This window comes from Aythya ferina, assembly GCF_964211825.1.
Source record: "Aythya ferina genome assembly, chromosome: 1".
Taxonomy (NCBI): Eukaryota; Metazoa; Chordata; class Aves; order Anseriformes; family Anatidae; genus Aythya; species Aythya ferina.
Window position 1 is genome coordinate 83,323,257 of NC_140296.1, and position 71,941 is coordinate 83,395,197.

General features: G+C 44.8%; 1 protein-coding gene across 2 annotated transcripts; it reads left to right on the top strand.

The window, feature by feature from the left end:
- The first annotated feature begins 3,824 nt into the window (after positions 1 to 3,824).
- PTCHD1 (patched domain containing 1) lies at positions 3,825 to 35,745 on the top strand. 2 transcript variants are annotated; one of them, XM_084506310.1, is made up of 4 exons: positions 4,308 to 4,435; positions 13,920 to 14,102; positions 15,475 to 16,135; positions 32,782 to 35,745. In XM_084506310.1, exons 2-4 carry the CDS (start codon positions 14,028 to 14,030, stop codon positions 34,434 to 34,436), a joined length of 2,391 nt encoding a protein of 796 aa, XP_084362436.1. In that variant the 5' UTR covers positions 4,308 to 4,435; positions 13,920 to 14,027; the 3' UTR covers positions 34,437 to 35,745. The 2 variants fall into 2 exon arrangements, with proteins under 2 accessions (XP_084362435.1, XP_084362436.1); XM_084506309.1 differs by lacking the exon at positions 13,920 to 14,102 and having other exon boundaries at positions 3,825 to 4,435.
- Positions 35,746 to 71,941: the final 36,196 nt, after the last annotated feature.

Below are 71,941 nucleotides of genomic sequence, written 5' to 3' on the forward strand. Positions count from 1 at the left end.
GTCATGCAGCACCAGGAGGGTGGATCTCTTTCCTTTTAGCTGATGCAAAAAGATCCCCCAGTTCCTGTGACTTCTCCCCCAGGATCTGCATTAGCAAGCCCAGTTAGCACAGGTACGCCCTGTCACGGGTGGCAGAACATCAGGGCACTGGGGAGTGCAATGCAAAGGGCATGTACAGCCATAGCTGTACTTCATCTTCACCTTTTTCCCTTCCGTTTGGCAAACACTAGGGGCTCACGAACGCGAAAGGAAGAAATTCAGCACGGCTGATTTTGGCAGTAGCCTGTTTCAGAAGGCAAGAGATCAGCCATCTTGAATCCTGGCAATGAAATCCACGGGTGCAGGGGGCAAAATGCGTGGCCACCCCTTGGTTTTGTTGTTTGTACATTGGGTTAACAAGGCAGCCATTGTCTGGATAGCCCCCTTGAACTTGTTCTGAGGGGGAACACACATGCCAAAAATTCTGATGTGATCATTTTGTCTTTCTCTGGTTGCAGGGTTTAAAAATCACCTTGGTGTTGAGGTTCTCAGACTGTGAAGTTCAGTAGCAGTTCAGGAATAGAGCACAGGTCTCTTGTCTCCCAGTCCAAGGCTCTCCCTTGCTGCCTGCTTGCAGCTGTAGGCAAGTCATGGTACAGGTTGATGTGATTAAATGTAAACTATTAATTGCACTAACACCAATTTATGCTTTCCCATGGCTGCTTCTGTAATGCCCTGTTTGGTATAAGCAAATCACTATCTTTGCGGTAGAAGTGCAGCATTTATCAGTGCAAAGATCGATTCTTTTGGATAATCCTCCTAATTGCAATGGGACCCAGCTTGGAAACGAGGAGAGCTTCTGCTCCGCTCTTCTGTTCACTGCAAACTCAAGCTACCAGTTCTGAGGTTCTCTCACCAATCAGCACCGGGAGATTAACTTTATCATTAACCTTGTCTGTGCCCTCACCAACTCAATTGGCATTGGCCCAGGTCCCAGGCCTAAGGCCAGGCAATACAGAGCCAAGCACGGTTGGGTGATGCAATGACAACTACTGCTTTCCCCAGCCACATGTTACGTTGATCCCTCGGCACAAAGCAGACCGGCTTTGCACATCACGAGCCAGGCTTTCAGCAGGTACAAATGAACTTAACACAAAGAACTTCAGTAAAAATGTTTTCATTCCTTCAGAATCTGGCCATAATTATTAAATTCTCCTTGGAAGTCTTTTTATAGTTCCTTTCCAAAAACAAAAAAAGTCTTTGCTACCCATCTCCTCACTGTGGGTAACCTCATTCTCTCCAAACTCCAGCTGGAACCTGCATCACACGTTGCTCAGTGCTCTCTTGCAAAAATCATTCCCCGTTCACAGCACTAAATCCCATGCAGACGTTCCTAAAATATCTTCTCCGGTTCCTCATGCCTAACTAAACAACGCAAAATCCTGATTTTCTGCATACCTCCCACAGCCATCCCAGATGCTCCTGCCACCTTTCCTTTCCCCTAGGCCCTCTTCACTCGTCTGAAGTCACTCACCAGAAACCCTCCCCCTCCCTCGCTTCTCAGCTTTTGCTTTTACAGGACCCCTTTTGGGGAGGTAGGAGGAAGGGGTTATTTTAAAGAAAGCCTTGCCAACTTCTTCCTCTTGTGTTCATTTTAAAAATTTGCTATTGTGACAAGATTGGAGCAGATGCTCGTTCCTGGCTGTTCAAAGCATCCTCCTGGTGCTTGCAAAGACCTAAAGCCCTGTGGCCTAGGCTGTGGGGAGCCTACCCAAGCCTTTCAGCCCCAGCAGTGAGATCTTGGCCTCATGCTAAGCCAACGGGACCCGTCTGGCCTTCTCCTTCCCTGACAGCTCCCAGGCATGGGTCGAGGCTGTCTCTGCACAGGTCTGAGTGATAACAGTGCTTCACAGGGGACAGGTCTGCTCTTGAGAGCAGACTTGAACCCTGCACAGATGCTGTTTCTCTGAGTCATGTCTTCCCCATCTCCCTTTTACACTTTGTCCCCCAAAGTAGCTGCCCTGAGGCGTTCACTTTGAAAGGACATAATCATATTGTCCTCCCCCTCATTATCCCTCTTCCCAGTATCTGCACCTCATCGTACGGCCATCTCTTCCCATCATTCTCGCCTTAATTCACTTTGGAAACACTCTGGAGCAATGAGACATCATTATCTATTTTGCCAAGCACCATTCAAGGCTGTAGCAGAGTAGCACACAAACATGATAGAAATCCTGCCCTCCCTTCCATTTCCTCCACGAGACACGCAGAGCTGGGTGTCGCTCAGCAGGCGAATGCGTGCTGCCCTGCAGGCTGCTGCCGGGAGCTCCAGTTGCTGGGGATTTCCCCTACAAGTGAAGGTGGCACTTTGCTCGGCCAGGCTTTGCTCGTCATGGAGTAGCACCTGAGGCCCAGCTGCTCCTCTCCTTGCAGCTCCCCCACCATAACGTGCTGAGAACTGGGCCTAACGTCAGGTCCTCATACCCGTTTCACTGAGGTACTCTGCAAGACTCGTGAATCAGCCACTGGCTGGTTGCTGAAATAATTAATAGCCCCCTTCATTTTTAATAATGATAAAATAAAAATCGCTTAATGGAAAAAAAAAATACCAGCACAAATGACACTGCCAGTAGCAGTGACAAAAGCTCTTTGCTCGTGGCTGATGACAAAAGGCACCAGGCACATCCCGACGCTTCACCCTAACAGTAACACAAGCCAGCCTCTGCTCGATCTGCCTACAGCTCTGCAGGGAGACGAGAGACCTGGGCTCCGTGTCCTGATCTGCTGCTGAACTTTGCGGAGACTTGAGACAAATCGTCTCCGCTGTCAGTGTTTCGGCTGCCGTTTCCATCTCTGATGCTTCCTTCTGATTTTATTCAAATTAAATGTGTTCCTTAGGTTGATCTGGGCATGACAAACACCCGCATCCCCGGACTCGGCGGGGAAGAGGAAGCCAGGCTGGCACTGCGGGCAGCCTCCCGAGTGCGTGCCGGCCTTGGGCACGGCGAGCCAGCAGCATCGGGGGAAGCGGGGACACGGCTGGCCATAACTCGGCACTGCTCCACCGAGCGATCCGCGTTAGCGGCAGTGAAACACCGGCAGAGTTTAGCATTCAGCCCGCGTGCCCCAGCTGCGAGCGAGGAGCCGGGAACGATGTCAAGGAGGCGAAGCAGCGCCCGTGCCCAAACATCAGCTGGGGCCAGACGCCCCCGAAGCGCAAGGGGCTGCCGGTCTGCGCAGCCCAGGCGGGGAGCCGCTGCCGCTCCGGGCAGCAACAGGTGAACGGGCTGCCGGGCTGAAAAACTTCCCGGCGCTTGTGAAACCCCCGCCTGGGCTCCGCACAAACCCGAGCACCGGCGGCAGCAGCCGTGCCCGACGCCGCCGGGGGTCCGCGGGATGGTGCAGCGGCACCCCCCGGCCTCTCTTATGGGCGTGTGCGGCGCCCCCCGCGGAGCCCTCCCGCACACCCCGAGCCCGGTTCCCCCCCGGGGCGATGTGCCGCTGCCGCTGCCGGTGGCGGTGCCGGTGGCGGTGCGGGCGGGGCGGGGCGGGGCGTCCGGAGCGCGGCCCCTCGGGCGGAGGGCTGCGGGCGCCCGGCCCGCCTGCAGCGGCGGCGGCGGCGGCGGTGGCGGCGGCGGGGGGATTAGTCAGCAGTCTGCGGGCGGCCCCGCGCAACCTCCGCGGCGGGGGTGGGGAGCGGCGGAGCGGCGCCGGCCCCTTCGTCGCCGTCGCCTTCCCCCCGGAGGGCGGCGGCGGCGGCGGGGCGGGTGCCCCCGGCGGTCCGCGGGGCCGCGGGGCTCCGGCAGCGCCGTGCGGGGCGGGGCGGGGCGGGGCGGGGCGGGGCAGGGCGGGGCGGGGCGGGGCGGGGGCCCGCGCGCGCGCGCGCGCAGGAGGCAGGCGGGCGCGCCCCCGCGCCCCGCGCACGCCCCCGCGCCCCGCTCGCACGCACCCGCGGCGGCGGCGGCGGCGGCCCCCGGCCCCCCGCAGCCGCGGCCGGCGGGGAGGCGGCGCCCGGCGGGGCTGCCCCATGGTCTTGCGGGGGCCGTGGGGGAGCCGCGGGGGCCCCGGCGCGGCGCTCGCCCTCCTGCGCGCCCTCCGCACTAGGATGTTGCGGCAGGTCTTGCACAGGGGGCTGGGGACGTCCTTCTCCCGGCTCGGCCACTTCGTCGCCAGCCACCCGGTGTTCTTCGCCTCGGCGCCCGTGCTCATCTCCATCCTGCTGGGCGCCAGCTTCAGCCGCTACCAGGTGGAGGAGAGCGTGGAGCACCTCCTGGCCCCCACGCACAGCCTGGCCAAGATCGAGAGGAACCTGGTGGACAGCCTCTTCCCGGTGAACCGCTCCAAGCACCGGCTCTACTCCGACCTGCAGACGCCGGGGAGGTACGGCAGGGTGATCATCACCTCCTTCCGCAAGGCCAACATGCTGGACCAGCACCACACCGATCTCATCCTCAAGGTAACCGCGCCCCGGCCCCCGCCGTGCCCGCACCTCCCCGCCGCCCCCCGCAACAGTTGGGACGCCCGGCCCGGCTCCGAGCCCAGCGGAGCCCGGCGGAGCGGGGGCCGCCGCCTCTTGCCTGCTCCTGCCTCTCCTCGCCTCGCCCCGGCTGATGCTGCCCACCAGCACCGCTGCCCCGCTCCAACTTGCCGAGCACTTGGGCGCCGGGGATGCTCTGGGGGTGCTGCATGCGGGCAGCCCCTTCCCTTCCCTTCCTATCCCTCCCCGTTCCCTTCTCATCCCTTCCCAGCCCTTCCCATCCCTCCTCATCCCCTTCCCATCCCTCCCCATCGCACCGTGCCCCGGAGCAAAGCGCCCACAGCAGACACCCCACTACCTCGCTCCCGGCCCCCCGTGGCTCTGCGGGTGGCTCGGGGAGGTGAGGAGCACCGCAGCCCCCCCAGTTCCCCCAGCAGTGTCCCCCCGTGTCACTTGGAGGGCTCTGGGCGTGCGAGTACCTGGCAGGACGGCTCTGCGCACCGTGTGCCATAACATGTCGGCAACCTGCGTGTGCCCGAGCTGGCACGCCAGCTTGCGCCGGAGTAGTTTTGGAAGGGGTTGGGAAGGAGAAGCGAGGAGGACGGATGCTAAAACCGGGTGGTAAGAGGGTCGGGTGCACGGAGGGAAAGGGCACCGAACACGCACAGGGAGCCAGAGGTGTGGCTGGCTCAGCCCGGCACGTTTTCCCTGTTGCTTTACGGAAACCCCAGAGGCTCGGCATGGCTTTTTTTTTTTTTTTGCCCCCCCTTTTTCCTTGAATGTCAGGCTGTCAGACCCTGCAAAAGCCAACGCTAATTCTTCTTAATAGCTTCAGGGAGTGCAGGGAGTGTCTCCTCTCAAATGACCAAAAAAAAAAAAAAAAAAAAAAAGGTGTATATACCGGTTGTGAGAGACTTTGGGGAGATGTCGCTCTTTACTAAACAAGGAAATAACTGTTAGAGTGGATTTATTTCTCTTCTATTTCCACCGTAGCCACATGCAGGACTGTAGCACAGAGCCACTCGCTGTTTTCCGCTTCTCTTTCCTTGCTGTTAACGTGTTACCCAGCAGTAATCAGCAGACAGATCTAACGAGCACAGGCTGGCTGAGCACAGGCACAGAAACGGTACCGGCGAACGAGAAAACTCCAGAGAGACAGACGGTTTTCATTCCTTCATTTTCCTGTACCGTGGACTGCATTCGCATCCAGTGTATGCACGTTTACTCAGTCACAGGACAATAATGATAATGGATTTTTTTCTCTGTACTGCGTTCTCCAGAGATCTGTAGTTTTATCGATAGCGCAGCCACACACAAATAAACATTGCCCTGAATCCCTCCACAAGCAAACTTCTGCATAAGATTTATCATATCGGCGGAAGAGCTATAACTTAGAAAGTTCTGTCAGTGTTTAACGCTGCCTCATTTTTAACAGACAGAATTTGCCAACAAGATGATTATTTTTCATTTAGTGAGATAATGAACAGCATTGCCATTTGACTGTTTACTCATACCGTTAATCTGACATTGTCAGGCGTATTTGATGCATTATTTCCAACTCTTTACTTATCTAATTAATTCCAGCTTGCCTTGTGCAGAACAGATTATGGCCTTTGTCCTGAATGTTTTTCTGTGTGCGAGCAGAGCCAGGCTGAGGCAGCTGCCCATCCAACCTCGTGGATGGCCCAGCGGGGTCGAAACCCGGCAAAACAGGAGGGAGAGCCCCCAGCTCCCAGTATTGTTATGCTGGTGGTGATGCAGGGCTACATCATTCTTTGTCAGCAGGACTCACCGAGAGAAGGAGGAAGGGAAAAGGTGTCCATCAAGGTTTTCCTATGCGTATCCGGCTGCACGGAGGGCAGAGAGGAGCAAAGGCATCTGCAGCGTGCCCCCTACCCCCAGCCCAAAGCCAGCCAGTGCTGCTCCTCGGATGGACCAGGGGTAATCCCACCTGCACGCCTCTGAATGCTGCCGTGGGGGTGCAGTCAGGGCAGAGAACCCCCCTGGCAGCATTTACCTACCTTTCCCCTTCAGGGGAAGGATGACCTCCCCAGGGAAGAGCTTTTGCTGTAGAAGAGGCCTCAGCTCCTCCCGTAGGACTCTTGCTGCATCTCCACCTGCTCGCAGGTGGATGGGAGACCTAAGGTAGCCCCACGCGGGCACCGGCTGCTCTTGCAGCACCGTCTCTAGGTTCCCTTGCTGGCCATATCCTACATCACCAGCCACGGAGAGGGGAGAACGAGCCTTCACTGTTACTGCTACCCTGGTCGCATGGTAGGGAAAGAGAAGGAGATTTTCTCTGGCTACGGCAGAGGAAGAAGTGAGCTTCCATTATTGTCCCCCTGGAAAAGGGTTACGCAGTTTTGGGGTCTGAGCAGTTGGAGCTTAGTGGCACTGTCAGAAGTTAATCACTCTAGTATCCTAATTAATGAATTGGTTATTACAATAACTTCTGTGGTGGCTTCTCCAAAATACTCTGGTTGGCTCAGTGCAGTTCCTAATGGGCAGGCCATCAGCCTGAGAAGCTGTCAGCTGCCACAGCTGTGCAGCACCCTGCTGGCTGGCCAGGTAGAGATTTAGGGAAGGGCCCAGATCCCGGGCAGGACTCCCCAAGCAAGAGCAGCCATGGGGCACAGCATGCCTGTGCCAGCATGGCGTTGGCTGCCCACACAGCAGCAGCGCTTCTTGCTGGACACGCAAGCTGCTCCACGGAAGGTCTCTCCTGCTAATTAGCAGGGAGGCATGTGGCTGCCTGCTAGCACAGTTCTGGCTTGGAGGCGATGCCGCGTACCCGTTTTTGTTTGTATAAAAGTAAATCTCCATCCATAGTTCTCATAAGTCCCTGTAAATAGAAACTATAAGCATAGAAACACTATGCTTATAGTGTTTCTGTGCCTGCCATCCATTGCGTTTCCAACTGTCCTAGCCATCTGCAGAAGAGAGGAAGGGGAGAAACCTAAACATGTCCTGGAATGGATGGTCCAACAGAAGCCTCTAGAGAGTCTCGGATATGCAAGAGATGCATCCTGGGGCTGGGATGTGCTGGAGGGCAGTGGTGACTTTGTGCTTGCTGAGCCCAGGGCTGTCCAAGTGCAGGACCTCTTTCTTGCCCAAGATTTCGCTCTGCCAAGAGAAAGAGAGAGAGGAAGTATGAACACTCAGCTGAAGAAAGTGTGCTCTTAGCCTTGTATTTCCAAGAAGTGCTTGGAGAAACAAAAATAATTTTGGATATTTGTTGTGGACCATTGCGCAAAAGTTCAAATGCTAGTGTAAATTCTGTACAGCTCATCTAAGCCTCGAATCCAGCCTAAAAATAGCGTAAGAGCAGCCCCCTGCCAGTTCATTGCGATATTTCCACTTGCAGCTAGAAACTTGGGAGGTTGAAGGCACACAGACTTGCTGGAAACATGGACCTAGCCAGATGTTTTGAAGCCCTGAAAACATATCCTGAGTTAGCCAGGATTTGAGACATTTTGAGCCTGTTAGTTCCTCTGTAATTAGAGCGATTTAACTGAATTGTACTACAATAGACTTTTTTTTTTTCTTAATGAAAGCTTTTTTTTTTTTTTGCAGGGTAGACTCTCTTATATCATTGTGTTTATAACATTAACACAGTGCTAATATTTTTTAGCAATAACTCTACTTATGATGCAGAGATGAAAAGGGAATGAAATGTGACATGCCTTACTAAAAGGGGTTTTATTCACAGTTTGCCTAGACAAAAATCTGTAGATGAAGGCTTATTTCTTTAAAAGAAACTGTCCTAACTACATGTTTTCAGACAGTGCTTATACATTGCCTCTCTCATATGAACTGGCTATCAATGTATCTAGTTCACTGATTAAATGCCTATTTGCACATGCAAGCAAATACTAAAATATTCATGTATAAACGTGCATTTGTTTAAGCAGTGCATAACTTCTGATTATTGCAAAGCAAGACAGTCAAACTTCAAATTTTTGCAGACCTCATACTTGTTTGGGTTTCTTTTCCTCTCTCTGCTCCCTAATTACTATGTCTGCCCATGTGTGTGCCTGCATGCTCTGTCCGCAGCCCTTCCAGATTTCCTCATTTATTTTCTACGTGTGAGGAAACTCGTGGAGGAACCAGCTATGTTTATGTTCCTGTGTTTGTGGTCTTTCTAATTGCTTTGCTGTGGCAACATGGCACGCCGAAGCCATTGTTTTCGAAGCTGGTAGAAGTCAGTGCTGGCTGTAGCAGAGCTGAAGGCTGGGGCTGGTGCAGCTCTGACTGGCGTAAGGCACCCAGCCATGCATTTTAAAACTTCGGGTAGTTCAGAAGGCCTGGAGGCAGCCAGCCAGCTGTGGATCTAGCAATGTATGTAGTAGTCTTCACTTTCTCTGCATAGCTTCAGCACTAGCAGTGCTTCTAGAGAAATTGTCAGCAAAACAAATAGTGCATTTTGCTAAAAAAAAATAAAATAAAATAAAATAATAAAAAAAGGATGAAGTCATGTCTTCAGAGCAAGGCTGTAAGACAAGGGGAAGAGTCCTAATACAAGGAAAACAAGGGTGTGAAAGCAGCAGAAGTGCAAGCCTGTTGTCATAGCAGCACAATGCTGCAGGGCTAAAACGTATCTTATGCGAAAACAGATGAGAATTAAGATACGCAGGTGAGAGCCGGGCACAGCCAGGGAAGAGGGATGGCCAGCGGCGTGCCGCGGGGAGGCGCGTGCGGCAGCCCCCAGATGCCTGGCTGTCACTTCAGGCCCTGCCTCCCACAGCACAGCATGGGAGGGACAGGATCCCTTGAGGGGTTGTCACCCCTCCAGAGGAGGAACCAGAGCTCAGGGGACACCATGCATCACAGCCACCAGGGTCCAGGCAGTGCTGCAGGGGTGCGGTCGGCTAGCGCAACCACGCTGAGGCTTCCCAAAAGCTGTGAGTTGAAAAAAGCCCTGAAGTTGGGGTGTATCGGAGAACCCCCTCATTCCTGCTGGGAGAGAAGACAAGGAGCTAAGTCACTGATGAACTTGATAGGCTGTGAACTTGTAGCTCTTGAGGTTTTCTGCAGTGAGGTAGGCGCCACCCATCGCACAGCTGCTGGAGGTGCCCTTCATATGAGCTCACACCACGTCCCCGGTCCCCCCTGAGAGGCGCTGTGAGGACCGAAGGGTCTTCATGGAGAAGAGTAGCTCTGTGGAGAAGGACACCGGTGGATCTAATGTGACATCAGCAGCAAGAGTGAAGTCTTCATCTCCATACCTATCATCAGAAATGGATCTCAGAGTCCTTGGCCGTGCTTCACGTACTGGACTTGTGCAGCCCACGCATCAAGTCTCCTCTAGGAGCAGTCAGCCTGAAAAGTCACACTCTGAACCAGTGTTCTCTCGGTGAAACAAATCCAGATAGATTTGCCAGGGTGCTGGTCAAAATTAAAACCACATTGGTTAGGAAAGGTTCTCCACGTCAGATTAGAGAAGAAAAATCTTAGCTAGCAATTATCTGTAGCTACCAGTAAGGTAGATGGAAAAGTAAATGCACACATAGCTGCCAGCATATATGTTTGAGCAGTAGTTGTTGTCCCTCAGTTGATGACTTGTGTTTTAAACAATTTTTAGATTTTAATTACATGAAAATTGTTTAGAGAAAGTACTATTCATCATGTTTTGGACAGCTGAAAAAATAGTTGTAAAAATACAGAGCTTCCATAACTAGTATTTTAGCATCTTTTCGGGAAGTCTGGTTGTAGGACTGCTAGTAAAAGAGTCCAGCTATAATATTTTCCGAGCTGTTAGGATCTGCTGGCTTCCTGACTTGTTAGTGCACGCAGTTGCCATCCCTCAGCCAGAACTGCTTGGGCAGGAGGCAGCTTCCCACCAGCACTGTCCTGAACCCAGGTACCTAGGCTGGCCTCAGGGCCTGGTCCTGCTCAGAGGCTCCCTTCTTGTCCTTCTCCACACCTTTTGGTTAAAATAAATTTCTACTGGTTTAATTCTGCCCATGTCTGTTGAGCCCACAGTGTTTTCTTTTGTGAATTAGGCTGGGAGCTCTGTAAGTCTTTTTCTCTCCTATAACCCTTTTACTTTTTTCACTGAAGCAGCCTCTCAAAGTGAATAAAAAAGCACTCCGCAAAGATAGAACATGACAAACATTACTGAGATCACAGAAAAAGTGGAGAAATTTACAGCAATCCAATAAAGGATTTTTCTTCTCTTCATTTTCTTTGGCACAAATTACCTGTAAAAATTACCCAAAGAATAAACCAGCTTCACGTGAAAGTGAAGCCCGCATTCAAAATCATTGTCTTATAACTGAAAAACTAGAAAGCAATACAGAGCCTAAAGCAGTGTTGAGACTTGAAGCAGTGATACATAATGAGTTCACTCCTTGCTTTATTTTTGAGCCTTTTCGGGTTCTCCTCCATAACCGTGAGATCAGACTTTTCTTCATGTAATGAAAGCTGAGATTCTCCAAAAAAAATCACACTGCTTCAGGGCTCAGAGAAACACCAGACTTCGTGAAAATTACAATAAAAAAAAAATAATAAGAGTGGCAACACTGACTAAAGGGAATCTCATCTTTAATTTGAACCATCAGACATCAACTGAATTGAGTCAAATATTAGCAAAGGCAATGTAGTATGGCGTGGTAAAGATCTTATTGCCATGAGTGAAACACGTCTCTATGTGCCAGCTCATTTGCGATAGGGGAAGACATACGTATGCCTAGCTAGTTTTATCTAGTTGGCCATTCATCGACTATATGTCAAGCAACAAAGTGTAGTTGGGTCCTTATGATGAGTAATGTCACCTATAAAACACCGCACATCACTGCTCCGCAGCAAAACCGAACACGTTTCCGCAGCCTGTATGATAAGCACAAGCTAGCTGTGCACACCCTAAACATCAAAACCCATGGCTGACCCAGCTCCTGGGAGGTCAAGCTGTCTGTCTTTTCACAAATGACGACGTGTCCACCTTCCCTGGCCAGGGGCTGTGTGGGACACCGCTGGCCACTGCCATTCCCTCAGTTGTTGTCCTGCCAGGAGAGGAGTGGGACTCTGGCAGGCTCTGATCAGGGCAGCAGGTTGCATAACGTGGCCTTAGAGGATTTCTGGGATTTGAGTGTTTTGCAAATGAATCAGCAGTTTCTGCCCTCTCCCTGCTGGGATGGGATCTGTTTGCCTCGCAGGAAGGCTACAGGCTTCCTCGTCACCTGATGGAGCTGACCAAACTCTGACAGCGGGTGCTCACATTGGTGTTAAAGGACGGACTTCTGAGCAAGGCGACGGAGCTAGAGGCATTCCTCTCCCCCTCCTGTGGCTCCCTGTATCCTCCTACACGGACTTAGGAGTAAAAGCAAGCTGTCTTTGTCAGACTGAGTGTCCATCTCCCTGTACAGCTCCTCGCCTCCAGGCTCAGCTCTGCTGTCCCTGCTGCGGGACGTGCCAGGCCCCATGCTGGGCCAAGCCATCCCAGGAGAGCAAAGCCGAGCCCAGCGGGCAGCTCTGTGCCTCGGCGCCTGCCTTCCTGCCCGTACAGCAGAGCCAGCAGGACCAGCAGCCAAAAACAGCTTGAGGAAACCTTTGTGGCCACAGCACGCTGAGGCCGCGAAGCAAATGGTTTCTCCCAGTGCAAATGGAAGGCCTTCACGCCGGGCTTCCCACACCCACAGGCAGCAGGAGGGGATTCGTCCCCCTGTTGAAGCCACCGTCACTGTCTGAAGTAAACAGATAAGCAAGCATGGGACTTAACGAGCAGGGCTAAGGTGTTAAAGAGTGCAAACAGCTGAAGAGAAAACACTGTTCCAGAAATCTCTGCCGTGCTGTGCGGCACACTGAAACACCATTTTTGGAAGGGAAATGGGAATCACAAGGGATGGGTGCTGTTGAAACAAAAGTGGAGAGGCAGAGGTATACGTTGTTGTTTCGTGACTGAGCCCTTTCAGCCAAAAACAGTGCCTGCCACTGTGAGCTTAGGCATGCCGTGCAGCTCTCATGCTGCAGTGCTCTGGCACTTGAGCCGTGAGCTGCCTCGTGGTTACTTGCACTGCTGGCTAACCCAAAAGGCTGCAAGCAAGGAGCAGGCAGTACATGTCTCCCTTCGAGAAAAACTATTCAGGCAGCTTTTGGTGTTCTTTTAGTTCCCCTTCTCTACTAATAGCATCAGTAAGGAGAAGAAAACCGTTGGGTGAATGAGAATCTGCTGGATTCATTTAGAATAGAGTCACCTGCTACTCAAAACCTACCATGCTGACATTTTCACCCTCAGACAGCAGGCTGTGCCACATCCTGCTAGCAAACCCAGGTTCCTGGGGCTTCCCAGGTTCCAGGCCAGGACACAGGAGAGCCAGGGGCCGTGGGGATGCAGTTTTGGCAGGGGGAAGGCAGCAGTGAGGCAATGGGGTGCAGGGACTGAGTGGGGAGAGAGAGGCACAGGCGTGCAGCAGGCTGTAGGGCCACCACGGCACCTCGGGACTCTGAGCTCGAAATTATCATTTCCAAGAAGTGATTAGTACTTTAGGGATGGCATTTAGCTTCTAGCCTTCTGCTGAAGATGAAGCAGCAGCTGTGACAGACAAGGTTATTTTGTAACCTAAATATTAACAGAAAGTGCTTCAGATGTAGAACGAAGCGAATGCAGTGGCGAGGCAGAGCAGGTAAATAGCAACACGCGCTGTTTGATGAAACTCATGCAACAGTTTCCCTTCTTCTGCTTTGTGTCACCGGGTGGATCCTTTCAGACGTTGTTGTATTGTTAATACAACACAGGCAGTAAATTCCTTCTATTGCTCCTAGTTGTCCTCAGCTGTACTTTATATGACATCTGGTTTTACAACCATTGTCACTGAAATACATACAGCAGCTGCCATTGTAAAATAAAATAAAATAAAAAAGCTTAAAATCAGATATCTGTCTTTGATTCAGTAAGCCAGGGCATTTTCCCCAACCTGTAGCAACATACCTTTGTATTCATACCACAAAACAGCTCTTGCAGAGCTTGGCAGGAACAAACTGGAAAGATGGGAAGAATTCCCCATACAGGCTCAGTTCTCTGGCATGTTCTTGCAAACCTTTTAATGTTCTGTTTAAGAAGAAAGTTGTGCAAGAGCCTCTAATCTGTTGCACAGGAAGTTATTTGTTCTCCCAGCAAGATGGAGAATTTCCTTCTCACCATGGCAAGGTATTGTGTTCTCCCAGTGCTGGGAAAAGGTTTATTAGTTCATTTAATTTCTCAAACCTTTCTACTGTTAATACTGAACTGTTCTTCTGTAGAAAATGAAAACTGCTCAAATGTGGAAAAACACACCTCCAAGCTGCTAGAAAAACATGTTGAGAATATAGGAGGAAGTTTGCATTTTTTTGCATATATGACATCATATCATCCTGAGGAGTGGAGGCGGCTTAATTAAATTTATACCCATCACAGATTAGGCAATGTAATCACAAAATAACCAGATTCATAGTATCATCTAAATGGTGGTTCTTTTTTTTTCTGCAGATAGGTCTGAAATAGCACACAAGCGTCACCACGACTGTTTAACTTCAACAGATGCAGGATCTGAGCCATGAGTATTAGACATGTCATCCGTTGTCACCAGACGAGTATATGAGCTGTGCTGCTGTGGTGTGCACCATCTCCTGCTTTATAACCAGTGTTTCTCTTCAGAAGGAGCTAATTCCAGTAAATGTCACCTAATCCCAGCCTCTCTACTTGGTACAACAACCTCCTGTCCTCCCTGGGAAACAGCACATGCAAATACAAAAAAGGGAATCATGTCCCTGTAGCCCATCTGCTTTGTCTTGCTCGAAATATGAAGGCAGAAAACTACTATTCCCCCTCTAAGGAAGAGCAGTCAGAGCTGTTCCTCCTGTGGTTCCTGCAGTCCAGGTGTGAGGATGGACTGGTCCTGTACCTCTGCTCCCAGTCCCCTCAGCCAGCCCAGGGGACACGTGGTGCTGAGTGTGGGCTGCCAGCCTCGCGCACCAGGCAGCAGAAGCAGTGGCATGCAGGGGCACACACGCTGGGGTTTTTGGGTGTTCCCATGCCTGCTAGAGGGGCATAGAGGAGGACATACAGCTGCTGAGGGTCAGACTTGTGGTGGGTGATGTGGTCTTGGCCTGCAGAGCACCTGTACAGGAGGTCGTGGTGCTCTTTGCACAGCGAGCGTGGCACAGCAGGAGTTAAACAGTGGCAGTGGTGGATGAGGACTGTATGTTTCACAAGGAGATACCCCAAAATTAGTTGGTACTTTGCTAAGACATTAGCAAATTCAGTACTCTACTTCTGAAAAATACTGTAACCCTGCCTGTTAGGGTTATTGCTTTACTGTCTTTTAGATGTCTTGTTTCTTCTGCATTAACTAAAATGGATTGAGAAGGGGTTGCAAGATTTTTCTGTACTTTTTTTGAAAAGAGAGTGTAATTTTTCTGCCCTTCTGATGCTCAGAAATAACTGAGTGTGCTGTGGGTCAGAGCTCATAGAAAATTTCATCAGGATACAAAGCAACTTAAAAAGGAGTCTGCACTAAAAGCTGCTACAGCAAACAATAAGCGGGGATACCCTGCAGGCCCTGAAAGGAGGGCCTCTGATCAACAGAGAGAGGAGAAAATTGGTGTCTCCTCCATGACTCCTCGCTCTCCAGTGGGTGGGGGTTTGATGGGGGAAGGAGGGAGGCAAAAAGCAAGCAAATTAAGCAACACTGGCACCTATGCTCCAGCTGTGCCAATGGTCCTGGTCATCAGAGCAAGAGAGGCAGCCTGGGGGGCACCAGCGCGACGGCGTCCCCTAACCTGGCCGGGCTGCCGCCACCCCTGTCATCTCACCTACCTGCAAGGGACGTGGAAGAATGGCTGGGCTGCTGTCTTAATGCATGCTTCCTTTTTTTTTTTTATTCGCGCTGAGCGTGCCATTAATACCGCAGGCACCAGAACTTTCACTGCCATTGCCTAGATGGAATAGGAGAGGGACGGAGGCCGCGAGCCGCTGTTGTTCTGGCTGCTGCTGGGCGGGATGGACTGATGAATAACGTCTGTGATTTCTCTTTCCCTTGTAGTTGCACTCTGCTGTGACCAGGATCCAAGTGCAAAGACCTGGTTTCAATTACACGTTTGCCCATATATGTATCCTGAACAATGACAAGACATGCATAGTGGACGACATAGTGCATGTGCTGGAGGAATTAAAGGCTGCTCGTTCTTCTAATCGAACTAATTTTGCAATCACTTATCCGATTACTCACTTAAAGGATGGCAGGGAAGTGTATAACGGGCATCAGCTTGGTGGGGTTACTGTGCACAGCAAAGACCGGGTGAAGTCTGCAGAAGCCATTCAGCTCACCTACTACTTGCAGGCAATCAACTCCTTGAATGACATGGTGGCAGAAAAGTGGGAATCCATTTTTTGTGACACTGTTGAACTTTTCCAGAAATCCAACAGGAAAGTCAAAATGTACCCTTTCACTTCTTCTTCGCTGAAGGAGGATTTCCAGAAGACGAGCAGGGTGTCAGAACGCTACCTGATCACAAGCTTGGTCCTTGTGGTCACCTTGGCCATTCTCTGCTGCTCCATGCAGGATTGTGTCCGCAGCAAACCCTGGCTTGGCCTGCTGGGATTGCTGACCGTGACCCTTGCCACCCTGACTGCAGCTGGGATCATCAATCTCACTGGTGGGAAATACAATTCCACCTTCCTGGGGATCCCCTTCGTCATGTTAGGTAACTATCTCCTACTCTCTCTTTTGTGTGTTTGTGCCTCCCTGACGCCTTTCCCAGCTGGCGGAGAAGCATCACTGCATGACTCCCAGTGTCTGCTCCCTGTAACACTGCACTGTGCCAGCTCATTTCCTAAGCAGCTTGTACCGTGCCTGGACGTTACGATTATTTCTGGGTTCCTGGTGGTGCGCGGTGCCCTGCTGTGTGATACAATGCCCACGTGGTGCTGAGCACCAAGTACCCGCGGGTGCCACACGTAGTGCAAGGGAGGAGCCCTGCTGCTGCTGTTCCTTGATCCTTGGTTTGGTGGCCAGCATTAGAAGGAGATCTCTGCACAGGTCTCTTGCTGGACGGGTTGTATCAGCTGCCCTGGCAAGCAAAAGGGCCTTTGGAGAGCTGGCTCCTCTGCAGAGCAGGACGGTGCTTTGCTCCCTGCTTGGCCGGCGCCTGCCCACAGGATGCATGCGGCACTGGGTTCTGGGTTGTGTTGCTCATGAAAGTAGCTGAGTTGGGGCAGGGAGCACTTCCAGCCCCAGTGTGAGAGTCTCATGCTGTGGCCCGACTGTGCTGTGGGATGTTTGTCTTGAGGGCGGTGAGGAGGAGGAGAGGAGGGCAGGCACCGGTGGAGGTGGTTTGGGGCCTCTGCGGGGAACCCCGGTGTCATAGCCAGATAGGCAGGAGGGCGTCGCGGGAGGCAGAGGGAGCTCTGGGGAGCTCCCAGCCTCTCTGTTTGTGTTTGGTTCATAAACAGCTTGAAAAGCTCTGCGCACTGTAGGTGTTTAATGTGCCCTCGTTCTCAGCGTTATTCATTTGCGGAGAATAATGCATGCATTGATTCGATCACAGCTTTCCCGGCTGAAAATCAGTGCTCAGTAATACTTCAGATTTCAAGTGTAAGAGTGTCTCCACTGACTTAGTCACATTGTGTAGTGGTACGACACGTTTTGGCACAGCTATTTTTATATCGAGTGCCAGGTTCCCATTCCGTGCCCGTACTATGTCTGTGGTATTGTTGCACTTTAATTAAAGACTATGCTTCAGTGCATCACACTACCAGCTAACGTGCAGAATATATTCAGTGACAAAGAGAGTTCAGCTACACTGCATCGGCTGCACCGTGTCACTCTTGTTTTCCAGTGACATCCATGAAAATTAAGCTGCCTCGTAATCCAGAGAAGAAACAGCACAAGAAGTCCGAGTCAGAGGAAGGCTAGCATTCTGACCCAACTCTTTGTTTTCTTTTGTGGGTTTTTATGCTTATGCCTGTGTTAAAAAAAATCTCTTCCTCAAACTAAGTAGTTTATATAAGCACGCGGGGGAGATTTCCAGATGTGTTACAGAAGAGTAGTCACAGTAGAAAAACAGTCTGAAGTCCAGCTGCAGACAGGATAGTACCTGGGGAAAGTGACTCAGAAATATGAAAGATTATCTCTTTTTAGGGATCAAAGCATCTGCTTCCTGGGACAACCTTTCAAATTGTGAATTCACTAGTAATGGCTATGCTGAGACTTGAAATCCTTAAAGACTTACGGATAACTATGAAGAATTTCACACTTCTATTTTAGTGTTCCTTTAACTACTGAACTGTATAGCTCACTCTGCATTTTTTTTTTTTTCCTGTTGGTTTTGGTCATGCTTACTTGAAGTATTCCACTCTTAAATAAGCGATTTTCAGGTACGCAGCTCAGCTCTCACGGCGAGCAAGCCAGGACAGAGCAGCCATGTTCATGGGAGTCTCCCAGATATAAGGGAACATCCCCAGCTGCATTGTCTCCCAGGGGGTGGGGGCATCTAGAGGTGAACAGAAGGCACTAAAGATGTTCAGGAGTTTTTTTAGGAGAGCTACTTTAAACCAGCAAATGGCTGGAACGGCAGGGCTTTTCTTTTTTTATCCTGCAGTGCAACAGAAAGATTCATCATGCATTTCAAAATGTGTTTCATTCCTATACATCGCTTCGCTTGTAAAGGACAGTTTAGCTCAAGGTAGCTGAAGGCTGGAGACACAAACCACGTTCCCTTACAGCCAGCTGAAATGCTTCCACTTAATTTCAGTGACCATCAGATTAGATCATAGATTAACTGACCTTTAGAAAGCTAAAGGATTTCTGGCTAACAGGGTAGCCCAATAGCTATTACTCATAATCTCATGCCTAACAGCAAAAATTACACAGAAAAAAATGCTTACGCTGGACACATTTCAGGCAAGGCCCCTATGCTGGTATAAATCATTGATGAAGTTTCCCTGGTTTATAGCAGCTGAGGATTTTCAGCTCCTCGTCAGCACCACGGAGCAGGGGGGGGCTCTCCAGACATCGTCTGACCTCTGCCACAGGACAAAGATTACGTCTTCCCCAGCAGATCCTTCTCGCCCCGCACTTTGCCTCCTCCTTGGGCCGCTTCCCGCTGTGGTTCACTGTGCTACCACTACAGCATACATCACGTCTAACCCGAATTCCCCTTTTGCAGCTCAGCTGCCATTATTCATTCCCTGCGTCTGGAAAGCAATTTATTTTCTTTGCGTATTTGGGACCACTTTCACTCGTGCAGTCCTCCTCCATTTCATCCCAGGTTTCCTGGCGGTGCTTGCTGGCCTTGCAGCAGTCTTCCTGCTCTCAGCTGCTCAGCATCCTCCGCGGAGCACAGTGCCTAAAACTGGGCGCGGGATTTGGGCTTAGGCTTCAAGCACTGAGTAGAGTAGGAGGATTATTTCACACATCTCGCATATGGCACTCCTGTTCATCTATCCCCATATGACATTCGTTTCTCTCGGCAGTATGAAATGGTTGACGACTAGTTTGTGGCATGTGGCAATTCACAGACCATTCGTGTCACTTTCTACCCTGTTTGCACGACCGATTATTCCAACGCTTTGAAGTTTACCCTTGTCCTTGCTGAATCAAGAGCACTTTTATGTCACACCATTTCTCCTGTTCATTAAGTTCCTCCTGATACCATCACCGCCTTTCCAAAATACATTAACTGAAGCCGGTCAGCAATGTTTTGCAATTGCCTATTTTTTCGCATTTTCAGGAATTATTTTCTGAATAGCTGGTAGTTTATCCGGTCACAAGCCTGTACTAATAATTTAGGCAATATACTCAGTTCATATACTCAGTTAGGCAATATACTCTGCAAAATACTCAGTTCAGCATGCTCTGTACTACTCAATTTTATCCATCTTGTACAGCCCTTCAGCACCAGCCATTTCCAAAAATAAGCAATCCGTAGTGAAGGGTGCCAGCCTCTGTACGTGTGGCCTCCTTAGCTTTTGCACCACTGGGACAATTACAAGCAATTCAATTAGCACGGCTTACCAAGCTGTGCTCCCAAGCTCAGAGTAAGTGCAGACAGGAACAGCTTTTGCCTACCCCACCTGTTAAATATGACATACTAGCTTAAACCTCTCGTGCTTTGGGTTTAATCACCTTCATGGCGAGTTTCTCCTAATTTCTTTTCCTCTTTAATTAAGGCGGGTTGCCGTAGCTCAGCCGATGAAAGGTAACTCATTAAGTCGCGGTGGCTCAGTCACTGGTGCCTGCCTGCATGTGCCCAGCAGGTGCCTCTGCAGGGGTGATGTTTGTGCTGCCGCAGGTTTCCTGCTCCACAGAGGCCAGCGGGCAGAGGGCACGCTGCCTGCCGCCTCCCTCTTCCCGGGGAAATCTCCTGAAGTCCAGCAGGAAACCTCTCATCACAAGCCCTGGGTTTATACAGGTGCTTCTAGTGTGAGAGCGAAGCCCGCAGCCTGTGAAACTTGGCAGGCTCCCGCCGTTCATGTGGGCATATTTAGCATTAGCATATGCCTTGGCGGTTCCTTAAAGCTACCAGCATCTGCATTTAGCAGCGTGTGAACGAGTCATTTCAGGGCAGAGGTACTCACACACCAAGTTAATGTCAAATTCTTTGCTGCAATAAGTCTATCCATTTTTGACCCTAAGAATTATATACCAAAAAATATATAAATTTTTCGTAATTCAGCTGAATTTAAAATAGCTGAGTTATCATGTCAGCTGAAAAGCAGAATCAAAAACCTGATTTCCTATTGCCTGCTCCGCTGAAATCTACAGATGTTTGGTCTGGCACAGATGCTAATGTATTCATCATAAGTTTCCCTTATGCATTAAATGCTGTTTAACTGCCAATCCTTTAAAAATATCTGTTTCCTCAAAAAAAAACAAAAAAGTGTAACAAAATAAGCCACTGGACAACCAGCAGTGCTGCCCAAACAAGGTTTTGGGGTGAATGCAGGCGGGGCACAGCATTCGACATAGGTGTTGAGCAGCAAATCCCAGCGCTGCCCTCTGTGCTTAGGAGAGAGCTCACAATCTGTTCCCTGTCCCTTCAGACGCTCCTGCAGCTCGCTGGGGGAGATGCGGCTCTTGCCGGCTGCCAAGTCGGTGGCAGGGACGGGCTCTGTAGAGTGACGGTGGCTGCGAGGTGCTGCCAGATACAGGCAGAGACGCGGGGCCAGCTCCATACGCTTATATGTAGCCCGGGGTCCGAAAGCACACTGCTGGTTACGCTGGCACGGGAAGCGCAGTTAGCAGCTAGGGGAGCAGCTTGAGCTTGCAGCTTGCTGTAAACTGAAAGAAAAGTAGCAAGCCTGGTGCGAAACCCGACAAAATAGGAACGGATGCTTACTGCGGCCCTCGTCCCACGCTGCCGCATCGCGGCACCCACGGCAGCTCTTGCAGCATGGCAGCAGCACCCCGATATTCGGTGGGAGGGTGCCCAGGGGCAGGAGGAAGAGGCCAGCAGTGCCTGGTGCTTTGGGAGATACCCGATAGTTCCCCGTGCTTGAGGATGGGAGCAACACGGAGTGCTAGGAAGGTGCGAGGGCTGCAGGGTTAGAATCATGAAGGCAGCAAGCCGCTGAAGCAAGCAGCCGACAGCCAGCTTGGAGACCCCAGGGGGATGAGGGTGCTCAGGACAGCAGGGCTCAAGCCCCCTGTGCAACTTGTAAAGTGCCAGCCCCACTCCTTCAGATTTCGGGAAGAACGTGCTAGTAGGGAATTGAGATGTGTGCAAGATTGGAAGCCCTAAAAGCATTCATTATCTCCCCTATCAAGCACCCAAGTGTTTGCTATATTCAATAAAACCAAAGTGTCAACATCGGTTACATACAGAAGGTTACAAAGAGAAAGAAACAGCTCCTGCACAGGTCTCCCAGGTGCCCTTCAGTCCACACGTAAAGGTAACAGACACACAGATGTTTGACTTTGTATAGCACTTTTCCACCCATTTTTCTGTTGTCAGCTAATAAAAATGTGAAGCGTACCGAGCCTCTCTTGTCTTTATTCCCCACGCTGAGCTCTCTCGCTCCTGCCTTTCCTGTCCCTGCCTGCCGAGAAGAGATGTGGTCCTCAGCTAGGGACATCACCCTGCACTGCCCCCCAAACCTTTCTCCTGCTCTGTGTCCCATTGCATTTTGGGGCAGCCCTCTGCAGTAAATCTCGCCCATCTTCCTGTTGCAGGCGTAGCATTTCCTCCCTCATCCCTGCACAGCTCTCAGGGTGTTTTGGTCCCTCCAAGCTTCATCTTTTTCTCCTCAGCCACAGCTGTGCCCTTTGCCCCGACCCTTTCCCTGATATTCTTCAATGGCATCCTTGGCTCTCAAACAGTTCCCCAGGAATGCCCTGGAAGTGTACTGTTGTGTTTTGTTTTTTTTTGTCACTACATCTGCTCAGCTTTCCCAATTCAATCCTGCACAGCTCGATTTTACAACTAATCAATTTGTGTTTTCTTCCTTTTATTCCCCTTGTATAAATAAACCAACAAAATTATCTGGTTTTATCTACTCTGAGTAGATTCCCAGGCATGCAGTTTTCCTAGCTGTTCCTTTCTCCTCTCCTTTTGCTCTCCTCTCCTCGGTCCCCGCCTCACTTCTCTAAGCAGTCACACATCTCCTGCAGACCCTCAGACACCACCTGCCGTTTCTGTCCCTGGAGGGGAAGAGCAGAAGTAGGCCATCAGGTCACCCCGCTCCTCAGCCTACCACAGTCCTCTCACCAAAGTCCCCAGTTTCCACCTGAGGCGAGCTGATCAACCACCTCCTCCACCTGCCGGTCTCCCTCGCTCCAGTTCTCCTCCTGATGAATCTGTCACCCCAAATCCACCAAGGAACCCAATCACAAAGAAGCCACTCAGGCATGGGAGGAAAATAGGTTTAAGATACACCTGGTGTTGGGGTGTCTAAAACACCGTCACACCAATACTTCCCCCTGCAGTGGAAGATCTGCACGTGAGGCCAGCCAAGTGTGAAGGTGGCACAGCCCCCTGCATCTATGTTCCCCCCTCACCACCTCAAACCTCAGTGACGTCCTCATATACGTACGTGCTCCTTGGCTTCAGGAGAGTATCAGTGACTCAGGAAAAGAGGCACTGTATTTAGAAGTCAGTCCAGAGAACAGTTTAATGCTGAAACCACGTTCTGTGCAAGCATGGAATGAGGTCGGGTGTTTCCTATGGACTGGTGGTGCTCCAACATGCATTTCTTTCATATGAGAAGTGTGTTACAGGGGATGCAGTGCATTTAATGAGCATTTATTTAGGCAGAAAGTAGCAGAAAGATGTTATACTTTTGCTGTCCGTATTCTTTTAACTAGAGAGAAGTCAGTGTTTGTTTAATGGAAGGGCCTGTTAGTCAGAGAGACTGTGAATTTGCCTGGCTTTGACATCCTGAGACCTTCACTGCTTCAAGTAGTGAAGTCCCTCAAGAGCACCTTCCTCATACATGAAAACATATTTGAAGCTCCCCAGTTAAAGAAAAAATAATAAACCTTTTACTATAAAAATTTGCAGTGTGTTTTTCATACCAGACTCGGCTGGTCCATGGAGACCTGGGGAAGGTCAGTAGAAGCTGATATGATTTTTCATTGTAGGTCTTTGTTGTGAGAGAGGTGGTGCCCATTTAGTGTCTCTCATTAACAACACTCCCAGGCAGGCGATAGCCAAGAGGCAGATGTGGCAGGGGGCTGCCATTTTTGGGTGGTGAGACCTCTGCGTGCTGGAGCAGGACACTGGTGGAAATGGATTAGGTTAAATTAAATTGGAATAAGTTATATCTGGGTGCTTGGTGGAAGGCCCAGGCAGAGTTCTGAACTTGTAATTGTTTTTCTTTCTGCCCCCACCCTTTTTTTTTTTCTTTTTATCAGTAAAAATAATACTTCATATGTGCTCTAAATGAAGTTTTGCAAGATTTTGAGCATTGCGTTTCACATGTGGTTGAACGGTGTCTTATGAGTAAGAGCAATGGCAAACATTGCCTAAAGAGGAGAATTTCAGACTATGCCTGAGTTTTGGTTTCAGCTTTCTCACCAGGAAAGGGTAATTTGAATTGCAGTCAACTAATCCAAATTCCACTGGGCTAAGTTCCACTAGGAAAAATCTCCTAGAAGTAAATGATATTCTGGTTTGTGGGCTTAGAAATGTAAAACAGTTATAAAATCTGATTTTGCCCCACATATACTGACTGTATCTTACTCTGCCTTCTGTGGCTGCTAGGTATGGCGTGTCACTTGGCTATTCTGTAACGCAGTAAGTGTAAACCTTTCATATGTTGCAGGTAGCTTTCATTTACCTTTAAGTAATTGTTTTGTGCTTTTTTTTTTTTTTTTTTTTTTTTAACACAGTGCATGTGAAATCTGTCAAAAACTCACTTCATGGGGAAAATCGGGTTGCAGTTTTGCCTGCTGATATGATGACTCTAAGCATGTCAGACGTGAGACAAGCCCAGTAACACGTAACACCTAACTCCACATCTGACAACCCCCTTGGCCAGCAAGGCTCAAGGTTTGTTCATCTTGGTTGAAGCCCATCTCACTGGCTACATCTGTCCTTACTTTGCTACCCCAGTGCCAGATTTCCCCCTTCCAAGTGGCCGCCCCAGTGCAGAGGGTGGTCCTGGCATCCCATGCATGCCCTGGGGCCCTGTGCCCTCCTCCCTGTGCCCTCCTCCCTGTGCCATACTCCACCCAGCCAAACAAAGCAATTCGTAGACGAGCATGCCTCACAGATGTAAATATTCCAACAACTAACATCAGATTTCACTGACACTCAGCTCCTTCCATTGCGCTGAGTGAAATATGACTTTTAACTTTTGCCATGTCTTTTACGAAAACGCAGGAAAGCAAGTCACACATCTAAACAGACTTGACAGCCTGTTATTTAAACGCCAAAACAAGCCTTTACCCTTTCTTAAGTGGAATTAAATATTCACTTTATATCTAAAAGTAGATTTTGAACCATAACTTGCTTTGCTTATCTTTCTCAAAATAAAAAAGCCACTCAAGTTTTCTCTCAAATGTATTTCTGTTTCTAAAAAGTGCTTATCTGACATTCTTGCTACAACTGTAAAAACAAAAACTCAAATATAACACTCTTTCAATGCTAAAAAAGGATGATCCAAGAAAAAAAAAAATCACTTTCCAAAAGTCTGAATCAGTATTTTTAACTCTATTGAAATCAATGGTATGATTCAAGATTAACCATGTACTTTCTGAATTACCCACATAATCATTATACTAAGAGATCATTGATTGGAGCTGGATTTGGTGGGGTTTAAAAAAAAATAATTTGAAAATGCAATATTAAGTGAGAAGATTGCTTTTTATAATGAATAGCTTTAAAATGCACACACTCCAAAAATAAAAAGTGGCTAATGGTCTTACTGCCATTGCTGATTAGGGATCATGGCAAGAAGAGGACTATGAATACTGAGGCATAGTTCTAGTCATTAAAAATTCTTTTGCTCTTTGTTTATTTTCCCCTTAATAGGTAGAAAAATGATAGGAATAACTACATCTGTCTTGTGTGTATGTGTGTTTCTTCAGAGTTAAGGGCTTCTATCTAGAATGATTTTAGTTTCAATTGTATTATATAGAGCATGCTCTTAAAATTAGCGTGTGAATTGCACTGGTTTCTAAAACATGTGCCCAGCGTTGCTTGTTTGCTGCGATGAAAGATGATGGTGGGGAGTTTAGAAGTGGGACACGTCACGTACCCCAGGGATCACTGGTCCTGAGTATTTACAGCGAGACAGAGAGCATGAGGGTGCTTTCTTTCCGTCAGGGCGTCCTTTGTGCACACAGTGAGAAAGTGTGATTCAGAAAGGGCGAAGCCTGACCAAAACAGGCTGTTTCACAAAAGAGCAGAGAGCTAATCCTGTGCTGCATTTCCAAGAGTTATGTTTAGAAGCAGAGAGAAGGTGGGATATTATGTCAGGCATTCGCTGCCAGCAAGCAGGGATCAGAACGAAGGTGGGGCCGCAGATCTGTGTGGGTGTCACGAGCAAGCTAGCCCCTTTTACACTGTGCTGGGAGGCACTGCATGAGACCCGAACAAGGCAGAAACCTTGTGCTGGGCTGCAAGACGCACACTGCTCTGCTGCCTACGCATCGAGCAAGATGAGCGCAGGCTTAGCAGCCCAGAGAGTCTTTCTGCAGGATCTAAAACTAAAAATAACGCTGTGGTCTCCTAGCATAAAGTGCTGAGCACCAGCTGAAGATTTCATCTCTGCGTGCAGCAGCCCATGCTGCATGGTGTTCGGGGACATCTCTGCATTGCTGTGCTCCCGTGGGCGCAGCCACCCACAGCTGTGAAACACAGCAGTTACTTCCAGCTTAGTATTAAACATTTCTCTTTGTTCCCTGCCAAGCAGATACAGCACAAAGCAGAATGGATAGGCAATCTCTCAGGGGTCCGAGGCAGGTTTTTGTCTGCTGTGAATACACCAAGATGCTCACGTTTGTGGTCCCGGTAGTAAGCCAAGGACATGCTTGGGGCTTTCTGGTCGTGATGGCTGCTACTGCTGTAAGCGTGGCTGGGGAGATCAGCCCCAGAAATTGAGGGGGAATGGCTAATATGCAGATGTGAAGTGATCCCAGAAATCAGTCTGCTGGTATCACGCCTAAATGCCCAGCAGACTGATATATCTAATCTCAGAAAGTATGCTTCTCTTTTGAGGAAGACCCCAAATCAGATGTTAACATCTGCAGGTGTAGCACACCTTATTAATGTACATGTAAAAAGCAGTAGTCATTAAGAAAATAATTGCAGATACAAGTGTCCTGAGACACACACTGTGTGCTGCCAGGGGACATGGTTATCACAGGACTCCCATATAGCGCGTTAGTATCCTATAGGATATTAGCAGCCTATAGGATGTAACTCTACACTGAAGTGGGCCCCCAGAAACATGCAGGCAAGCGAAGGACAAGCAAGTGAGACATGCAGGGTGTTTTCTTTGCTCAGCAGGACTGCTAGGGACAGCCATGCCTGCGTGCTTCAGGATTCCCAGATGTGCAATGTGCCATTCAGGGGGCACTAAGTTAGGCCTTGGTTGGAATAACTCCTGTTTGTTGCAGCAGCATGCTGACAATTCAGCTGGTCAGCTCAACCCATGGCACCAAATTGTGATAAACTTGGTGAGACCTGCAGTGTGAACTAGTCTTGCTTCTGATTCTGTTTGCATGCTGAAGGGTCTGGATTTGGTGGTTATTTCAGTGGTATGAAGCCAGATGTTTGCTTCAGCTGGATGCAAATGCTCTTGGTCTGCCTGCAAATTCAGCGGCACTTGGAAGCTGCTGCGTGTTCCCAGGTAACGTTCTGCCTGCCAGGAGAGGCTGCATGAGGCAGGTCACCCATCTACTCAGCAACTGGTTGGTTACAGCTCCTGTGACACAGGGAGTCCGGATTAGCAGTTTCACCTGGCTTTTTGTAAAATGGGAGCTGGTGAGCTTGCTGGTCTAGCTGGAAAAAAATAAGTCAGCAGAGGGAAATTGTCTCAGCCTCTTTGTTGACATTACTGTGGAAAGCAATCACATAGCTGAGTGATATGCATTGTTATTTTTAATACTGTAGGCTAGGAAAATTCATTGCACCGTCATTATATCATATGTTATTACAGATATCATTTTGGAAAGGGCAATTCCTGCAGTATGATGCTGATCTCCTGTCTTACTAATTTTGCACAAGTGTAGTTTCTGAGAGCTTGGCTATGCCCTCAGTAAGCCAGGATATGAATTTATAGCATCCTAGCTATTCCATGTTAATTCACCCAGTGTTTGTCTCCGTGGGTGATATTTCACTCCACTTTGAATGTGAATCAAGTTGTCCTTCACGGGTTTTCTTGTGCTTTCTTTCCACAAAGAAAGCTGGTGTAAAATAGCTCGTGCTCTGTAAATTCACACACTTCCTCACTTCACACTAAATTCCTCTTGCAGACAAGTGCTTCCATTCACTGGGGTGATTTCAGACTTAAATCAACCTAAGTGAGACCTCATTCGTCCAGCTGAACCGATTGTGTTGCAAGGATGGAGCCATTACAATACGTGCAAAAACCTTAAATCAAAATCCAGACTTAACCCCAGCAACACCCCTGCTTCCATGTCAGGCTTTGCTGATCCAGATCACGAGGACACAGCCATGCATCCTACCATGACTCCTTCCCATTTTCAGCCTGCCTTTCATGCCATCAGTGTCAGGAAAACAGATTTAAAATTAAAAAAATAATAATAATAATTAAATAAATTAATTAATTAAAAAAAAAAGTTGTGGATGTTTCTAATCCTGATCGTCCCTTTAGTAGGGACATTGCAGAAGCAGGAGACTTGATAGCAGTGACTTGGGGTGGTGAGGAGCAGCAGAGCCTAGGCAGGGGGAAGGAGCAGGCTGCAGCATCAGGAGGACAGTTTGCCTGCACCAGTGCTGTGTCAGTCTGAATTCGGCAGGTGGTGGGCACCATCCGTACTGGTGCAGCATTCAGCCCAAGCAAGGCAGAGATCGATCAGTATTCGTGCTTTGTGTGCAAGTGCCTTAAAATGAGATGAATGAAATTAATTGCCCATGAAACGCCACCTTCCAAAGGAAGCGTGGAAGAATGCAACTTCAGAGCCTTTAAGGGAAATTTTGATGGGAAGGTTTTGCTCAGGTATCAAACACACACGCACACACAGGCACACAACCTTCCAAAGAGCAAGAACAACTGATGAGTCCCACATTCTGTTGCTTTGTGGATGCTTAAAACTGCAAAAAAATGAACCAAAACTTCATTCTCAGTCATTCTCCTTACTTTCTCTTACTGAAAAAGTCTATTTGAATACACAGCCTTCCTCTGCCTGTGATAAAATCAAAACCCCAAAACCTCACTTTTAGTGCAGAACTGAACATGTCCTTGAAACAGAAGGAAAGCTAGCAACAGCCTGGGTTTCAGGGAAGCAATTAAGGCAAGCGAACAGAGCTGGGCTGTGGCTGCAGTGGTGGGGAAGTGGCTTCACTGCTCTGCCACAGGCTCTGGGATGCTATAAATCCCATCTCCCCTCAGTGCTTTGGTATTGCCATTCAGCAGGCAGCAACCGAGCCAGCTTCAAACCCCAGCTGCTGATGCCACTTGCTTGAACAGCCACTTAGCAGGTGAAAGGATGCATCTCTTTTTTCGATATATTAAAATGGTACTAAAAGGAATGGTCATAGTGCCTGCACATAAGTACTGTTTAAAATTAGATAACCAATGACAATACTAAGCAACAGAAATTTTTGCCTTAGCTTTCACAACTCTCTATAAGTTGTTTTTTTTTTTTCTCTTATTCATGCTCTCCATTGATTTTGTAGAGCGTGTGTAATTGCAAGACTTGATCCTGAAGGAGGCTAATGAAACTTTTTATAGCACTTTCAGGTTAGTCATAAAAGCACAGTATTTAAGCTAGGAATCATTTATTGTTTTTATTACTGTTATTGTTATTAGTTTCTAAAATTAAAGATAGCCTACCTCAGCATGTGCAATAATTAAGCTCCTCCAAAATAACAGATAGCAATAGCTGTGCTCTGTGTTTTCTTTGAAAAAGCCAGAATTTCTGTCCTCAGTCATTCAAGACATGTGGCGGGGGGAGGCAGGGGAAAGAATTTGGTCCCCCTCTTCTCCAGTACCCTTCTCATATAGCCCTAACATTTTCATTTGCCCACTAAGAACCTCTTTTAATTTAAAAATAAATATAAATAAAAATAAAAATAATAAAAATAATAAAAATAATAAAAATAATAAAAATAATAGAAATAATAAAAATAATAGAAATAAAAGTCTTTCTTTGTACTCCTTGTTCTCAGTGCATAGTTGTACAGCCTGACTGTAGGGGACAACAAGTGAATCATAATAGCAAATGTCAACAACAAAAGATCTCCAATAGCCCATTAGCTGTTTGAGTTCATATTTGTTATTTACTGAGTGATGGTGAATAATGAACAAATTGCTGTAAATCATTACAGATTTGTGGCTTAAGTCGCTAGTAAAAAGGGAAAATCAGTTAAAGTAATTACATAATTTATTTGCAAGGAAAAAATTGCCTCGTTCTCGTTAATATTATATAGGTTAGACACAGCACTAGCAAGAGGAATAAAAGTAATTGGTGCAAATCAGTTGAGGACACACCAAAAAATAGAAAAGGAAATGACAGGAGAGTGAAAGAAATTCTTGCAAAATGCCTCAATAGACCTATCTGCCCTAATCTCTGGGACTGAGATCTGTACAAGCACCAGCAAGTTAGACAACGCTGGAGATGGGCACGCCAAGCTGTGCTTGTAATCAGTAGCTAGAGGAGTAAATTAAGTTAGTTAAATCCCCTTCTAGCTAAACAAGACTAATCTTTGGACTGCCGTATCTAATTCATGTACAAGTTCAGGTTTCTTTTTTTTCTCCTATCATACTGGATTGGGTCAGTAGTGCCGCTGATGCAAAAAGCATGCAAGTTTGCTTGTCATGCAGGTATGCCTTCCTAAAGGTAAATTACAGTTCTGTAGCTGTTATACACACGGGCAGGCAAGTCAGAGATTGTACAATCGAAGGAAAATACCAATTCCCAGCACACAGACCGCGTAGGGAGCAACAAAAGGGACCGATCCTAAAATAGAATGGTATCTCACTGTTTTTCCATTGGCTTTGTGGAGCACATGCGGGGACGCCTCTTTGTGCCTTTGCTTGAAACGTTCTCCAAATCAGATTCCATTTTAGGTTAGTCCCGAAGAAGATATAAGATGAAGTGGTGTCCCAGAGTGTTCTTTGTTTCGTCCTTAAAGAAAACATGTTGTATCAGGGGTCAGTCTTATCAGACATTATGCAAAATCTTATGACTTAAAAAGTCCTGCTCAGCATCTGATTTAATTAGCTCTAATATTTTTTTTCATTGCAAAGTCAAAGGCTTTCCAAATTAATGCAGCTATCTGAATATTTTTGGGCAGGAGCCTGTTAATGCTGAAATGTTGTTTTGCAAAAACATGTTATAACTAAAGCTCATGATGGAAGTAATTTGTAATATTCAATGACCTCATTTTATACTGTTTTGCTCACGAGAAGCTAATGCATATGATGCCATGTGAAACCCTCAGACAAGCCTGTCTGCAGGACTTATGGGAGCCATAAATGGATTAAATCTCTCACTCCCTGCTTTGGCAAGTGATCAGTTACATTTAAATAAAGGTCAGCCTGTCTTTACAAAGAACACACTGGAAGCAAGCTTAATAGCTTTCCCTTCTGAGCCTAGAACATAACTATTTGAAGTATAATTAACAACGGGGTGCCAGTCACTGATTATGCTTTTTGCTTCGTTTTATGTCTGGGGAGATCCAGTATTCCCCATTAGTTTTAAGAGGGGTCACAGTGCTAGTTATCAAATTGATAGTCTTGACCTGGCCCTGTAAAACATTGTTTGGGACAATTCAGATGAATGCCAAATGCCATACCAAGACCAGAACCATGACACTGCTACAAATTGGACACTCATGTTCGGTGCCATGACTCCAAATGACAGTGCAGGTATGACATCTGCCAGGCATGAGAGCACAGACTTGCTTATTCTAAATACTAGGTGACCGTGATAAGGAAGAACATCAGCTGTCCTATTATCCCATCTTATGAGCTCTATATTTTGGATTCCCTATAAAATACCCAATTCCTGTTCTTTTCAGCATTAGCAGAGTTACCATGCCTGCCGTCTATTAAAATGTAGGTAGGATATTCCTTGCAAGAAGGGTAGAATGAATTGGAAACAAAAGGTACTGACCACAAAAGGGTTACTTTCTCAAGTGAATTAAACATCTAGCCCATGTGAGGAACTTAAGAGTAAACAAGGTATGTTCTTGAGAATACTTCATTTATTTGTGGGGTTCCTGACTGGTATTTGTAGCCCTTGTGGCAAAAGTGATAATCATCTATCGTGAAGAGAACATAGCTGATAGAACAATTTTGGTAGTCTGCAGACAGCCTGAAATCCTAATGGAGATCTGTGAATTACCTTGCCCTGGCTGACTGGAGCACCAACTTCAGCAGCCCAGTGACTGCACTTCAGTGTCATCGTCAAGTAATTCCGCTCTGATCATTTCATCTAATGTTATCAGGGAGTGGGTAAGAGCAAAACACCGTGGACTGGCTTTTGAGAATTTCTGAAGATAATGCAAGAGCAGACAGGAGAGGTAAGGAGGGGAGGACAGGAGAAACAGCAAAAGAATGAGGAGGAAGAGAAATTAGAAGGCAGAGAAGAGGATGGGATTAGATAGAAAGGATCTATTAAGTAAAGATGAACATGATGTGAAGTATCATGAGAAAAATATCAAAGCCTTACATTCTGGTTGTGATACAAAGACTGTATTTTTCCTTTCACCTCAGTGTAGAAGTTCAACCTACTTTCATCTCATCCACTCTCATCTGATATCTTGCCTGATGACTGTATTCCCAGATCAGGTCCACTAAGAGTGAGCAGAGGTCTGTATCCCCAGAATGTGTCTCTGTTAGTGATCATAAAATAGAAACCAGAAGAGGAGGATGGCAAACCAGAGATTAAAATCATGCACTTTTCCCAGTTTACCTGCACTTTTGGGTTACACACAGGATTTCAGGTCTGTTGGTCATTATTTCCTTTCATGAATGTTATGTTAATCTTAAGGGTTAATTAAATTACAAAATATAGGAACCGCCAGGAGAAATAGAGCTGCATTTGGTTTTACATACCCTTAGACATGCTAAAGTAAGAAAATCAATGCCTTAAGCAATTTCATACTATTCTGTGTCTCAGTTCTACCATTCTGTGTCTCTAAAATCTATTTGTGCTTTTTTGTTTGTTTCATTTCTAGGATTTCTTTTTCCTGAAAAAAAAAAAAATGCATAGGAAGTGCAGAAGTCAGTGACTGATTTACTTGACAGTGTTCAGCTTACATGAAGGTTTCATTTTTTTGCAGTCTTTCTACAAAGCAGCCAACTAAAACTCTGCTTCCAATGTAGGCACTTCAAGGTCATATTTCTTTGTTTCCACCACAGGTCAGATCCCATCACCAGGAAAAACTAATTTCAAAGCATCTTCCATCACAGGCACTCCAAGATATTGAAATGAAACACCCAGCCAGAGAAAATACTTTTTCTTTAACCCATCAACCCTGCGTCAGTGAAGCAGAACTCTCCTCCAGCTCTGGCAATAAGGTTTGCTAGTCAGGTAGCAAATGCGCTTCGGTGGCTTAGACCTCCGTAATATTTTCTCTCTCCTGCAGGACGTTTACTTCAAGAACAGTTAAAAGACAGATACGTCTCCTTTGAGCCTTTTAGCATGTCCACGTTACGTTATTCCACATGTTGATTTGAGTACTTTAAACACTTGCTTTGTTCTCTATTGTAGGTCATGGGTTATATGGGACATTTGAAATGTTGTCCTCCTGGAGAAAAACTAGAGAAGACCAACATGTTAAAGAGAGGACTGCAGCCGTATTTGCAGACTCCATGCTCTCGTTTTCTCTCACCACTGCCATGTACCTGGTCACTTTTGGAATAGGTGCCAGTCCCTTCACTAACATTGAAGCAGCCAGGATTTTCTGCTGCAATTCCTGTATTGCAATTTTCTTCAACTACCTCTATGTACTCTCCTTTTATGGTTCCAGCCTGGTGTTTACTGGCTACATAGAAAACAACTACCAGCATAGTATCTTCTGTAGAAAGGTACCAAAGCCAGAGGTATTGCAAGAGAAGCCTGCATGGTATAGGTTTCTTCTGACAGCCAGATTCAGCGAGGACACAACAGATTCAGAGGAAACGAACACCTATGAGAGTCATCTTTTGGTGTGGTTCCTTAAACGTTATTATTGTGACTGGATAACAAACACTTATGTCAAGCCTTTTGTAGTTCTCTTTTACCTTGTTTATATTTCCTTTGCCTTAATGGGCTACCTGCAGGTCAGTGAAGGGTCAGACCTGAGCAACATCGTAGCGACCGCCACACGGACCATTGAGTATACTACTGCCCAGCAGAAGTATTTCAGTAACTACAGCCCAGTGATTGGGTTCTACATCTACGAGTCAATAGAGTACTGGAACACCAGTGTCCAGGAGGACGTGCTGGAGTATACCAAGGGCTTTGTGAGGATATCTTGGTTTGAGAGCTACTTAAATTACCTTAGGAAACTCAACATATCTACCGGATTGCCCAAGAAAAATTTCACTGATATGTTGAGGAACTCCTTCTTGAAGGCCCCTCAGTTTGCCCATTTTTCAGAGGATATCATCTTTTCCAAGAAATACAACAATGAAGTCGATGTTGTGGCCTCCAGGATGTTCTTGGTGGCCAAGACAATGGAAACCAAGAGGGAAGAACTTTATGACCTCCTGGAGACCCTGAGGAAGCTCTCTCTCACCTCCAAGGTGAAATTCATCGTTTTCAATCCATCATTTGTGTACATGGATCGTTATGCCTCTTCAGTGGGAGCCCCCTTACAAAACTCCTGCATTAGTGCTTTATTTCTGCTCTTCTTCTCTGCATTCCTGGTGGCAGACTCTCTGATCAATGTCTGGCTCACTCTAACTGTTGCCTCGGTTGAGTTTGGAGTTATAGGTTTTATGACCTTGTGGAAAGTGGAACTAGATTGTATTTCTGTGTTGTGCTTAATTTACGGAATTAATTACACAATTGACAACTGTGCTCCACTGTTATCAACCTTTGTCCTGGGCAAAGAATTCACAAGAACTAAATGGGTGAAAAATGCCCTGGAAGTGCATGGGGTAGCTATTTTGCAGAGCTACCTCTGCTATATTGTTGGTCTGATTCCTCTTGCAGCTGTGCCTTCAAATCTGACCCGTACACTGTTCAGGTGCTTGTTTTTAATAGCATTAGTCACCTTCTTTCACTGCTTTGCCATTTTACCTGTGATATTGACTTTCCTGCCACCGTCCAAGAAGAAGAGGAAAGAGAAGAAGAATCCTGAAAACCGTGAGGAAATAGAGTGTGTCGAAATGGTGGATATGGATAGCACCCGAGTGGTTGACCAAATTACAACAGTCTAACTTGTTTGTTTGTTGCTTTTTTACACTAGGTCTTACTTAGAAAAAAAAAAAAAAAAAAAAAAAAAAAAAAAAAAAAAAGAAAGAAACCAGTGCTGACTCAGTATCTGGGGAGAGAAAGGGGTTTGGAGGTTTCTCCTCCCCTCTCTAAACTAAATCCAGGAATATCCGAAACAATGGGAGAAATTTAAAATAAATAAATAAATAAATAAAGAGCGGGGGGATTGTACCTTGATCAGCTCCTATAACAGGTATTACTAGAGAATTTGCATACCCATGCAATGAGGGGTTGAGTTTTAGAACATGATGTAAGACCTAATGAGAGAGGTTGGGTTCCTAAGCAGTCTTCTGCATTGCCTGTACTGCAGATACTGCAATTATTGTTGCTAAACCCCATCAGATTGAAAGGTCAACTGTCAAGGCTGAAGTAGCACTAAGTGTTCGCTGGATGTAAAGGCTTTACAAACTTTCTGCACAGCAATAACTCAAGTCAGTGAGTCAGCTCTTATAGGTCTTAGCCATCACATTTAATTTTTCTTTCCTCCCCTAATCTAAACATTTATGCAAGACTGTATAACAGATAGCAAACTGTACTGGAAAAAAAAAAGCAGTACACAGCAACCAAACAATTTCCAAACCCTTTTGTGTTATAAATCTTCTTTTTTTCCTAAAAATATCCTTATTTTAAAATGTAAATCATCCCATGTAACATTTTTAATCATGGTTTTATAGCTGTTTCTGTTTCTTATGAAGAAAAAAAAAGAAAAAAAAAAAAAGAAAAAAAATCCCAGTGACTCTGTCACTCTAGAAAATATATAATTATATTTTATAAATGTCTCGCTACTAGGTAAACACATAACCTGCTTTACCAACCGTAATTTTGTTAGCACTCTACTAACACGTGCGAGTGGATCTAGCAGCGGACAGAAGACGGTGTACTGAATATTTCAGCACCAAAATCCATGACACAGACCTCACGTATTAATATATCATCAAGAAAGTGAATGTTAGGGCTCTTTTAGTGAGAGCCTATTTCAGGCCATTCACTGGTAATGCATACTAAGAGGATTAGTGGGTAGTTTTACGTAATGTATAACTTAATCCTTCGATCTTCCTAGAGTACTGGTAAAGCAATAGACCTTACAGCTATGGGCTCTTCCAAGAGATGCATACCAAGAGAGTTGTACATAACAAACTGAAGGCTGGGACTGCAGTTTAGCAGTAGCAAGTTTAATAATGTCCCCAAAGAGCCCGTAACAAAGGGGCCTATTGGAAACATCACATCTGAGGAAAGAAAGAAAGAAAGAAAGAAAGAAAGAAAGAAAGAAAGAAAGAAAGAAAGAAAGAAAGAAAGAAAGAAAGAAAGAAAGAAAGAAAGAAAGAAAGAAAGAAAGAAAGAAAGAAAGAAAGAAAGAAATGAAGGAAGGAAGGAAGGAAGGAAGGAAGGAAGGAAGGAAGGAAGGAAGGAAGGAAGGAAGGAAGGAAGGAAGGAAGGAAGGAAGGAAGGAAAGAAAGGAAAGAAAGAAAGAAAGAAAGAAAGAAAGAAAGAAAGAAAGAAAGAAAGAAAGAAAGAAAGAAAGAAAGAAAGAAAGAAAGAAAGAAAGAAAGAAAGAAAGAAAGAAAGAAAGAAAGAAAGAAAGAAAGAAAGAAAGAAAGAAAGAAAGAAAGAAAGAAAGAAAGAAAGAAAGAAAGAGCTTATAAAGATTACATTACCAAGTCTTTTTGGAGCTGTGAGTTCTAAATCAATAATTCTGTCAGCATCTGTGATGTGGAGTAATGCAGATAAAGAAGCATCTCTTCCCTCCTCCACCCCTCCACCCTTCAGAACTACAAGTTTATTACTGTAAGGGTTTATTATGGGGTTGGACCCCCGTGGGGTTATGCAAGCCAGTTCTGTAGGTTTTGCTGGGAGTGCTCCAGCTATAAATGGACTGCAAATACCCGGCTGCAGGAATCTGGCCTGTATGTTGGGTGATCTCATGAATGTATGGACCTAAGAGTGCAGTAAAAGTTTTCAGCAGCCGGCACAGTGCTTGCTTGAGTCGTGGTATCTAGAGGTGGGATGGGTATTGCAGGGGCTTGGGCTGCTGAGAGCACTGTGTCTCAGAGGATGCCTGTGTTACACAGACCTATTATCTCATCTGTGGCCACAGCCCTGGGGTATGCTTCATTGTGTAAAAATTCTCTAAAGCATCAAGTCCCGGCGACCCCCAGCTGCTAATGCCGCCTTGTAAATATGAATTTTCAAGCAAAGAAATACTTCTAGAGCTTCCTTCCTGGAAGAAAAGATAACCAGATATTTTGCCTTCCCTGAGCAAAATGTTACTGACTAGCAAAAGAAGTTGGCAGAGCAGCTGGCAACGTTTGCTTTCCCCTGGATAACTCTCTTCTCTGACCAGAAGGGAAGGAAGCAGAGTTCAGGAATGCACAGGCTCTTTGCTTGAACAAACACCATTTGCTGTAGTAGCAACAGTAACAACAACTTCAGCCTTGGCAGAAGTCAGGCAGACACCTTGAAGACAGCCAAATGAATGTGAGGTGAGGGGAAAGACCTGTTTCCTCTCTTTTCTTTAGACTCAGGCATGGGGCTATGTTTTCCAGACAGAAATCATTCCTCCAATGTACTTTCAGTGTAGATTTTCTGTGATGGCCATTATGTCATTTAAATAACAATCTCCCCATATCCTGGCTGCTCAAGAGGCAGCTGCAGTGACTTTTAAAATTCAGAGGGCATTAACAAATCAATTGAGAGCTACAGAGAAATTGCAAACCATTTTTGACAGCAGCAATCTACTGGCTTGTGGGACACCTGGAAACAGATGTGTGAAAGAGGTGGTTTGTACATGGCAGAGAGGAATAAATACATAGCAAGCACTGATTTGACACCTCTGCTGTCCCTGATGCTATCACTTGCAAATGCAGGATGCAAGGATGGCTACCGTAAACCTCCCACATCTAATTGAAATGCATAGATAGGAGTGTCTTTAAAGAGATGTCCAAAGACAAGCTTCTAGTTTCATGGGTCTCTCATTAAGTCTCAGCATGTGAAGCCTTCAGAGGTCTTCAGGGAAGGTGAGAAAAACAGTGATAAAATCACTCTTCTGTCTCCAAAACCAATGCAAAAAGAACACGGAGGCCCTGCTATGGCAAAGCACAAAAGTACAAGTTTAGGTATCCGCAGAAGATAGGGTGAGAAGTCATGAAGCCCACATCTTTGCCCCAAGGAAGAGACAATGATATTTAAGTCATTTCTGAGGGCTATTTGTAACAGTCCGTTCTTAAAGGTCTTTTAAAGGCAGATTCTTCCCCTACCAGGTTCCTCCTGTGCTATCTTACCCCAAAAATAACTAATTCTGGCTTCCCACAACCAGAAGGGAGAAGAGGAGCCATGTCCCTTTTCACACAGAGAAGGCTAGGCCAGGCCAGACCTGGCAAGGGACAGCTTCTGAAGCCTCCCCACCCCTCAGAAACCCAAAGGAGAGCCAAAAACAACTTCCCTACGTGTCTCACCGTGTTTCACCTCAAGTTGCCACTCTGTTCCTGACTTGCAGGCTTGGTGACGTAAAGCCATGAAAATGCTTAGGGTGTCCTCAGCCAAGGTCCAAGAGATTCCTGCCTGAATCCTGATGTGTCTGAGAGAGACACCACATGCTCTTTCTCTCCAGGTAGCTTGAATACCTCAGCATGAACCAGAAACGGCACCTTCTCAAGGCTTCTCAGACTATGCTAATCCACTTTGGCCTTCCTTCCCTTTGACTTTTTCCTCTGGAGCAATTGTCTTCACCAAAGTCAGTTGGTACTTGCTGCATCCGCTGATTAACAGGTGCAGATATTGTGCTCTGTTCTCAGCCCAAAGCACTCCAAAATGCCAACTCTGTATAAGACTTTACCCTCACCAGTGAACCTCTATTTTGGAAGACTACCTAGGCTTAAGCAGTTTTTGTCACACTCTTGTCTTTCTAGCCCAGGTTTCACTGTGGTTTTGTTTGCAATATAGACAACCCAACTTTTGTATAAATTTAGTGAGTAACAAACTATTATACACTGTCAGGCACTGACTAAAATTGAAGCAAAAATTTTAATTATGGATAACGAGAATATATAGGACGGTGGCTCACTGAGAGCATATATCTTCTACAAACATTGAAATTTCCATACAGTAAGGTATGGTGTATAGTATATTTTTACTACAGGGTAAGCATGGGAAAAAATAACCAATATGAGTGCATATGACCAGCCCATTTTTCTTACAACATAATTCCTAAATGTTGGCTTAGCACAAGTCCGTTTTCGATTTACAAGTGCTCTAATTGGATGGGAAAAAAAATGAAGAGAGAAAAGTTGGTATAGTTGGAATAACTTAAGCATAAAAATTAATTGATGAAGCCAGAATTTTCTGCCCAAAGCTTTATGTGAAAATGTTCTACCTAGATTAAAATTATAGCTGTGAAGGCTTAGAAAAGCCTGTGTAGCAAAGAAAGGGAACTTCTTTTCCAAAGACAAGAAAACACATTTAGCATGGACAACTGCATGAACCTGAAGGGAAAACAACACCAAAGTGGCTTGAGGTTGCATTGAGCCATGTGAGGATTTGCATCTGGTCTCAGAAGCTTTCTGAGCCAGTGCTGAAGTCAGGTAACATGTGTACTGTAAATTGAAAGGTGTACTTTTAAAGGCTTTTCTCGCAGCTAACTGTCCTCTGGTGAGCCACCAAATCCCACCGCAGCCAACACCTCGCTTATTTTTATTAAAAGAGGAAACAAAACAGAGTAGCTGCACACCTGGGTAAAATTCAGAAGAGTCAGACGTGACTTCTCTTTTAAACAGGGAGAACATCAGAAAGAGCTCTTTAGCATGTGGTTTTTGTGGGAGAAATAATGGTTGTTGCAGAAGTTAGCAAATGGGTGCTTTACCTATTTCTCAACTTTGGAAATAGAGCAGTCCTGGAGATTTGGGAAAAGGGAGCAGGGTGTAGGAGCTGGCCTTTGGTTTGCTCTGTGCCCTGAGCTACTGCAGTTACCCTTGCATGGATGGGAGCTGAAGGCAGGATGGGAGCACAGGAAGGAAACAGGATGCACGTTGGGCACACCACAGCCAGGGGCAAGGGAACCTCCCAGGGCACCATCTAGGGCACCAGGTCTGTGCCTCAGCCTGACCCCACAACTCATGCAGGATGCAAGCAGCCCCAAGCATGGACAAGGGCCTGTGCACACACAGCAATCTCCTGATGTGCCTAATGTTACAGCAGTGCCTCACTGCTTTCTGAATCAGAGCTCACAAGCCCATGGGAAGCCACTTTCTGGAAAAACCCTGAACAGAAACTGTTACCAAGAGCCCTTTCCTCCATTGCATTTGCGGATATTAAAACCCCATATAAATATGATGAATATTTTATCCATATAAAACAAATTGTATGATTTGGGACACATACGTAGGGGCAAAGTGTTTCTTCCTGCAGCTCTGATGAGAAGGCAGCATAGGCAGGCAGCATCCTCCACCTGCAGCAGGGCACCACACCTCCGTCATAGGGATACCCCCAGGGACCCCAGGGCAGGCACAGGGGGAACCTTACTCCCCCTCTCCCCATCCCCAATCTCATTAGTGAAGGGGGAGATTTACCTCCAAATTTTGTCAGAAATGGGCACCCAGGGAGCCCTTGTGAAACCCATCCTCTGCCAGGATAGTGCAAGGGAAAACTCGTCTGTTTGTGGGTTTTTTGTTGTTGTTTTTATTTTGGAGAAAGGCATGGCAAAGGCATGGTCCCATGAGAGGATTTGAAGACGTATTCCTGCTCAATGTGCACAGGTTGGGGCGGAGGGATGTGGTCTCTGAAAAGGTGCCACCGCTCACCCCGTGGCAGTCAGGATCCAGCTCCTTGCCTGGAGGAGGGCACCTCAGCATCACCTGCGGCTGCCTGGGGCAGCTGCTTCTCCAGCATCGGTTGGTCTGGTGTAGCTGCTGTTCTGCAAGTCATCACCTTTCTCAGTCTGGGGGAAAAAAAAGTCAGTATAAATAATTCTAGGTTATTTAAGCTCCAAGTCTTAATCTGTGCATCACATAAATGGCTTGCAAGATGTCAGGGGTTTTTGTTTGGGCTTTTTTTAACCTATTTTTACTATTTTTGTATTAATTTAGGAAAAAAAAAATTGTATAATGAATCTCAATGTATAGCATAAGCCTAAAATAAAACGGCTGTCTCTCTCTTTGCTTCCTGTGCTCCCACACTGCTGCAGAAGTCCCGTGCCATCACCTGGCCAGCAAACAGATTTACCTGTCCTCACCCAAGCAACCAGGCAGTGTGTCCTCTCCAGCTGCCACCAGAGAGGGACAGTGGAGAAGTTTGTGGCACCTGCTCTCTGCTCACACAAGAAATAGACTTACCCAGAGCTGGTAGGTGGATGTGAAGCACTACTCTTGAGCAGATCTGTTACTATTAAAAATGCTCTCCCCAACACCTCAGCATCCACAAAGTTGGGAGATCCCGTCACCACCACACCTCTCACACTGTGGTCGCAGCCCTGCGATCTCCCCATCCCTGCAGCCCATCAGCCTTCCCCCACTGGACGGACCACTCAGTTACACCTTTTCCCTGTGTTTTTGGGAAGGTGAGCAGCATCCCTATAGACCCACCCAGACAAAACTGCTGTGATGTTGGTGCAGACTCCTTCTCCAAGCAACAAGGGTGACAGGCACAGCTGCTCTGTTGCAGCTGTTTGGAGGTAAAAAGGAGGTAAAAATCAGTTTCCTCTCAAGAGCAAGGGAGCCAGATCCGAGAGTCACTGCAAACAGCAGCAGGACTGAGAGCAGGGGGTGGGGTTTGGCTGCAGCAGCATTGCCAGGGCTTTTGGCCACTTCAGTTTGATGGGGAGTTTGAGGCTGCTATTCAAGGGTGGCTTCTGTCACCTGCTCCTGACCTAGTCCCTGCCAGCCTCACGTCACCTTAAATTCATGATCCATAAGCACTGATGGCAGAAATTCTGGCTAAAAGAGAAAATCAAATTATATTCATTTTCCAATCGATAATCTAATGCAAGAGAGGCTATATGTAAATGCCACACAGGACCTCCAAGAGCAGCACTCCCAACCAAGGCTAGTGCGCCTTTTTTGTCTACGTTAGCAAGAGCTGTTCGTGTAATTCTCCATAGACATATCTTACAAAAATCAAACATGCAATGGGTACATTTTATTCTAAAAATTCACCTGTATGTATACCTTCAGGACACAAGCATGCAAAGTCTGATCTTTAGGTCATGAGGAATACAGCTAAGCCCAGCAAATGCTCACAAGTCTCTAAGTTACATGTGCAATTCTTACACTGCTACATGTCAATCAGAATACTGCAATTCCAAATTGGCACATTTCATTATTTGTACAACTACTTTACAGACACAAACCAGGCAGAGTTAGGGACTGAAAACACTAGAGTGTGCTCATATTTACATTCATCTTGTTATAGATATAGGAAATGTAAGAATTGTGTTAAAGGCCTTGACAGCTGGATAGCCAAAGCATGCAGAGTATTCTATTCTGATTCTTCTGCCACATTCAGTCCCCTGAAATCTACCCTGTGAGCAGGCATAGTTCTGAGCAAGACTGACGCTTGTGTTCCTAGAAATTACCAAGTTGCACAGGTGAAGTTTGCTGGAAACAAAATTTTAAATGTATGCAAACAAACCGATGCCAGAAAACACAATGTGCAAAAAAAAATATGTCTTCACATACTGATTGTATCTCATAATTAACAATCTGTTCACTGATGCTACAAGTAAAAATGGTTTTATATTTGTCAGCTATATTTAGGAAACTATATGCCCCACTAAAATACATATAGTGCAGACAACCCCATACCAATTATGTATTTTATATATGCCCAGTTAAAGATGGCTCCATTACAAAAAGAAGGAAAAACCAACCCAGAAATGTAGTTGAAAGCTGTCAGTAAAAATGTTTTAACTGTCCTGGAATTAGTAATGTAAGGGGGTGGAGCAACAGAGAAGCTACTGAAGAGTTTAGGAACAAAGCAGCTAGCTGCACAAATGCAGAAGTGTTGAGAAAGGAAAATCCTTGGGTGTTATTGTACCAGGTGGATGGGAGAGCTGGTATAAAAAAAATCTGGGTTGCAAAAGGAAGGAAGGTCTAACAAGAATAAGGAGAGAGCAAAATGTGTGAGCATATATAGGATTTGCACTTCTAACATATGCTAAGGCTGCCTAACAAAAGACAGGGTCTGTCCACATGCAGAAAATGTAATTTCACAGCTGCCTAATTACATTAATTCAAATATAGATTCACTACCTCACTGCTTTGGAATAAAAGGTGGATAACATTCATAGTTGAGTCTGGAGCCCAGAGCTGGAGACTTAAGCATGATATATACAAAATATCATACAGAGAAAGAGATCAGTCAGATGCACTCTGGCTCATAACTTACTGCAAAATAACAAATGGCCTCTCCATCTCTTTGAACAAAATTCTTACAGAAAAGCAGCTGACTTTTAATGTTTCTGAAACAGGCATAACTTCCTGATAAAATACTCATCTGTTGGAGGGATTCTTTTTTCTTTTGAAGATGTGATCAATTTTCTCTCTGGACAAAAGGAGCCCTGAGGCACATTACCTGCAGTGGGAAGTGGGAAATACCAGCTCTCTTAAGGTGATTCCTGAGTCAAGAACATCTGCAATCGAATTTTTCTCTTTTCTTTCCTCTCAGCATGCAATTGCAAGCTGTTCCGGACTTGCCTATTCGCAGTTGTATAAATCACTACACCACATCCCTGGCAGCAGGGGAGGTGGGCTTCTGCAGAGTCTCTCCCGGTGTTGGCTCCAGAGGCTGTGGTCACGGTATGATTTCAGGATATTCCTGTTTATTAGCCCCTCTGACGGGAGCCATTTCTGCCCATGGTTCAGATCTGACTGGAAGGGTCACTACAGCAACTATGGCAGGAAAGCCAAAAATGTTTTGCTGCACTGACATAGTTCTGATAAACAGGAGGGATGTGACATATATTATTAGGTCTAGAAAGGAGAAACATTCAAAGCCCAATGTCAGAACACCGTATTATATTTAATGTCCCCATCTGTGTGGATGTTATACAACAGATTTATAATATGGATGTTGCAGAAATGGGAAGAATAAAGAGAGAGGCAGAGAGAGAAAATACCATTCAAACGACTCATTTGGCACTCTCCAAATCTCTCCATCAAAGGAATGGTTATTGCCTCAGAGTCAGGAGTGACACCAAGCCTGAAGAATCTAATTTACAAGGAAAGGTTAAAAGAATTGGACTTAGGAAGGGGAAATTTGGAGTTGAGGTACGTGACTTCAGAATTATGGAAAGGCTTGCTAACATCAGTGAGTTCTTTTTCTTTTCCCAGTGTGTGTTTCAAAAGGCAAGTTCTCAGAATACAAAATATCTGAAGTGAGAAGTGAGTAATAAATGTATGGAGAATGTTTCACAGGTAGAACTGACAACTACATATTAGAGATTGGATAGACAAGGGAGACAAAAAGTCGACTTAGATCAGAAATGCCTAAATTTACTGTAGAGAACTCTGTAAAAACCTACACAGAAAAACTCTCAGATGTACTCATAGGCCTGAAGAACTCTTCAGGTGGTCTGTTCCAGCATCAGGATAAAAACAAGGTAAGAGTTTTAAATTATTGACACTTACAACCAATAGAACTTTAAACTCTGGAGCCTGGGTAAGGGAGAAATGGAAAAAATGTTGGGAAAAAGACTTTAATAGCAAACTTTTGGTGTACAGCAGCATCTCTCTAAGGACTTCACAGGAGCTGTATCTAATAATACTTGGTTAAAGCATGGCCCATCATGCTTCAGATGACCTTTTTCCTCTTCCTCTAGCAGCCAAAGGCTGAGTTTCACTTTGTCTGTCCACTTTCCAAGGCAGACAGTCCCACTGACACTGCCTGAGTGCCCAAGGACCTGGGGCATAGAGCCAAGCCTGGACCAGCACAGCTTTAATAAGGAACAGCCCATGCCTGAACCACTGCCGGGCAAAGCCTTATTACTCCTTCAGCAGAGAGACCTGCATTCATATTTCTAATGTTCTTTAAAAGCTTATAAGACAAATTGGCCTCTGTGGTGCTCTGTAGATGCGCTAAGACGTAGACGTGCTATGGATGCCATCCAGGCATACTTATGCTTGCACTTCTCCTGTGCTTGGTAACCCTCAGCCTTTGGCGTTGTGCCATGCAGCCCATATGAGGTTCACATTGCAGGTTTTATAGAGATAACTGCTCAGTGAAAGAGATTTTGTTTAGATCAAACCCATCTTCATATATATGGGCTGTTTTATTTGCCCCTGAAGGTTTTTCGCACTTGCCATCTCTGTCCTCTGTTAGCATGTTTTTAAATGAAGGTGGAGACAGCAGGAAAAATAGGATTGTAGAGCAAGTAAAAGTCCAATTGTTTTTGCTAAGTGGCAGCTGATTTTGTACAGCTCAATTGCCAGTGATTTTGTGAGGGTTGATTTCCACTACCAAATTTTCAAAAAGTACTTAATATTCTGCTCCTAAGCCAGGAAGACTCTGGATTTTCAGTATACTGATATGGCAGAGTACAACAGCTGGCTTCAAAACATGTCCAGTAGAAAAAAAAAATAAATAAATAAATCAGAAAGGGGAGGAGAGGAAGACAGAATTGCAGTTTCTGAGATTTTCAGCATAAAATATTGACATTTCTTTAATAAAAGGTTCACATTTTTGCTTTTGTTTTGATGGGAAAATCCTACTGGGTGACAAATTTGAAGTATATAAAGTCATTTACAAAAATTCTGTCTGAATTAGGCAATGTTTTTGATGATCCTGCAGGAGTTGTAGTGAATGAGAGGCTGCTGTGCAGGAGGGGAGTGGTAGAAGGTGAGCTGAGAAAAGATCTGTCTTGTGTGACTTGCTCAGCTTTGTCATGGACCCAGCCAACAGCAGCGTGCCCAGCACCAGAGCAGGAGGGTGTCTGTGTTTTGATACAATCATTTATGGAACAGTGAAGTGGTAAATAGTTCCCTGGCAAGGAGGGCACCCACCAAGCTTATTTCAAAATGCTGCTGAAGGGAAGGAAGGTCTCGAGGTCCAACTCCACCAGCAGGGCAAAGTGGGGCAGATGAGCTGTAGGCAAGCAGTGCTGATCAGGAAGGCAATAGCAAATGCAAACAATAGCAAACAGAAAGCATGAGGAAACAGATTTGAATGCAGAATCTGCTAAATATTACCAAAAATTCTCTGATCCAGAAAAAAAAAAAAGTCAGAGAATGATCACTGAAGCCCAAACCCTCTCTACAGATCTTAACTCATTGTTATGCCTTGCTCAGCAGTTCCCTGGTGCTCACACAACCATTCTATTTCATTTCTCTAGACTTAGTTCCCATACATTAAATCAGCCAACAAATAAATAAAAGCACACATTCAGAGATCTCAAGTAGTGAATTACGTGGTCATCCTTTACAGCTACACTTATTACTAAAACATATGGGAAATATATAGATTTCACAAAACAATGGGAAAATACGTACAAAATTCGAGTCTACCTGAAAACAGTTCACATCAAATTGGCCAAACAGAAGTTAAAAATTATTTCCAGATAAAACTTTTATAAGCTTTAAATGTGACAGTAAAGTATCTCCATTCAAGCCTTCTGAAGAGAATTAGGGAGAACAAATGTGGATTACAATTTAAAGAAGCAAGCAAGCAAATTGTGACCAGAGTATGCCTATAAAACCTTGGCAGTTGACCTTCACTGGGTAAGGATGGTAAGTGGTTTGGAGAACCAGCACTTCATCAAGTGGTTGAGTATATTTTTACCCCTATCAAAATACGAACCAGCTCTTCAGGTAATAGCTGATCAAGCAAGGTTTGTCCATTTGCCTGCTCTCAGTGAGCATGAAAAACATCATGTTCCTAAATTAACCCGTGATTTCTGTTGACTTTGATTACTTCAGATATATTTCTGTTAACCACTAAGGGAAAGAAAATCCAAAATAAAAATGCTCCAAAGCTTTAATACTTTTTCTTTTCTCAAGAACCTACCCCACCCCTCCCATTAGCTTCTTCTTTTGCTCTGTCAGACCTCTCTGATGATATTCCCCAGTTTCAGCCAACTGGCTCAAGCGCTCCCCTACCACACTCTTGCAATTGTAAGCACTCAGGGGTTCCACTAAAAGGGTGGCTGGATGCAGCTTCAGGACTAATTGTATCCTGTGCGTTATAGAATTATGCACCAACAGCTAAAAGGACACAATGACAAGGTGAACTATTGTGACACACACTGTGTAATGTCATACAATCAAATGCAATGTTTAGTAAACATGAACCTCTTTGTCATTTTGTATTTATTTCTACAGGTTTAAAATTAAAAAAAAAAATAAAAAAAAAAATAAAGCACACATTTAAAAATATCCCTTTTTCCATTGCATCTCTGCAGCATTATGCAACTCCCTGAAGAGGCCGATGGGCAGGCAATGGCTGGGCCAATGCCTGAGGGATTGGGCGATGACCAGCCAGGAGTGTGCAGTGACTATTGGACCAAGTTATACCTGCAGTGACACAGCTGGGGGCTTCCAGAGGGAGTGGGAGGGAAAACAGGGGCTAGCTGGGAAGTGCCTAGCTGGGAAAACCAAATTTCTGCAGAGACAGGGACAGTAACTAGGTCGCTGCTCAGAAGCAGCGTGTTTACGGCCCATTGTGCCGGTAATGAAACACCGGAGAGTTTCTGATGCTTGGGCTCCCTCCTTGGCCACAAAGCTCACAGGGAAAGCAAGGGAAAAAGCCCAGCATCACTAATAGAGTGAAATGGAGAAGTCACACAAATGGCAGATGAGCCAGGGGTTTCTGGGAGCTGCCTGGCTTCCAGAACCAGACCCCATGTGGCATGGCCCCTTCCAGAGCTGTACCAGTGCTCCTCTCCTGGTCAAAAGCCCCTGTGCTAACTCTTCCACACACAGCTAGAGGACAGGCAATTCTCCAGCACGCCCAAAAAAGCAGGCAGGTGACCTGCCACTCTGCAGCAAGCCAAGCTCCTGACAGTTTGCCCAAGGATCCATGGCTTGAGCTACAAAGCCTCTGTGGGATGTGAAGGCACTGCCTCGCAGGCCTGGGGCAGGATTGTCCCCCTCTCCTCTGGGAGTAACGGCACACATTTCCAGAGAGTTCTGTGCTTCTTTAGAAGAAGGTTTTCCTGGCACTTTGCCCTCCTGCTCTGCCATCCTCCCTCCCTCTCCCCTTCTCATTTATGCTCGTTCTCATTTATCTCACATGCACATCAGATATTCCAAGGCAAAAAGGTGATCTCAGTCCATTCCCTTCTGACTTAAGCCAATGCAACTTCCATTGGTACAGGAAAGTAATCCATGATTCTGGCAGAATGAACATCTTTCTTTCCTCACTAAGCCTCAGAAACAAAGAAAGGTGATCTAAAGACTGGTGTCCAAAATATTGCAGAGGGAGCAAGGGGCAAGCAAGCTATTAATTTTTACAAACAATGTGCTGTTAGTCTAGTAAAAGTACAACAAGTACTAGAAGTACATCGTTTGTAGAGAGGCCACATCATTTTTTTCAGTGGTTACTTTTTGTCTTTTTGTGGTAGAATTTTTGATCTGTGTTTTGAATACAAAACAATTACAGTGTCAAAAGGCACTATCTGGGGAAAAAAAAAAAAAAAAAAAGCATAAAATTTAATTTTGTTCACATCCCAGAGTTATCATTGCACAGGAACAATTTATTGTGTGAAATTTGAACCTCGTCTCTGAACTTCCTTGCTGTGCATTTGCACTGTATGTGTGTGTACACATACATGTTGTGCACTCAATGGTATACTTAGCAGTCACATGAAAGGGAGATCCCACATGGGCAGTCCAAGCCCAACTACATTCAGTATTTTCACTGCTACTAGCATGGATAGTGGAAGGGAGAGGGCTTGTCTGTGCTATGTTACTAAAGTGCTAAGTTAGGGAAGACTGCAGGATTTCAAAGGTTGAGCAAAGAAGTCAAAACGCACTTGATACATTGAAAAAAAAAAAAAAAAAGTTATGATATCAACAACAAGAAATTCAAAAAAGACAAATCCATAGGCACAGAGAAATGAGTGACACAAACTCAATATGTGGAAAAAATTGTCTAAACATCAGTTCTGCAGAAGAGGATCTGAGGCTGCATTCAAGTACTGCTTCACTGAGTAAAAACTAGGTACAAAACCGCCAAACCTAATCTTTACCGTATTTATTGAAAGAATAACACATGGAAGACAATTTTTGTTTCTGTTCTCCTTGGAGTCAGTGAGTCTTCAGATGCACACTGTGGGCACAACTCTTAGAAAGAGTACAGAGGTGAATGAGAATATGGAGTCAGGAAACTATACTTTCTGTGGAAAAATCTAGTTCGCCTTGCAGAGATGAATTTGAGGAGAACCACAGTAACAATCTGCTCTATGAATAGGATGTACAGGAAGGACAGGTATCAAATGTTTCCCATGTCCCCTGAAGGTGGAACAAGACAAAATCAGCTTAATTTGCAGCAAACTTAATTTAACTTCCATATCCTGATTCCAAGAATAGGCATGCACTGGGAATATGCTGCCTAGGCTGGCTGTGGAACCATCTTTAGCAGGGTTTCAAGAATAGGTTACACAAAAAAATGGATTGAGAATCCTGGATACTGATTCAGTCCCTTTTCTACAAGCGTAAATACATAATCCAGTATTTTCAAACCAGAGTGCGATAAAAACAATTTAGGTTGCCCCAGGCTCTGTCCCTTTAAATTGGCTCAGCTTGGGTATTCAGAAACAGAGGCACCTAGAATGGCTTGTCATATTACTTAATGTAAAAGCTGGATTCTTGGCCTGTAGAGGCTGAGATGTGCTTAAAAAAAATGGTAGATTTATGTATCTGTATCTAATACTTTTAAGTATGGCAATTTAAAAATGTGTAGCAATTCAGCCACGAGTAAGTGGAGAAAATGTGATGTCTTCTACTGTTTTCTGATGCACTTTAATATGAGCTACGAAATCCAGGCTCTTTGGATCACAGAAAAACTCTGCTGTAAAACACTCTGTAAAATAGTCCCAGAAGTACAGAAAAACAGCAGAAGAAAGAGGCAAATTCATTAACGGGAAAGACAATTATTGGAAGTTAAGGAGAAGAGAAATACCATTCTAAAGACATTCCCCATTTCTTTCCTGCAAATCAATCTTTGGCTGTTTAATGAGTTCCTTTCGGCCTATGCAAATAATTCATAATGAATAATTTATCTGTTTTTTTTTTCTTCTGTTTGTGGGACATCTAAAGGCAAATTGGTTTCTTCTCACATACCCATTACTCAAAACATGTTAGTACATCTTTTTGTGAGCGTGTTTCCACCGCAGTGACTTTGCTCTACTGTTGCGTGTTGATACCACCAGCCTGAGGCAAGTACCCCACCTTCTGTTTTCCACACAGAGATTCCTTCAGGCTGCATTAGGTCCTGCTTTCAATCAGCCTCTGCAGGATCTCTCTCTTTCTAACTTCCAAACCTGAACATCTGAACAGGATGCAGTGTCTGTATTAAGATGGACAGCGGGAATCGCTGCAGGCACCAACCTAGGGACCCTCCTGGGCTCCTGCTTTCTGAATTAGCTGGCTGAAGGGAAGCAATATTTACCAGGGAAACAGAAGCATCACTCTTCCAGGTGTTCTCTCTCTCCTATTTAGTCCCTCTGTATCTTCCATATTTTTGGCTGGCCTGATATAATTCACCATTATGTACATATATATGCTTACATTTTGCACCTGAGTGGTAGGGAAGGGATTATGACTTTAGTCTCAAGTCTCATCATAACAGTCCCTGCCTGAAGGAAACTATCGCCATACTGAGAGTCACCCTGATTTGGGGTCAGAAAGGGTGATAGGGTACAGTACATGGACAAACAGAGGGAGCTCTCCTGCTACTAGGAACAAAGAATAAACGCTTGTGTGGATAACTTTCAGTTCAACTCTGTCATGAAATTTGGGGATGCCAGACTGATCAGCTACCACAGCAGGCATTGTTTGTGTCATGTAATGCACCAAGGATGCCAGAAAATGGCAGAGAATTAGAAAGGTCCCTCAGCAGGCAAAGTTTGGAATTGAAAGGAAAGCTTAAACAGGACTACACTTTTTTTCCAGATGTGCTTTTCCAAATCTTTTGATGATTGCATTACATGGAAGCGGTTCTATTACAGTGGCTTGCAGTGGAGAAAATTAACGGCTACTTTAACTGCACGCTATGAAATATTTGACTTGATAGCAAGACATTTTGCTGTATTAGATATAATGTATCCCGCTCCATCAAATATCTTCTCTAACCACGTCATCTTTAACTTTTTCAGTGGAGAAAGTCATATGCGTAGTGTGTCTTCGCAGAATCAACTTCCTTATAAGCACCCCTCAGACTTTCTCACTGCTTCAAACTCCTAGAAAAAGACATTCAAAGTTATCAAGAACAATTTTATTCACAAATGAAAAGGCTTGTCTTCTTTACTGCAAATGATAGGCCATCTAAAACTGCTGACTATTTGTTGCTGACCTGTTAGTATAAAAGTGGGAGAGCTTGCATGGTGGAGATAAAAAGGGGGGAGGAAAGAGAGGGAGGAGCAAATGAAAGAAGAGAAAGCATGCAAGAAGAGAAGTGAGATTAAAAGGACAGAGGAAAAAGAGAAGTAAATAAATAAATGGGTTGGGAGAAAAAAAAAAATGAAAAAAAAAAAATAAAAGGTCACAAAAGGAGGGAAAGATATACTTTTGTGACACCCTCAGTAGAAAAGAAAAAACAGTGAAGAAAGAAAAAAAAAATATTGGGAAAATGTAATGATGATACCACATCTTAAAATACCTCTGAGAAAATAGTGAGTGATGTCAAAACTCCAGTAATTGAATTTTTCACCTTGAAAAGCCAATGATGGTTTTGCTTCAATGTTTAGCCACACAAAATCAAACTCCAGGTCTCTGACTGAAAGTATTTCTTACTGAAGTCAACAAGAATCAATAGGAACAGCAGCATTAAAATCTATGTGTTTTTCATCACAGAAAATGTAAACACAATACTCTTTCCATATCTGTACTTCTGTCTCTTTGTAGCCTCTGACATTCTCCTAATATATGTCTATCCCAAAACCACTGTTGTTAGCCTTCCTCTATTGATGGCATCTAGCTGAAGAGAAGACAGAAAGGGAGAGTGCACGTATCATCTGTTCTTAATAAATAATCATTAAAAGACACGTCAATAGCACCGCTGCTTTCTCCAGCACTTAGTCTATTTGCCTCGAGCCAGCTCCTCTGTACTTTCTCCCTATTCTTGCATAATTGAATACTACATCTTACCTCTTTTTTCTGTGCAAGGACTACTCTTATCTGAAAGTATTGCAAACTCATTCAAATTTCATGAATTCATACTGGGCCTAATGCAAACTAGCCGGGAAGTGGTACAGGAAAAACAAATAAATGAGTAAACTGACACCTCCTTGCTGCCCGTCAATACTTCTTCTTTTGTTCTTTCTTTTAACAGCTCCCCAGGCCTGGCTTGCCTCCCCCCTTTTCTCCTTCTGCAACACAAACTGAAAAATTTATGAGTAGCCAAAACTTACTCAATCATTTCAGTCTCTTCAGACTTACAACTCATCACATACAGCACGTGTTCAAGTTACTGAATCATCACACCAAGACGTTCCTTGGACCACTGAAGTTCCCAGTCCTTCTGCCTGATGGGCCTGATACGACAACCTGCAAACAAGGGCTGGATGAGGTAGCAATAGTGTCACACACAAATTGGAGAGATGCTTCACTAGTGGCACCTGATCAAAGATTTCCTGGCAGTTTAGATAAAAACTGAATGTCACTGTCGTAGGAGCAAACAAGCAAGCAGCTCTCCCCTCAGATGGCAGTGAAACTGAGGTTTTGGTGAGGGGGGGCTTCCTCCCACGTGTATGGTTTCCATCAAATCATCTCAGGCTCCCCGTGCTGAGCAAGGGATGGGCAGGGGCACCACAGGCACTTCTACAGGTGGGCAGCCCAAGTGCCTCGCCTGTGTGGTGGCACACAAGGAGATCGGCTCATCACACCCCATGCATCAGCATGAGTAGGATACTCTGATATTTGAAAGCACATGTTAAAATGCAATAGGCCTGGGTCTTCAAGCCTGTTTTGTCAGTGCAAAAGCCTAATGACTTTTCATTTTAACATAGTCCAGATACTGGAGCCATGAAAATCCACAGGGAACCATCAGGCTTGTAGGCTTCTCTATATGTCTCATTGGGGATGGGAAGACAGATAATATACAATCATGTTAATTAGCCAGAGAGAGTGACTTACAGTCTCCTGTACTGTGTGCTTTGAATTCTGACCACAGTTAAGCAAGGGGACAAACTCAGATATATTCCTGAGTTGCCTATACAATAAAGCGTATCTATATCTAGGCCCTAACACAGGAGTAGGATTTGTCTCCCTTTACAAAATCATGGTCTCCAAACACAAAATACTGAAAGAAAGAGAACTTAATATTTCTCTTTAGAAGTCTTTTAGCAAAAGAAGGTGCCACAATGATGTACAGTGGGAAGGGAAAGAAGACAAATTTGATAGAATAAAAATAGTGAATAAGGATTATTTTTAAGGACACCGTCCCACAATATTTTATGTTAGATGCAAAATCATATATTTGATTTGCAGCATATGAGCCTTTCCAGAAATTCTGCATGAGTTGTAAAATGCTGGGCAGTAAAGCGATGCCATCCATCAATAAGCAGAATGAGCAGGTTTCTTATTTAGAAAGGTACACAGTTCACCAAAGCTACAAGGTCAGGTGAAATGAATAAGAAAATTCTCTGGATTTTTCAGTCACTGGGGCTGGGAGAAAAGCCTTTCTGATTTTTTCTCATTTACGTGTCCACATGTGCCTGTGCAGATTGCTGGTATTCCTGCTCTCACCATGGAAAGCAGAACATGTTAATCATGAGGAAACACAGTGGGCCTGGAGTTGTAGGGTGGCACTCCACATAAGAGACCTCTAAAATACACTAGTGCCAGATTTACCTGGGCTGAAAATTAGGTACTATTCATCATGTTGCATCTGAAAAGGGTGAAGTTAGTTGTATGACAGTGAACTCTTGGAAGAATCGCTGCTTGTCTACTCTCAATTTCTTTCCGTTTGTGCCCTACTGACTCCTTGTAATGTTGACCTCTGTCTTGAGCATGTCCCTCCTGTATCATTTGCCAGACTTGCATGGTTTCTGCCTGCCTTTCTCATGCAAGCTCCCCTCAGTGAAATTACCGAGGTCAACAAGGTGAGCCAGATTTCCCCACTACTTCATGAGGAATTAATCTGCTGGGGCTTCATTCTCTGAAACATACAGCTTCTGCTTCTGACCTTCTCCACATGGTCACACCCCTAGCTGTGGTGATAACCTGTTTTTCTGATGCTTTCTCCTTGTGCACACCTGCCAGACAGTGGTGTGTGTCAGCTCTGAGGATGAGCACTAGGGAATAATGTCTGCTTGTCGTCATGCTGGATCAGGAGCACACCGGCTGCGTTCCTGAGTATTCATTCTTTGTCTGGAGTTCCTCAGATATTTTGGTGCCAGCCATACATCACAACGTTAAGAGCTGAGGTGACAATTCAAAATATGAAAATCATTGCAGAGTAAATGAAGCAAATGATCGTTTTTGACAAATACACATGAGTGTTGCACTCAGAAACCTGGCTTGAATGTCTCTAAATAATTAAATTTATCTACCTCAGTAACTACATTTGAATTGCAAATCAACTCTCAGACTCAGCCCTGCTGCATATGTGCGTACTTCCCAGTACCCCAAGCTCTCCACGATGTGCCAGCACCTTTGGTAGGTGCATTTCAGCAACAAGCACCCATGGGTGAGGATGCAGGGCACTGCTCTGCAGGCACAACTTCATCAGCCTCCTTCCTTGCCTGCAACTCGGCAGCACCCCATACCTCAGCTGCAGCCAGCAGCACCAAACACAATGCTCCCAAGGCAAGGCTGCCTTTGCAAAGGTAGCTCGCCCCCCTCGTGTGCATGCTGCGTTACCCTCTGCATGCCCGGCCGTGTGCTGTCATCTCCTCCTCAATCCTGTCCCTGCTGTCTGCTCAGAGAGCTGACGGGACATGCCTGGGCACTGATATTCCTCCTGCCAGAGTAGCAAGAGGCTAGCCAGCACTGTTGGGGTCATCTTGTAGTGCTTCCATCTTTGTTCAGTGCTTCACCAGTTACCTCCCTTATCACATGCCATTCAAATTCTGCTGTACAACAGAATTACCTACTTCACTTTGTGATCCTTGACATATGATCATTTTCCCCAAAACAATGACTTTGTTCTCCCGAATGTCCTGTGAGATGAGACTTCCTTACAACCATTTTACAAATAGAGGGTTGAGACATGAATATATTACTGTCAGCAAGACCAGCTCATTTGAAACATTTAGAGTAGGACTTTTTTAGGGTACATGGCATTTTATCATGCCATATTTCTCTGGAGCAAAGCGGAGCTCTCCTGGTCTCCATTGGAAACTCCATGTGTTTTTCATTTCATTTCAAGTTAGACCAATGGCCTCAGATAAGAAACCCAGAAATTGAAGAGCACACAGGCATCACCTGTGAAAAATGTCAGCAAAGTGATGTGATTTAAACCCCTGTGGGATTCAAACAGTGTCAGGGAAAAAAAAAAATCAAGTTCTCCAGCATAGTATTTAACAGCCTATCCCAGGAGTCTGACCTTGCTGCATCTTATTCATTGTATACTTTCCCAGTTCCTGCAGCAAGAAATACAAGGAAGTCCTAGAGGCAACAGACACTTTTTCCCCATAGCCTTGACACATACCCCTGGCCCATGTACCAGTCATCTTCTGAACCATTTGCAAGTTTGCCTTCTGCTGTCTGCTTTCCTTCTGATCCATCCTTTACCCTAGACCTCTGCATGCAGAATGAAGCAAGCAGAAACTGCAGTCTCACAGAGGTAATCTCACAGGGAGAGCAGGACACAGACCCTGACACCAGCTCAGCTCTTCACCCAGCTTTCCAGTCTGACTCCAAAGCTCTTCCTGTGCTAAAATGTTTGGAGCATTTGCACTCAAACAAGGCAGTCATCTCTTTCTTGCAAACAGCCACGTTGTTTTAGAGAAATATATATATATATGTCTGTACACAATTTGACTTAAAGTTTAAATATAAACACATTTCAGTAAAGTTATAAAACAGAAAAACGTTTATATGAATATTGCTCTGTCCTGGAGAATGGATGGATTACCAGGCTACATTACTTTAGCAAAGCTTTTACAAACAGACAGAGCATGCATGTGGGCTGTGGATAACCAGATAACCTCAGCTGGCAGTAGCTGGGTGAATGCAGTGTTTGGTGTCATGTCCTCAGGCAGGCCCTGAGACCGCGGGGTTACTTTCCTTCTCTGTATCCAAAAGCTTTTCACCAGCACCTCCTATCTACCCTTTCCCCTTGCAGGCAGTGCCATCTTCAAAATCTTCCCCTCTTCCCACACCACTGAATTACACTGCCCTCACCCCACCTGGATCAGACCGTGGTGCCCATCTGCACTGCACAGGGACTTAAGGACTGCATCCATCAGCACAGCCATCACCTGCTCTGCAAACCTCATACCTGCTATCCACACCCAAAAGCCAATAAAGGACGAAAGGCAAACAATTTTTATTAAGAACCTGCTAGCCCAACTACAGATTTAAGTGTATTTAAAAGTATAAGGCGACTGTAGGATACCTGGTACCTTCTGCTGTAGGTACTGATATCACAGGTGCTACAGAGATCACAGATAGCTGTGGGGAGAGGAGGAGGATCGAGTGGGTGTGCTCCATGTATTTTTAGAAGAATTTTAGTCAAATCTGTCAAACAAAGAAAAGATTTGACACCAATTCCAAGAGACTTCACTGCTGCAGCTGGGTACAAAATGCTGGGTAGCCACGCTGCCTGGTCACAGTCCCAGCCCACCAGGCCGACCAGATTGCAGTATCACCCTCCACACAGGCAGACCCAGCTTTCTGCAGCAAGTCCATATCACTGTTTACCCCAAGCCTGAGGTCTGAGAGCAGAAGCAAGCCTGGCAAGGTTCCTGAGGTTACCCCTCAGCTGCAACAGCCAAACCAATGGCTGGAGATGGCTGCGGCAGCACCCACCAGCACTGGAAGTGGCTCTCAAGATGGACCACGTGCACCTGCAGCTTCAGACAATGTCCAGCAGCATAAGGAAAGCTTTGAGAAGGGCTGGCAGCAGCAGCAGTGGCATGTTATCCACCAGGGTCATCCATGCCTCCCGTTGCCACTCCACAACCCTCATCCAAGCAGAGGGTGTGAGTCCACAGTTCCCAATTAGTGACTGTTAACTGCTTGGGTGAAAGTTGACAGAACAGGGAATGTTATCATCAAATGCACCAACATCACTTAAGGGAAGTTGAAGTGCATACACGTATTACATAAACATATACATATAATATTTTTCCTCAGGAAGCCAAGGAAAAATCAACTGCTTTTATCTCCTTCTAATATAGTTACTTTCTGATTAGGTACAATTATTACACTGCTTGATGTATGAAACATTAGGAAACACTAGAATGTTTCATATGGAAATGATGTCTTTCTGGAAATAATTATGTTCTTGACATAACTGCATATATAGAATTATTTGTTTAGGCATCCTGCAGGTTAATAAAATTGAGAGCAGATGCCTTGAGACAAATTAGCCATTTCCTGTCAATAAAATCCACATTTTAACTTATAGGAGACACTGATGGCATTAAAGGTTTTGGTCTGACGGTGCTACTCATCCCCATGGAAGTACTATTATTATTGCAGCCCTTCCGCCACAGAGCATTAGTCCATAAGCAGAGAAGAGTTTATCTAAATAAGAGCCATGAGTAATATCAGATGGCTCTGCACTGAAAGGATCCATCTGACTTTGAACTTGCTTAGTCATTCTCCAATTCATTCTTCGTCTACAGGCTTCACTATATTCACAAATAAAACCAGAATATTTTTGTAAATGTTTGAATAATGGCAGTGCTCTGGAGCTATTTGGTACTGCTTGCAAATTGGCATTTGTATTGGTGAAGATCCCTTTGATTGGACCAAATGTTCATATAAGTATCCTCATGTTTGTTAAGAGACAATTTGAGAGAAGATATATTGTGAAAAAAAAAGTTTAAAAATGTTTAAAAAATCACTCCTATCATCCCATATTTTTTCCTGCCTATTTATAATTCATTTAAAGGTTCTTCTCTTCTCTGGGCTTTGGTTAAGAAACATTCAAGCTCCAGCCTATTTTGAAATAAATCAGTGAGATTCATTTGTAACTGGCACAGTTAATTACAGAAGACCTGTTGCCACTTCATAGTTAAGCTGCATCATGTTTTATGATGTTGTTTAACATGCAAATGTAGTTTCACCCTCAAATGTTTAGCATATACTCTTTTTAAAACTTGACATTTATGAAGCATTTCAAGAAAAACAGTAATTTAGACTCAAAGCGCTAAGTAATTAAAAATTACTCCAAAAAAAAAGCCCATGTTTGGAGCTTTGTGATTCTTTGAAGCCCTTCTATGTTGACAACAAAACAGAGGAACAGAAAACATGCAAGTAGTCAATGTCTGGTGGCTTCTGGGAGGCTCTGTGTTTATTTTACTCACTAGCGCTAGCCTTCAAAATTCAGATGTTCAGTAGTCAACCAACAGAAAATAAAAATTTCCCAGTTTCACTCATTCTTCAACACAATGCAAGAAACCAAATAAACCAGGTCAAGAGAGAAATACAATGAGAACTGCTCACAAGACCCTCACTGAGGCTCTCTGCCTCCAAAGCCAAGGAGACAAAAATAAACTTTGCTCAGCCTTTTTATGATATCATAAAATATTTTCTGGACATTCACTGTTGGTTTGTTGCGGATGGAGCCTCTCTTTCAAGGCGGAAGCCCTGAACTGACTAACAACAACTGGGTTTATGGAAGCCAGGAAGTTTGTTCATTTATCAAAGCTCACACATCCCACAGGGTATCCAGCCCACCCATGGATATCCCCTTGATTTATAGCTCCTCAAACCCTGCCTTGAAAATGTGAGATACTCTGCACTACCATCCTGGAAAGTAAATAAATAAAGAAAGAAATTTTAAAAAATAAAACTTGCCATTGGAAAAAAAAAAAAAAAAAAAAAAAAAAACCACCTTTTTTAAACAATAGTGACCTTTTTCTGAGAAAATAACTATTTTGATAAAGGAGTATTGTTTTTCTCTGATTCCTGATGACCAGGAAAGAAAAGGTCAAGTTCCCACTATATCATTTTTCATCTAAGCAGTCTCAAGAGGACGGAGAGCTCAGCTTATGGAGGGCAAAGTCCCATGGGTCACCACATCTACCTGAGTGCTGGCTGCCACCATCCCCTTTGCTTCACCCTGGTGCCCACTTCCAGAAAGCAGACCCAGCAAAATGCATCCTTCCACATGCAACCCTTCTGGGAAGCTCAAACACAAGGAAAAAAAAGTGGGATGATGAATGTACCCACTTCAATAGAACGAAAGATATGTGGATATTAAATTATGGAAGGATACAGATCCACTATGTGACCTGTTACTAAAAGTGATTGAACCCGGTTTGGTGTGGGAACTCACCCACAGCTATTGCCTCTGCAAAGTTATCTTTGGCCACCCTGCTTGTAGCTTCCAGTAAAGTTTATTTATAGACATTACTTTCATTTTTGATGCACAATTATGAAGTGCTGAGGGCTAAATTTGTTGCAGCAAATGGGATTCGGGTTGAAAAGGAAAATGCCTCCTAATGTCCCGTGGAAAATGACTTCCTGGTGTCTAAGGCAGGGATCTTCTGTTCAGCATCTCTCCATTATGCATGAGTTACAGACGGTAATCTTTGTCTGATAGGGGAGCATTTTCTACCCTTGTATGTCTGCCTTCGAGGGTTGTGAGGGGGGGGGACAGAGCTTAACCCAACATTTCACAAAATGGCTGGACTATGTTTATGTGAACGGCCCCACTATAGAAACTATTTGCACCAGCCAAATTGTCATTGTAAAGGGCATGTACACAACTACACAACCCAACAGGTTGATTTCGAAAGCCCCAAAATACACAAGATAAGAATGAATGAATGAAACAATATGCAGGTTTGTTGTATGTTGTTCATCTTGCTTCTAATTAAACTTCCAATTTTAAGGAAAACTAGAAAGTGGTTTAAATTCAACATGTTCTCTAGAAAATAGTTCACACTTCATAGCTTCATATTTACCATGTTGATGGGTAAAAACATATCAGTATTTTCAAATTCTGCCACTGAGGAAAACATCATGAAATCCAGATGACGCATTCAGAATTTACAAATTTTTATCCAAGAAGAGAGAGAAACAGTTACATACAATTATTAAAAAGAAATATATATATATATAAAAGAAAACATAATAATGAAATCGAGGATTTTTCAGCTTTATTACCACCAGAATCTCTGCCTCTTTTATTTAGCAGTCAGGGAAACAAAGACCTGCCATTCAGCATCTTCACAAATTACAGTCCAACCTGTAAATACAAACGGAGCACTTGATATGATGCTGAGGTGTTTCTATTTTCTCTTTAATATTGTTTTGTGCATTCATGTGCTAATAGAGGTTAAACTAGATGATCCTTCAAGCTACCCTCTATGTTTTATCTGCTAGAGCTATAAAAGCCAAAGAAAAATTGGTGCCTTTATACTGTGAAAAGAGAAAGACTCCAAACATTGCTATGAAGTAGGGTATTTCTTCTCATGGATCATTTCAGCAGCAGTTGTTTACAACAAAAATATTTAGTCAGAACTGGATTTTTATGAGAAATCCTCATGTGTTACTAATGTTCTGCTGGCATCAGACTGATTCCCCCAGATCTTTCATTTTCTCCTGGTGAATCACCCTGCTCATAAAGCAAATTGCCTTGTCCTGACTTTGATTTCCACGTTGATTTTTAGTGTTGCTTCAGGTGGAGGATATGCAGCAGCTTACCCTTGAGAAAATTCAGCATAGTCATGCTAGCACAATCTTTGTCTTAAATTAACACACACCCCCATCCCAGTGCAATGAACAAAATAAAAAATGGGAGGAATCCATTCTTAAACACTTCCACTCAAGAACTGCCTTTTGATCTCAGAGTCCAAAACCATACTTGGATGAGTAATTAAATATAAGAGAGACCATATAACCCCAGACAAGAGGCAGACAAAATTTTCTACCAAACCATCTGCTTATCCCCTCTGACTTCTCAGCCTTTCCTTCAACCTCCCTAAAAGATCAATTAATTCTCCTTCATACTGCAAATACCCTGGCTCATTTTTAACTCTCTCGGCAGTCTGATATACCAACCAAAAAAAACCTCTGCAGAGTCCCACGAAAAAGAAGCTGACTAAAGCCACACTTTCAGATCTCCACATCCTTCAAAAGATAGGAGCAATGCCACAAACATAAACGGCTGAGAAGTGCAATTCAGCTTTGGATTAGAAGTGTTATAAGGAAAAGATTTAATGAAAACCTTTATAATTCATAAAAAATCTCAGATTCCTATGGAGTGAGAGCCAACAAACAACATGGAGAGGGGGGCTGGTTTTAGCAAAAGTACTTCTCCTGTTTCAGCAAATAACCTTCAGGTGAGATATCTTGATGCATCCGCTAATCAGGCTAGAGAAAGGGATATAATTATAGAAAAAGTGGCATATTCCTTTGGACAGAGTTGGTAAGCAGAAGTCTACAAGTAAGGAAAAAAAAATAAAGGTATGAAGGCATGTGCATTGCAAAGGAATTACAATGAAAGACCATGTGTTACTACAATGTTTCATAATCAAACAGGATGAGCCAACACTAATTAAAGGCCAAATTCTGCTTTGAAAGTACAAGTTAGTCTCACATTTACAGCAGCAATGGTGGAGGAAGCAAAGTTTGGACATGACCTTCTCTTTCTTTAATGTCCTTTGTGCCAGAAGCCAGATTTACAAAGGTCTTTTATGAGCTAAATGGGCATATGGGCCCATTGACACAAACACAGGGACCTGCAGAAAATCCTCCCAGGATGCCTGGAGTGGCTTTTTAAATTTTTAATCACAAACAAATGAATCATGTCAGAAAGAGTACACAGAAAGAGAGCTGCTACCATTGCCATCAGCACTCATATTTTAAGAAACAGAACTTAAACTTTCTGAATCTAAGCACTACAAGTTCCTTCTTTCTGTTATTGCATGCACAGACTTAGTCCGACAAAGCACACAGAAAATTAAAACAATTGATTTAATTTTTAAAAAGCATGCAATGTCAATTTTTAGAAAAATCTACCATGGTAGACTAACATTATTTCATTGCTTTCTCCTCTTTTCAATTTAATCTGAAAAATGGACGTGTTATGTCCTTCTTTCCATAAGTTTCCTATGCATTCAACTTACAGAAGGAACAACTTTTTTTTAACATCTATAATCAAGCCAAATCTGAGTTTCTCCAACATAATTACTCTAAACTACTTCCTTCTCTTTTCATATGCATATATTGACTTAAATTGCTTTTTGCATTTGAATTGGAGCAACTGAAATTGGAATTGAGCAAAATATTTAATTTTATTAGATCAACAGTTCTTTAAACTTTCCAAATACAGTCTTATAATCTGGGGGGAGCAATGTGAGTTATCTTTACTAACTGAGACTGGGCCTGGCAATTTCACTGTAGTGCAGGCTAATCACTGCCTGTTTATTCTAGAAAACATCTCATCTTCTGAAATACTGAGTTGTGTTCTTTGAAAGACGTATTTTGTTACATTGCATGTTGTTTTGCTGAAATGTTTTCCTTGACTGTTTTTTGAGCTAAGTTGGTAAAATGTAGATCATCTAAATGTCTACAGTTGCCTGCATCATCCTCTTTATTTACTGTAGTCTACAGACCTTGAGACCTTGACAGCAGTGCCATTATCCAAGTCACTTTCAGAACTATAAACACTGTGGCTACACCAAGATCTTAAACTCACATGCCAGAGGACATTTGCATTTCCTAATTATTTGTCTTCGGTGTGAGGTGGTGCCTGCAGCTCCCAACAGCAAACTGATCTCTGCTAGGTACTAGGTGATGTGTAAATGAAGACTGCTAGGGAAAATGAGCGTAGTAACTTGTTGACAGGCATTTTTCCCAGTTGTCATATATACCCATACCCATGCTCCCTTTTCTCTTTCTGAGTTACATGTTTTAATTTTGACCAAGCTTGTGCTCAACTTCAGCACAATGCCATTTAACATTTTTAGGGTCCAATCTAACCCTTTTCCAAGTACGTGGAAAGAAAGACTGGTCTCATTTCTCTAAGGGCTGGGGTCAGAATAGAGAAGGCTCCTGTACTTCTGCTACAGCAAAGGCCAGGGCCAGCGGTCCCGGTGCTGCAGTCAATCCATCAGAAGCATGTCCCATGTGCATCCTTGTAATGCAGAGTGCTGGTGTGTGCAAAGCCCCTTCCCCAAGCCGCAGCACTGCTCTGCTCCTGTCCAAAGATCCTCGCTCCTCTCTCACTCAAAGTGCTCTCCACACTTCCATGCATTTTCCTCATATTTACTGGTCTGGTAATGAAACCATAAAGGCCTTTCCTTTTTTTTTTTTTTTTTTTCCTTTTTTCTCTTTTTTTTTTTTCAGAAGACTAAGGCAAGACTTTTTTTGCAAATCTTTTTTACTTGCCCAGTGTGGGCTTTCCTAGAGACGACTGGCAGAAACTGCTGCAAGGTGTGATACTTCTGCAACAAACCCGCTGGCCTTCATCACTGGTGCTTTCTTTCTCTTCTCTCCCCCTTCCCTCCCTGTCTCTGGCACCAGCAGCAACCATTTCCATTCCTGACATCACACTGTAATTTAAGAAAACTCGTTCTACAGTTTAAAAAACTATTTTTATGACTGCATCTATTCAGATAAATCTTCCCTGAGTCTTTGTAGCAAAGCTATTGAAGCAAGCAGGAGTCTCAAAATGGATCTGAAAAGTGCTTATTAAAATTGTTATATCTAAAAAAGACTTGCTAGGAAATCTTTACACAGGCTTCAATTCCAGGAAGCAGATATGATCTTCCCCCAAAATGTGATGATCAGACAGAGAAAAAAACACATTGAGACAAATCAACCTGATAAAAAGAAATAATGAGAAGAAAAAAAATATAATGTGGAAAACACCACCTGGAAGCAGAGTTCACATCCCAACAAAGAAGAAGCTCCAAGAACTGCATAAAATTAACTAGGACCTGCGTTATTGGTATTGACGTCTTCAGGGAGGTGGTGGACGGTGGCACAGACCTTTGAGAGAGAAACAGGGCAGAACCTGGATCCTTCCTTGAAAGCATGGACTTTGAGGGCTCCTGACCTTACAGAGTTTCTCTCCCGGAGCAAGACAGAACTTCTGGAAAGGGTGAGAGCAGGGACAAGGGGTGACCACAGTGTGCGTGGCAAAGGACACCCAGCACCCAGGGCTGCCTCACTCTGCCCCTGCCCCATCTGCAGGGCCCAGCTGCACTGAAAGGGTTAAGTACAAGCAAGGATAATAGTGAGTTCTAGCTGCACCTCACGCTGAGCTATTATTAATTACTTATTGACGGGGGAACAGGATCCATATAATAAATGTTACATGAGTAAATGAGGAATATGAATGAGTGGGATCTATTCATCTGTTGGTGAGCACGTCTCTCCCAGGGAGTGTTACAGAGCCACAGGATGTCCCCAAGTTTCAGAATTTGCATTCCCACCTCTGAGCTAGATGAAAGACTTGCAAAAGCATATGTATCTAGATAGCTCCTTAATGACTCTGCCTCTCAGGGGATTTCTGTGCATCACTTATTCAGGAGAAAGACAGCAATAGGTTGTACCATGTGCACTTACCAATAATAATTGCTTTTTAAGCAGCTGTTTTCTTCTGCAAAGAACTTAACAGGCACCTACTATCAATCCTCACAATGAGGGAAGGTTACAGATCTTCCAAAGAGGCAGGCAGGGAGCTGTGGGATGGCAACTGAAGACATTTCCATAGCCTAGGGCTGCATCTGCACTGCAATTAGAAGATACATATGGAGAGAAACAGTTGGTGCTGAGGACCTAATGCCCACATTATTCAGAAACTGGGGGAGATTTACTCCAGCCTTGCCTGACGGCCTGAATGCCCATTGGCAGTGGGAACGCTCCTCTCATTTCTTCCAAGAGCTGCGCTCATTAGCTCTGAGACCACTCTGCAATGCAAACCGACCATGTCAGCGCAGACAGCTGGAAGGAGCTGCTTCAAGATGCATTCCTGATCTGAACAAAACCACTACTGAAATGCACACTTTTTCATCCTGTCTAGCATCCTGTTCCTCAATACCACTGAGAACACTGAAATAAGTCATGCACAAAGGCACAACTCAAGGAGAAGAAAGGCTGCACAGTCATTTCTCTTTTGACCAAGCTCGTACACTTTTCATGTTGCTTTGATAATAAAGAGAGGGAAAGTCTGAGGCAGAGCTATTCGGCTAAACCACACTCCGCTGCCTTGTTGTGAGGAAAGAAATTCCAAGGTTTTCTACTTTGCCTATTGAGTTGTAAAATTTTGTATCATTTCAAAGGTTTATTTAACTTCCCCCTGCATTAATGAGATATTTTTCGTTTTATTTGTCTCTGAGAATTCAGCAGTTTTCTGGAGATAGCCATTCCCCTTCTAGTTTCCTTACCACCTATTTCTGCACAGCAGAGAACGAGCTGCTTTTTGCTCAGCAGCATTCCTCTAGTAGCTGCGGCAGCTGCAGAGGTAAGCACCTTTCACAGCAATACCAAACTCTCCTTCTCAGACCCTCAGTGCCAAAGTCATGCATTGATTTTGCTGCAACAGAATTAATGCTCCCAAGGCATCCTTCCTGCAGCTGTGCAGACAGGAGCAGGAGGGAGCCCTGCCCTAGGGCAAGAGCCACAGCAGAACTGCAGTCTCTGCGTCCGCTGGGTTGATTTGTGAGAGCAGGTGTTTCATCCTTGTGCACCTTTCTGAAGCTGGGAATCTTTAAATAAATGGCTAAATACATAAATGACTACTTTTCCCAATCCCAATGCTCATAGCAGCATTTCTTGCAGAAATAGGGGAGGCAAATGACAGCTTTCAATCAAAGCAATCCTCTTTCAAACAACTAAATTTGTTTTCCTTTCTCTCTTTCTGCCAGCTGCTGGGTGAGTGCATGGATGGGAACAAGCACAGCAAAACTGCTTTTTCCCAGGTCATTCGGTCACAACTTTAGCCTTTGGCTCTAGTCTCTCACTGGTGCTGCTGGCTCCTGGCAGCAGGATCCCAGACACCCCTCTTCATTCAGGCTTCCCCCACCACAGCTTTTCACTGTAGTCTGGGCTTTGCATCCTAGGGGGTGCTGGACCCTGCAGCCCTCAGCATCCTGAAGATCCCTACATCCTCTGCTTGCAGCCAAAATGCCTTTGGTCAATATTTTCTGGTGGTGAGCTGCTGAATGATCCTCTGTTTGCTGCTGGATTTGAGATCCAACTTTTCTGTGCTTTTAAAAACTTACCGTTGTAGAGAATGGCAAACTGGTCTGTTCCTGCTACTTACTGACATGCGTGACAGCACTACAGCAGAAATATAGTATACACCCTTTATTTAGTCTCTGTAAAGCTCTTGTGTTAGTGCTTAATGTAATATATTACTGAGTAATCTAAACTCTGCCCACAAAATGAGCATAAATTGACATCGAAGTTAGGACAATGCAACCTGTGTTGTTAATTCCCAGCCATCTACTGTAATCCAGTATTCATCTGAGAGATTTCCCTCCTGGTAAATTTTAAAAGTTCTTTACACAAATGGTGCTTTCCTTGGATGCAGAACACCAGGAAATGTCTTTTTAGCACTAAAATAGTACAGAGCATACTCTGCAGGTATGTACACAAGCACAACAGAACAGACAAGATACAGATGCTGGATAAACATTGTGGTTTTTAGAGAAAAAACATATAAAAATACACATGACGTACCCATGTATACATTCCTTCAGCGGAGCAAACACCCATAAAAATTACTGAGAACTGTGCTTGAAGTTAGTTACAAAACAAGCCTCCTCCACGGGTGAAGCTGAGGAGGGGCAGAGAGGGAGGCAAGACAAGCAGGTGAGGAGCACTGCCCCTGGTGTGGCTCTGGGCTTGCTGGTGCGAGGGCAGCAAGGGTGCTAGCAGGGACCGTGGCACGCTCGCACGCTGCCTCTCTCCCTAGCCCTCTCACCACTCTTTTACTTCCCACCACGCTGCAGAGCTTTCCAAATGAAGAAGCTGTTTCCATGACACCAAACCCTTAATTTGAAGCATACGTATAAACAGCCTCGGATTGTGATCACAATGCACCATTTCGTATTTATTCTGCGCTTTTTGGGTTCTGCTGCGGGCACAGGCAGCCCGTATGAAATCCAGCATACAAATTTCACATTATAACAGGTAAACGGTTTCACCGTTACTGTTCTACAAATATCTTGATTTTCTTCTCTATTAAATTTCTTGTCATGTTTAATAAACCTAAGGAGCAGACTAGTTGATTAATCAGGCTGCTCTCTGTGCTTTCCACTCCTAGCCAGGGCGGGCTCTCTGGTGATTTTTTTTTTGGTGCAGTCTTAGCTCACTGCATCCTTTTCCCTGGCTATTTAATTTTTCTCAAAAGCTATTTTTTGGTCACTTTCTTTCTATCTCCAGAATGCTATTTTATAGTCTTCTACCATGGCAAACATACAATGAGAAATTACGAATGTAAATAGTGTCTTCCTTTATTTATCTAGAAGATAAATATAAATCTAAAAGATAAATAAAAGAACACTCTTCCTGCATATAAGAGCTGTAAGAAAGTATATGTCACATTAAGAAAGACATAATATTGAAATGAGTAATGAATAGCACTGTCATCAATGGAACTTACCCAAAAAAGCCATTTTATTTTTCAATTTCATAATTGTGTCTACTTAATCACACAGTTTCACTTACTTTCTTGAGGAAGACATTAGTACAAATATCCTCTGCTTGAAACGCTATAATTGTTTGACTCCCAACGGGAGGGAAGCAGGAGGTAAGGATGGAGGATGAAGGATTTGCGCATCCCCAGCATTCCCTCCCTCACCTAACTCCTCACGCAAATGCAGCGCACTGGCAGAAGCGCCATGCGATAGCAGCTCAGTATTATTCACATCCTCAGCTTCATTAACAAGCCCAAGACACCTACAGGATATACACCCACACACATGCTAAGTCAGCTGCCGGGGAAGGCACGCATTTGCTGAATGCATGATTTTCGGTTGCCTGGCGCTGGCGAGGCAGCCGCACCCTCGGCTCCCTTTTCCACGGGAAGACGAGCACAGGGCCTCGCGTCCCCCTGCTCCGGGCCGGGAATGGTGCTGTGGCTGCAATGCACGTGGCATCCCTCAGCACACAGGGGAGACGCAGGGAAAACTACAAGGTGGCACATTTCCATCTGGCCTTCATTTGTATGCTCGCTGTTGAGTAGCAGCTCATACCTTTGGGCCGTATCTTTCACCGGCCTGGAAGACACTGAGCAACAAAATACAGAAACACTGGGAGCAGCATTTTAATATGGAGGCCTGGAGACTTCCTGAAATTGGTACACGAGAGACAGCACTAAATAAATCAAGTGATTCAATGCAAGAGCAAAACCAGTCCTGGCCCTTTTCCTGTCCCCAAATTATTGAGAAATTCCCATGTGCAGAGTCCGGGGCTTTATGGGATGAGAAAAGCAGAGACACTCTTGCAAGCAGAGTGGTATATTAGGGCAAAGGATGCAGAGGATTTCAGAACCGGAGCAATAAATTCTTTTACTGGTATCTTTTCCCTGTCCATGGTGACTTGCTTAGACTTTGGACTTTTCCCCCAAAATCAGCCTGTTCCAGAGGCTGAGGAAGGCCCCAAGACTCCCTGTGCTTCCCAGCAGGTGAAAAAGTTGTGTGTGTAACATGGGCAGGCCACCACCACCATCCACAGAAAGCAGCAAGATGAGTAAAACTTGAAATCCCTTCAACAGCAGAAAGCTCCTGGGATGTAGAGATGCACAACACGAGTGACCAGCAAAGCCCAGAGGATGGCCCCCACAGCTGACAGGAGGTCATGGGAGTACATGCACACCTGTGCTGCCCCTCTCCATCCACCTGGCTGCTTCAGCCTGGCACCATCTCCCCTCCAGCCTGGTCACTGTGACGTGATACAGTCTCTAATTTGATAACACCTCCTTCCTAAAGCAGCACCCTCTCCAAGCGGGGCCTGTTCACCCCCGGAAAGAAAAGCTCTTTGGGGCAGAGGTGGTCTCAGGATGGCAGCAGCAGGCAACCAGCCCCGTCTCGCCATCCCCTCACACACGGGGCTGTTGTGGAAGAGGGCTGGTCGTGTACAGCCTGGTGAGTCTTCATCCAGAGAGCCTCTCCAGGCAATTCATGCTGAGTTAAAGGCTGGTTCATGGAGCCACTGACCCCATAGTGGCCTGCTCCATTACAGGTTTCCTCTGAAAACCTCAAACAAGGTTTTCAGTCATCTGTCAGAGAAAGACAGCAGCAGGGCCTCACATCACATACGTGAGATGAAGACAAATACACAGGAACAAAGATGAGTCTGAAGCAGCAAGTACTAGATGATATTAAAAGAATCAGAGGGTTTGGGGTTTGCATCCCTGCCTTGCACACGGGCTACCTTACTATGGGGAAAACCTCAAGCATCACCGGCATCAAGGCTGGTGGGTGAAGCATGGCTCTTGTGGGCAGGTCCCACAAGAACTGCTGAGGGGTCTGGCCCCAGGGCACACGCTCGGGGCTTATCATGGTTTGTGGAGGGCAGGACAGTGTCCAAGATGACCTAGACTGTAGCCAGGGAATGAGATGATGCACTGGGAAGCATTAGGAAAGAGGCAGGGTGACTAAGGAAGGACAGAGTGGCTTGCTGCATCACACAGATGGGATGACAAGAGAGAAAAGTGATTTGAACAGCAAAGAAGGCCTTTTCAATTGTGGGTAAGGGTTTATACTATTAGGATGCTGCCATTCTGCCTGTTAGTCTGAGGACTGTTCATGCATCTCTATCTTTTAGTTGAATAATTTTTTTCCCCTTTAATAAACTTGCTTATTAAGTCTTGCTATCACACCAAAGGAGTAATTTGGATTTAATTTACGTGTCTCTCTCTGTGCTTTCCATAGCTATTGCTCCTTTTACTTTTTCTCCCCTATCTGCCAGTCTTTTTAATTCTCTGTCTTTTGTGTGAGCCTTGTAGACCAAGGATCATACCTATTTCTATTTTTGGAAACCACCTACAGGGAATAAATTATGGTAATTAAGTCCAGCAGAATTAGATTGTAGTGACTGCCAGACACGGAGTAGTCACTGTCAGATGTCCTCAGAACAAGATAATCTGTTTTTTGCCCTCAAGGAAGATGTACCAGGTCAGTATCATGGAAGCCCATGTCTCTAATCTCTGGCAAAGCACATGGTGATTCTGCCTACAGCCAGGGAGTCATGGGGAGACTACCAGATACTTGAGTTTACCACAGAAAGGATATAATAACATTACTGAATGCTGAATTTCAAATTGAATTCTAGAGTTCCTGTTTGAAGCTATGCTTATTCCCTTGCTCAGGCCTTTTGGGGGGTAAAAGTGTGGAAACAAGCTTTGAACACAATTTTCATTTTACACATTTCTGATATTTGAAATGTTTCAAAATGATTAATGATCTACATTTGGCCTCAGACAAGCGGTAGCTTATCTAATATTATTTTTATGAAAAATATGAAAAGATGAAAATGCAATTCCCATATATTCCAAGTAAAATCTTCCATTTATGTAACAGAAAAAAAATGGTTGAGTGTCCTAACATCAAAGTAAGTTTGTGGTATAGGTCTCCCCAAGGAAGAAAATTAGTTTTCCATTTGAAGATGCTCAGTTCAGTAGCTTTAAGGTGAAGGATGCTGAAGCTGAAATAGTCACATATTCAGCTCAGACACTTCAGGTTGCAGTGGTGTGATGCTCTAGAGGTAAGAAAGCTTAAGAAGACAAGGTGCAGATTGGATTGCCCTAGCTTGCTCTTGACTGCTTTAGGCACATTTCCTCTACTGGTGCCTCTAAATGCCTCAAAATGTTTAAACATGGCCTGTGAAGGAGAAAAAAAAATATATATATATATATATATATTTTTTTTTAAATATATATATAAATATATAAATTTTATATATAAAAAATTTAAAAAATATAAATATATTTTTTAAAAGAAAAGGATGTTTGTGCCCTTTTCTTGCTGTTTCTTGTTGTTTAAAAGAACACCTCAAAAGCTGGGAGGCCAGGCTCTTTGTTTTTTGCTGGCTTTTTGTATAAAGAATGCAGGTCTTGTTTCTTGTTCGAGAAACAGCTCGTGGCAGCCGTGTGTGACTGGAGCCGCAGGAGTCCCACCTGCTCTCACGGAGCCTGGTTTTCACAGCTGCAAAGCACACAGCCACCCAGCAGCCAGAGTGGGTCTGGGTACCTGCATATATTGAAATGAGATTATTGTGGATGCTTTTTGCCCTTCTCTGTAACCGAAGTAACCAGAATAATGCAGACTAACATATCCATACTTATCTTCCTGGGTAATACAAGTATATCAGCACAAAATGCAGTTTCAGACTGTCCATAGCAGGCCTGTGCTGTCCCAGCTGGGTGCTGCCAAGCCAAGGAGCTGGTATCTCTGGAAGGGCTTCTCTGTCCAGTAACAAACTGCTCGGCCAGGGTGGGAGGAAATTGGACCACTCTGAGCATTTTTCCCCACACTGGGGATCATGACAGACATGATCAGCAGAGCATGGGGACAGCAGAAGAGAATAGACAATTTGGGTATGTGCCGGGTCTTCCCTCTTCTCTTGCTGGTGAGCTGTGAGTGTTGGAAGTGGTTGTCCTTCCCCAGCAGAGCTGCTCCACGGCCTGTGGCCCTCAATGAGCTGCGTGTGGAGCAGGAGCCACCTGGAGCCCTCCCCACTGAAGGGAGCTGCCAGTACACGACCCAAAAGAGATAATTTCTGAGCAAACATCAGAGTGAATGCGGAGAGGCATCGCTTTATATTCAGGGCTTATGTTCTCCTGCATTCATATTGCAAATGTTTTGTTGTGATCAACCCCTCTGAGACATACTTACAGATTTCCATGATGGTTAAGACAAAAAACAAGGATTTCAAGGCATACCCTGACTCTACTGAAATTAGGGACCAAAGCCCCACAGCATTCAACAGGTCTTGATCTTCCCCTGTGAATTGCTGACCAATTGCAGATATTAAATGTCTCCTCAACCACACACAACAGACTTGAGCAAGGAAGCATTTCAGGACATTAACCTCAGTAGTCTACTGTATCAGCTCCTTCAAAGGAAATACAACAGGAAGGAGTCAATAAGGAGTTTCAAACAGAATCACTGAATGGCTGAGGTTGGAAGGGACCTCTGAAGATCATCTAATCCACCCACCCCCCTGCTGAGCAG

Coding starts and splice junctions, on each gene's coding strand:
- PTCHD1 (XM_084506309.1), top strand. CDS start 4,007: ATGGTCTTGCGGGGGCCGTGGGGGAGCCGCGGGGGCCCCGGCGCGGCG. Junction 4,436..15,474: donor ACACCGATCTCATCCTCAAG/GTAACCGCGCCC, acceptor TTTCCCTTGTAG/TTGCACTCTGCTGTGACCAG. Junction 16,136..32,781: donor GATCCCCTTCGTCATGTTAG/GTAACTATCTCC, acceptor TCTCTATTGTAG/GTCATGGGTTATATGGGACA.